At 27.7% G+C, this 72,089-nt stretch overlaps 1 protein-coding gene across 2 annotated transcripts; it reads right to left on the bottom strand.

The window, feature by feature from the left end:
• Nucleotides 1-54,446: 54,446 nt before the first annotated feature.
• LOC107457483 (coiled-coil domain-containing protein 25) lies at nt 54,447-71,377 on the bottom strand. 2 transcript variants are annotated; one of them, XM_016075650.3, is made up of 7 exons: nt 71,137-71,377; nt 67,926-67,973; nt 66,387-66,478; nt 63,893-64,072; nt 60,718-60,920; nt 57,367-57,409; nt 54,447-54,651 (listed from the first exon to the last, which is right to left on the bottom strand). In XM_016075650.3, exons 1-7 carry the CDS (start codon nt 71,159-71,161, stop codon nt 54,619-54,621), a joined length of 624 nt encoding a protein of 207 aa, XP_015931136.1. In that variant the 5' UTR covers nt 71,162-71,377; the 3' UTR covers nt 54,447-54,618. The 2 variants fall into 2 exon arrangements, with proteins under 2 accessions (XP_015931136.1, XP_042898032.1); XM_043042098.2 differs by lacking the exon at nt 71,137-71,377 and adding an exon at nt 70,264-70,535.
• Nucleotides 71,378-72,089: the final 712 nt, after the last annotated feature.

Raw genomic sequence — 72,089 nt, 5'->3', positions numbered from 1 at the left:
CAAATCATCTTTATCCAAAGAATACCATGTAACCTAAATATTTAGCAGAATGAAGCGATTTTTCAAACAATGAATCATACAATATGCAATATTCAATGTTTTTAAAATGCCACTTAACATTCAGTAATTCCTTCAGTTATAGAAAAAAGAAATACCGTAAATTATATAAAACCTTGTGAATGTGCATTAGAATTACTATACAATCTACATTTTTTCAGGTACTTTTTTTTTTGTTTCTTTAAACTTTCTTGGCAAGAAAAATTGACCAAAGCTATAAAAATTGTATACAGTTAAAACAAGTTACGTAAATTTGATTTTAGTGTGAAAACCTCACATAAATGAGGTAAAAACAACGTAAGAAACCCAAATAATGTCATATAAAAAAATTCATGAATATAAATTCTAAAAGTTTAGAAAATCATAAATAATATATAAATCAATCCAAAATTTCTTTTCATAAGAAAAACATTTTTGCTTTTTGGTCAGAAATCAGCTGAAAAATTGCCTATTGCCTAGAAACTTCGAGATATTTTCGATTAATAAATAAACCTCTCCGAGCAATCACAGAACATTATTTCAATTTTTTTATTGTCTGAACTTGGTTGCTTAGCAACAGAGTGAAATTAGGTATTCCTCTCTTGATTTAGTCTATGGGTTATCTTAAAATATTCATTTGCGGCTGCGACTTTGCTTGGCTGTTTTCTGGGACAATCGCCAAACATATATAACTTATTAGCCTCCGAAATTTTGTCTACCCCCTCCCTATTTTTAGGGTCAGGAATTCAAATATGTAAAAAAAATATATATGTTTATTCAGAGAAAGAGCGTTTTTGTGTCCGATTTCGTAACTTAATTAATAGTTAGTATTAATTAATTAGCATTTATGAAGTCATCCCTAAAACCCACTAAGATTGACACTTATTACGTGAAAATCCGATCATTAGAAACAAAAGTTATTCAGGGTGATTTTTTTTTCTTTTTCTTTTGAGCACTGTACTCCAAAATAGCATTATTTTTTCTCTTCTATCCATTTCTCAGAATTTAATATCAATTATTTCAATGGTGATGAGCAAACGAAAAAAAAAATTATTTTCTTTCAACGGCATATTTATTTAATCGTTTTTTCCTCACTATCTTATCTGTACTGAATGACATGATTAATTAATAAAAAATTAAAGAGAAAAAGAACAGATTTACGAGTGATTAAAGGAATTTTCTCAATAAGCTAGAACAATAGACTAATTTACATTCACATTTCTTCTATAATTAAACTATGAAAATGAATTTCAATTGAGAAATAAATTTCAGTTGTTAGAGCAATCAAATGATTCATAAACAGTATATTTTTAGATAGTTTGGAATTTTGAAAAATTATGACACACATCAATTTTATTTTTTTGTAGGAGGATAATTAATTTCATAACAATATTTTGTACAATTTGAAAAATTATAAACTTATTTTAACACGATCCTTGTATGAATGTGAATCTAAAAGTTCTTTTATGACTAATATCAATGTGACTTTGGGATAAAAATAATTTTTGTATGTTTAATTATAACAATTAGATATAACTTTTTTTTTGTCCTAAATCTAAGCTGTCTCAATCAGTTTCTGACTGGCACTATGAAAGATTTAGAAATATATATTTTTAGGCTTTTCTTAACTAATATGAAAATGATAAAAGACATATTAAGTTATTGTATTATGTATATGAATGCAGAGATAAATAATACTTTTTTTTTATTTCTGATATGTACGCTTCAGCTTTATCATTTATTGAAATTTGCCGTACATTTCATTAAAACATGCTATCAAAAAAAAAAAAATAATAATAATAAATTCATTTGAATCTGTCATAAAGTTGCTTCCTCTTTAAAAAGAAAATAAACATCACATAAACACAATTTTGTTAAGCTGTTACAAAATGCGAATTTTTGGCACAGGTGTCTCAGAAAGTTATGAGACGATTTCTTTTATTCTCTATAACTGTCTATAACATCGTATTATGAGGTGCATTGATTTCGAAGGAACAAGTTAAATATTTCGTTTGTTTATTTATTTACTTTTTTAACTTAAAATAATGTTTCACAGCTACCGAGTTTCGAAAAATTGTTTTGGAATGTCAAAACTGTAGATTAAACAATTTCAGTCATGTTTATCAAAAAGAAAAAAAAAATTGCATCAAATTTTTTTTATAACTTTTTGTTATATTTGTGCCAGAAATTGACGTTTGCGGGTAGATTGATTATTGCGCATAAAAAAGCATCTCCTAATTTTAAGCACAATATATAATTGATATGAAGTAAATGAAATAATTGAAATTAAGTAAAATATATTCATCATGCTATATAACTTTATATTTTGTAATAAATTTAAAATAATTACAATGTTAAAAAATTATGAAACTACTTCAAATTTGAGACGTTTTATGCATTTTATGAAAGTTTTATGCATTTATGCATTTGGACGTTTTTAGATGTTTTATGCATTTTATGAAAGTTTTATTTCATTTATAAATTGACTCTTATTAATTGTTTAATATGAATGCCTTTATATTTAATTTTTTTCTAATTCGAACAGTTAATTATTTTTAACACTGTAAAATATTCCATATTTTACAGTGATTCCATATTTTATAGTACTTAATATTATTCCATATTTGTAATTATACTAAAAAGAATTTTTGTTAAACATAATGTGGGGCATCGCGTGCATTACAGCATTCACATCTGTTAAAAGGCAGATAAGTTTCGTGCAGATAAAATAAAATTCCTAGTTCTGCTATATAAGATAAGGAGTTCGAAGTAAACTTATGATAAATGATAAGAAGCATTTAAAGATTAGTATAGCAACAAGCAAACAGTTAGGGTGAATTACTAAACTGTTTATTTGAGATCATAGTACATCATCTTCTAGAATTCCCGCGGTGAAAAACTTGACTTTTGGCAGTTTTAAAAGAGCTGTAATTCTGAAGAGAATAAGAAGAGGTTTTCCATGAGTACAAAGTTAAAGGAGTTAATTTTTTACTTATTAGCAATAAGGCGGAATTTTTAAAAAAACAATTAATAAAATTATTTGGCGTTTCAAAAATCATTTGTACAGTACTAAAAACAATTAACATGATAAATGAATTTTTTTTCTTGCAAACAGTAAAACTTCAATCAATTTCAAGTACACGGAACACATGGTTTTACCTGCATTATTTAAAAATTTATAATAGATTTTAGGCCATAAGGCATCGGTCTATTCCTGAAAATTAACTTAAAAGTTCTTTTTCTCATTGATAATTTTTGTGTGCTTACATATTTTTTAAATTCCTAACGGCCCCGGTAGCAAAATTTACGGAATGAACCTGCAGCTCAATCTCTGTCTGATAGCGACCTCAAACGCATTCACACAAAGATTATTATTGTAAAAATTCAGATTAATCTAATATGCATGTACAAAATTTGTTAATATTTTGTTGCACTTTATTTAATTCTTTAAAAATAATCTCCTTAAAAATTATCTTTCATAAAAACTTAATATTGCTTAAATTTAAGTTGATACAATGATATGATGAATGATTTAATACAATGATAATAATAATAAAAATAAAATGGAATAAATCTAACAGTTAAGCCTGTAATCAAGCAACAAAAAAAGCTTTACTTTTTGTTCTTTGCTGTGTTCTCTCACTTCAGCTTTTTAATTTTTATTAGAAATAAGTTTCGAAACTTTTTAAAAAGAATGCCCCCTCTCCAATTTGTTGGTGTGAAAAATTATCTGTAGCTCCTGCTGCCATGCTGGAGGGTCTCTGCTACCGGGCTAAGATAATTTTATTCTATTGAAAATAGAGTTTTAAATTTTTTTGAAGAAGAAGATCAAATGGTATTATAAACTAAGACTGGTAAGAAAAAAACAGAGAAAAAGGAAAATTCACTGAAGTCTGTCAGAGTCATGTTGGCATAAAAAAGACAAAAATCTATTAGAGGTCACTACGAGAATACCTAGAGTTACATTTACCACCACGACCTTTTAAATATTGTATTGTTGAAATAATGCTAAAATTATATTGAAATAAAACTTAAAACCTTTTATCAGTCCAAAAATGTTAGGACGCTTAATAATCGGGAAAATATGGGATTTGATTAAAAAGTAAAATTTAAGTTTTTTTTTTAAATATATATTAAAGCCAAAGCACAAAATTTAAATAGTTGCAACAGCATCAAATAAAAAATACACTACATAAAAGAAATTAGTTAAGAACGCATTTCTTAATAAAAAACTAAAAATAACATACATTCTAAACAAACAAGCTTTCAAAATAAATGTTAGAACTCTTTTTTTTAAAAAAAATTTCAATTATGTTCTTTTTTAATTTAAATCTTTTGATATTAATTTTCGATAAAACTAAAAATGTGTTTTGAACTTATTTAGACTGTAAGTTAAGATCTATTTAGTTTTGAAAGTCCCCTTGAAACCTAACAGAAAGTTTCAGCTGTATTTGAAATACTGGAAAAAACTTTTTCTTCTAATATTTAAAAAGGTTTTTTTGATCACTATATTTATTTCACATTATTTCATACTCAAAATCATCTATCATACAGCTTTACAATTCATTTCAAAGGATAAAACGTCTGTAGAAAAATAAAGAGCAGAACTTCAATGGACATAATTCTTAATTTTTATAAGAAATGAAAAAAAAAATACTATTAAGGTAACCGTAAAAACATCTAGTATTGTATTTATTATCAGTAATCGTTATGAACTGAAGCCTTGAAGCGAGGGTATCAACGTTCAATTCAAATCACAATTTTTATTGCTTGGATTTTAAGTTGAGAACGCAAAAATTAATAATCTAAAGTAATAAAACTCTGTAAACATCATTACAGATTCTTATTATTAACAGGGTTGCCACTCAAGTCTGGAGAAAAAAAAAATCCCCAGTGTTTTCGCTGCACATATTATACACAATATATTAAGAGGAAACACAACAATTACTGTGCTCTTGTGAGAGCTAGCTATATTGGGCTATATTTATTAGCTTTAATTGCTGGAAAAACAAGGAACAGATCAATATACACTTAAATAATACAATAGTAAATGAAATAGTTTAGTATACCTGAAATACCATCCCATTATATCCCATAGATCACGCTTTGAGTGGTCACCATTTTTTAAATGACAAAAATAAGAAACAAAATTCTCGGTATTTTCCCTGTTCGTAAAGAAAAAAAAAATCAAAATTCTAAGTATCAAATTACCTGTTATTTTAGGTAATTTTTAAATTCCCTGTATTTTTCAGGTTTTCCCTGTGGTTAAGGTTAATAGGTTTTCCCTATTTTTTAACCTCTTCAAAATATTCCCGCACTCTCCGAGTTAATAAATACTTTTTAATGTTTTATAAATACTAAAGAGTACGTTTACGTACTAATATGAGATGTATTACGAGTGTGGGGAGAGTAGAGAGCTGTGTGTATTAAGATCACCGTACTTTTGCTGATCGTGAGAGCTGTATTCAGTTCACGGACGTGGTTGCTCCTGTGTTGCCATTAGCTGTCGAGTGCATGCAGGCCGACGTTGTGGATGATCAAGTATGAGTTGTGTATGATCGAGACTGTGCGAGGACAATGTCGCTGTCACAAGTAGCAAGGCAACGGTTTAATGTGGACCCTCCATCAAAGTAGGCGTGTTCACATAGTAGTCGGCGTTTCTGCCAAGGTAGGAGCGTTCACATGACGTCTAAAAGTCACCAATGTGGGGATAGTAGATATGTAGATATCGACAATGTCAACCTTCATCTATGAAAAGGTACCCCACCATAGAATCGAGTTAACATGTCTTATATACTAGGGAATTGGAATTGTATTTTTGTAGTGGTAGATACACTACAACGAGAATGCCGAATTGACCATCGGTTTTATCTTGACCATCGCACACCATCACCATCGGTTTTATCTTGAACCGCTAGTTACAGAAAAGCTCGTTTCATATGTGATACTGCAGGCCGTGAAGGGATTATCACACGATCACGAATATGAATCACGGTCTTAAAGGGAATGAGAAAATTTTTAAAAAAAGGGAAGTTTTTAATTAAAGCAAAATAAAAATAAACAGGTAGTAGATACTATCAGGGGCCTGTCCAGACATTTTGTGAAAGGTCCGTTTTTGTAAAATTGTGAAAAAATTACTCGTAATTTGTGAATATAAAATAAACGTTAAATCACATTCTTTCAAACCAGGGTCCGCTTTTGTGAATTTGTGCAAATAGGGTCCGTTATTGCAAAAAAAAACTTTTTTCAAGGAGTTTTTAAATTGTAAAGACATACAAGATAATGCTCAACACTGTAAAATCATAATTAAAAAAATTAAATTTTAAAAAATAAACAGCAAATGCAGCTACTAAATAAGCGATGCAACATACAAATATTTGGTATTTAGCCTATATAGCTGGACACAGAATATTCATTTTGGATAATGAAGGACGAAGCATCTGCCGAAGACAAAATTTAGTTCGTGTACATCTGTCTTTCTTCCCTTCCTGGTAAGGGTTTATTCGATTAACAAAACAATAATGAAGATAAACAAATTTGTGAAGGGTCCGATTAAAAGATAAATTATTTTGTGAGGGGCCGTTTTTAAGTTAAAATATTTTGTGAAGGGTCCGTTTTCATGAAAAGATATTTTGTGATGGGTCCGTTAACGGACCCAAATTTCTTCTAAACAGACACCTGACTATGTACCTTTTTCTGTGAATTTGAATTTATTGTCAGAATGCATTGTATAACATATATTTTTTTTTCTTTCCCTTGAGAGTATATAGTACAGGGGAGATTAGTTTGGTAATGGGGCTAAGTGTAAGGTGAAAATAATTATAAATCATGATTTGAGGTCAAATCAGAGAAGCGTCCCTGAAAATTGTTACAATTTAAGGACACCTATATATTTATGGAAAATATTAATTTATATGTGCAACGAATATATTTTTAAAAAAAATAATAACTAATATCAGGTGTAGAGCCATCTTCATCAAACTTGATTTCATTACTGAGCAGTTTTGAAAGATCATATAATATTCTGATTTTGAACACATGTAAAATGAATGAGTACATGATTATTAAAATTTGTTCATTTTTTACTGAAATTATTTGAAAACGATTACGGCGTTTGCATGTGTTAGTTTCAGAATGGTACTTTTTTGTTTTATGTTTGTATTCTCTGTAAGACAAAACTCTCTTGTATAAAAAAAACATGCGCATTTTTGATTTTTTGATATTTCACTGCATATAAAAAAAAGATTATATGCTTTAGGAGAAATTTGGGAACATTTAAGGACACTTATTAAAATTTAAGGACATTTTCTGTCCTCAAAGAGTTTGAAAGTTTTTCAGACAATCAATGGTATTCGAGCACTGTCCTTAAAATTTGAAGACGTCTCGTCATATTAGTCTAGTATAAACACATAAAATACGTCTGTTATTTATCACTCGAAATTTCCTAATAAGTGTTGAATGAGTGGCAAACTTTCATGCGTAGTTGTATAACAAAACAATTAAATAGTAATTAACAAATTAGAAAACAAGGTTTTTATGGTGGAAAAGTAAATTTTTTCTCCTAAGAGAATTTGTCATAGATTTGTCTAAAAAAAAATTTACGATTTATTGATATTGTAGTCGATTTTTATTCATTGTTTTTAATAATAGAATTTATTATGCTCCGACTGAATATGCTTATTATATATTTTAAATGTCACATTTGATTTGTGCCCCTTTTTTTTAATAACCAATTAAGAGATTTATTGAAGAAATGATACCATGAGGCTAGTGTGGACTCAAAGGTGCGTGGCTATTGTGAACGAAACAACAATAACGACACTTGTATGAAGAGTATAGTTAGGGATCACGCCAGAATGGCGACAACTGTCGCTAAATGTTCTACAAATGGCGATAAAATCATACGTATGAACGACAAATTGGTCGTCTTGAAATATGTTTGGAATTTACAAAATAGTAACGAAAAATAGTTTTTTGGATCGAATTCCATACGTTTAAAAAAATTAATTGTTCAGCTATTTTTACTGTTCTATCCGTGGTATGGAATTCAACTTGGTGGTATTCAAAGGAAATAATTCAAAGAGTCTGGAACAAAAAATTTAAAAAATAAATGTTGAAATTTCAAATTTACAAGTTGTGCTTTGCTTTGAATTCATGTACTGACAGGATAATTTTCATCAATGAAATAATATTTTTCTTTCTTTTAGAATTTACTTTATTTAAAGTTTTATAATTTTTAGATAATTAATTTTAAATATAATATTTTATTTGTTCTTACTTTCTGTTTTCCTCATTTATTTATTTATTTGGTCTCAGCATTTTAGTCTCTTTGTTAAATCTATTTATTGATATTATTTTAACTTTTTTTCACTTAATTTTAATAAATACTCTTATAATACTTCATAATTAAATACTATATACTATTTAATTATGAAGTTCGATTTTTTTTTCTCTTCAAGTTTGTGGACCACTAAATGAATACCTAGGTGGTCCTATTGGATCACTAAATTTTAATTGCTGGTGTTATAGTTGTAGTAAATTTACTTAAATGCTAGAAGAAATTTCTTTTTTTAAGATACCATCACTTGATCACATATTGATTAAATTATCGTAATCTCTATTTCGTTACCACTATTAAAATTTCTTAGAAATATACATATAGTTGTTTAAATGTCTTAGTGGCCAAATCATCGTGAATCAAAGTTATTATATCATAAATAAAGTAATAAAGCATAATATTTTCAAGCACTTTAAATATACTAGAAAAATTTCTTGTTAAATTTGAAGAAGTTGTCATTTACGTATTTATTAAACTTCAAAATTAATTCTTAAAAAGATCATTAAGATTATTTACTTAAAACTGTATTTTTAAACTTGCTTCATTTTGATTTAACTTGTTTTTATTTACAAGTGACAACAGATGAAATAATAAGTTTTAAAACGCGTCCCTATTAGTCTTATGACATGGAAATAGTGGACAAAAACAACTTTAAAGAACAAAAAAATATTAAAAAATAAGCATCCAAATTTGTTTATGTAGTATCTAAAATATAGATACATGTTCAAATTTTAAAGAAAAAACATTAAATATACTAAAAATAATGATTATTAAGCTTTTTTGGCAAATTTTTAAACATTGTTCGCACTAGCCCCTCTCTCCTAAATCACATTTTCGAACACAAATGTTATTAACACTATGCATTAATAAAAATATTTGTTAATTATATATTATTAATGAATATCTTATAATTCTTTATGAGTAATTTATATAATTTTCAACTGAAATGATGCCGCAACGGCAAAAAAGTGAACAGATTTTATCTACTTTACTTCAAATTAATCAATTATCATATAAAATTATATAAATTCTCACTTAATATACATAAAATGTTTCTTAGAATAATCTAATTAGAGATTGTATAATATTATAACATTCAATTCTTGATAATTATTTAGTAATTCGAATTATAAAAAAAAAATCGATTTAAATTGCAAACTGATGTAAATTTTAAAAAAAATATTTATGCATATACATGTTTTTTTATTTAAAACTTTGATTTTTTTTTTCAAACCCGGCTTGAAGCCAAAAATAAATATTAACAATGCACATCTCAGAAATCAAATATTAAACTATTAAAACTTAAGTTTCATAAAGGAATAATTAGAAATATCGATAAAATGCCAGCTAAAATCTTAGTTCATTATCTAAACTATACCTCTGTATGAAAATAAGGAAAAGGGGTTTTAAGTTGTTACTATGCTGTTTAAGTAGAATTGATTCCGCCTAACTTTGCTTTGTAGTCGATAAACTAAAAAGAGAAAGAACTAAAAAGAGAAACCATAAGAGAAATTTGCCTTGGGCACGAAAAAAAAAAATTCAATTTATAAGAGTTCTTTTTCCCTTCAAAGAAAAAGAAGTATCCTAACATGCTTTAAACTAACTATACTTAATACTGTCTCCAAATATCATTAGAAAAGAAATATGTAAAAAGTAAAAATCGCCTTAACTCTACATCTAATTTTCTAATTTAAATACTCCCAATTTGTGTAGATCTGGGTGAATTTTATGAACCAGACTGTGATGATTATGAAAATATTTTCAACAGCTAAATAGAAGAAATATTGCAAATAGGAAAGAAAAAAAAACACGTTAATATGTCTCGACTGTCTTCTTCGCTATAAAATATTAAGGAAAAATTTTTTTTTAAAAAAAAGAGATTTTTTTTTTATAAAAAAAAATTGCAATTTTTGAGGTTTTACATAAGTAGCATATAAAAGAATAATGAAAACTAATGCGACGAAAATGAAGCAAGAACTAAATTAAAAGCGAAATTAAAAGAAAAAAAAATGTTGTAGATAGAATAGATAGTCAGATCAATCAACGAGTCAATTTTAAAACTTATTTTGCGTTGAATATTAATATAATTACTAAGTTTAAGCTGCATGAAATAAAATTTATCTGCGTTAAATTATCTAATTACGCAAAAATGAATTTAATTTAAAATTAAATTTGTGACAGAAAAAATTCTTTCGTAACTATTGATTTCATGAGTACAAACTTCTTTTTGAAAAGCTAACATAATTTATAAACATAAATTAGCAATGAAGTTAACTTATTTGTAGAATCATCTCAATTTTTACTAATGTGAATGTTTAAAACAGAAATATTACCTTTAACTTCAGTTCAGTCAATAGGGGAAAAGGAGAGTTTTTAATTAAAATATGAACTTTCATCTTCATTTTGAATGATGTATAAGGTAATTAAAATGTACACTTAATTTTTAATATTCCTTTTTATTTATAAATTCTTTTAAAGTGGTTTTTGTCCACACAAGACCCATGATAATAGGCAAGTACAAACTGATTTTTAATATAGCTTCACTTAAAAGAAAAAGCAAGCAAAATCAAAATAGGACTAGTTTCAACTCAAAAATTACATTCCTAAATATATCCGGAGTAATGGTTATTTTAATAACTATTTGTTCACATAAAGATTAATTTATAATTAAGAATTAAATTTTGTTTCAAAAAGACAAACCTCAGCATTAGAAACCTATTTTTAAACAAAATTTGTCTTTTATTTTAGCACGAGAAAAATCAACGTCCATTTGAGAAAACAAACAAAAGAATTTTAAAAAGGCACTTTTTACAACTGCTATTAAAAACAATAATATTCCATAGACTAAATATTAATTCAAAAATATTATTTTCCATATGAGTTATTGATTAATATTTGATTGAATTGCATAAATAAAATCTTAAAACATCGAAAAAATGTGTAATAAATTAAGTAATTTGAAAAATCGATCCAATTTAGTAAATAAATAGTAAGTAATGTGCGAGTTATAAACACACATTTAAAAAGAAATCTCTATATTAATATGTCCAATTGTAATCCTAGAATCAAGTATCCACACTAGAACCATGGAGTCCGTTGCTCACCTTTCAAAATCACCTTTCAAAATACTTAAAAAACACAAAACAGGTTTTAAATTCATATACACGAGACATAAATAAAATAGAAATTGATGCACCTTTATCTTGTAAAGTAGTATCTACTATTTATTTTATACGTCTTTACCATAAAAGAAATCTGCATGGAAAGCAAGAATAGAGCAAAACATTATCCAGTTGCACACTATCATACTACAAACATTTTCAACTAAAAAAAGCTAAATTTTTGTATAAAATTATAGCTGCATTTTCTATAAAAGTAATTTTAAACATACATTACGTCATGCGTTCTTAAATTTAATTGCTTTCGATAAATGCCGTTAATTTTTTCATTTGAAATGCAAACAAAAAGGGAAAGGGATTTTACTGCTTTCTCTGAAAATTAAGTGGCTTTGAAAATCAATTCAGGGTCATTTCCCCCATAAAATGCGTTACATTGTGAAATATTTTAAGAAATGGGGAAAGTGAATCTAAAAAAAAAAAGTTCGATTAATAGAAAATTGACTTCGCTATTTGGAAGTTATTTTACGAAGAAATTTCCAAAATGTCCTTAGTTCCTCGAAGAAAAATAGCAAAATAGAGAAATTCGCAAAATGGAAGTTCGTTAAATAGAAGTCCGACTGTATATAATATTCCTATAGATTATATTCATATAGATTATATATGAGGAATAACTTATTTATTTTGTTTGATTGTTTTCTTACGGTAAAGCATTTAAAAGTTTTGATATAGTTCCAAAATTAGCATATTTTTCACTAAAAAACATATGTAAATACTGTTTTAGAAATAAAAATGCTCTTAAATAAATGTATCATGATTATAATTAAAAAAAAATCTTTTTTTTGTATTTTTTTGTATTATTAAATTAAAGAGTTAATGTTAATGACTATCAAAATTATGTTTCACATCGGATGCAGTATATTTTGTTGAACTCTATTCAACTTCATCAAAAAGCAAGAAAAGTGCAATAGTTTTTAGTTTATTTGAAATATAAATGAGAGTGCAAAAATTAATATTTAGAGTAGTAATTTAAAATGTTTTTACAATTCATAGCAGATATGTATTTTTATTGAACTTCAATTTAAGAAAATTTTGTTTTTAAGAAAAAACTGCCATGAGGAAGAAACTTGAATATACCTCATCTGTATCTTTAAATACGCCCATTAAGTGGTACCAATAAGCTATTTTGCGAATTTTTTTTAATTGTATATGTCTGTCATATTGTTATTATCCTATAATTACTTTCTTTCAAAAATAAAATTTAAAAGGAATTTTGTTTTAAAATGTAATTTAAAATAATATATAGGGCAATAATCAAACAAGTAAATTATTTTTTAAGCTATTTCATTATAAAATGTAGAGCATTAGATAATTATTAAAGCTAACACAGAAGTAACAACAACAAAAAAAAATCCCTATCATAGAACATTTAGTTAAGCTTAACCATATACCCACTTTACCACACCTCATAAAAAATTCATAATAAATAGAATTTTGAAATTTTTTCCTAAATTTCTATGTAGATCTGTTCTTTAGATGTCTTTCTACCAATTTGAACTAAAATTAACAGTTTTTGACAATTTTTAATGATATTAGAAGGAAGTTCTTCAACAGCTTAAACTAATATACTTTATAAGTTGATCATAAGCAGATAGTTTGCAAACCTTAAAATTTTTTTACCAGTTTATAAAACATAAATAAAAATGTTTGCCGCAATCTCAATAAATATCTCTAAAAATGAAAAATAAAAATATCTCAAATTAATCCACTTTACCCCATATACCCACTTTACCCTATGTACCCACTTTACCCACCTGACCCTATATTCATCAATAACATAATATCTCCTATTATTTAAAACAATGATTGAAAATAGTCTAAAGTAGGAGTTAGAAAGGTAATTGAAATTTTCCTTTTAATAAGATATTTAATAATACCAAAATAAATGTATGACATACAACTGTATATGAAAGTATTTTTGTGAATTTTCCAAAAATTTTATAGAGGAATTTTAACTGAATAAATAAGAGAAAAATTCTCGGTGTCAACACAAGCTCCCCTTCCTCTGCATAAGAGAGTCACAAAATTGTTTTAGATTCTTAAGAGCAGAAAGTTGGAAATCTCTAGCTTGTATTTTCTCGAATTCTATTTGCTGAAATAAAAGTTAAAGGTCACGAGAACTTTCAATCAAAATAAACAAAAAGTTTTAAAAATCTCGTAAACATGTTTGATTTTAATACGAATCTTGATCTTTGTAATCTGGTTTTAGTAGATTTTTGATACAACTAATCTAGGTTTATTGAATTTATTGTCCTAGATAATCGGATTTGAGTGGAACAGGTTTGCGAGATATCTTGAACACATTTATCAACAACGAAGTTGATGACCCTAAAGCTTTCCAAATAATACCAAAAACTACTAAATGCATTTCAATTTCGACAATATCCTTCATTACTGGATTGTTTTGTAAGTAAATAGTAACAAGTGCGAAAATGTTGCGTTAGATTTATAATCATAATTAATTTTAAAAAGCTTTATAATAGACTGGCTACTGTAAGTATCGTTAATTAACACGTAACGGGTGTAACAATCAAAAATATCTAAGGAAAATTAAAAAACATACATTTTCCCCCTCATATTTTCAGAAAAGTGAGTACAACGTTGAACCATAATATCGGTATCTTGAACTTTATTAGGGAATAAATTTGCATCAACTTTAATTAAGTGTTAAATTGAACCATATGTTTCTGCACAAATTGAACCATCGTATCTTTCTACTAATTTTAAACTAATTCATAACTATTTTTAATAAGTTTTAGGGTATGTCCACTGTATATATCGTTAACTAATACACGACGACTGTAATGATCAAAAATCGCAGAAAAATTTTAAAAAAAAAAATTCTCATTTTTTTCTATACTCTCAGAAAAGTGCCTTTGCAAAATGGTGCCCTCAGATACTTAGTAGTCTCTCCTAATAACGATACTCAGGTTGAACGTTCGTTATCCTAGTGAAATTCGCCTTCCACTGAGGTGAGCCGGGTTCGAGTCCTAGCGATGGCTGGTCGATACGAATTCCGCATCCGACTTGCACCAACCACAGTGCTAACATAAAATATCCTCAGTTGTAGATGGATCATGGGTTAGAGTCTCCTTGCCGTCAGGCTAACCGTGGGAGGTTTTCGTGGTTTTCCTCTCCGTGTAGCGAAAATCTGTGTTAGTTCCAGCAAAGGGTTCTCTACGAAGACTAGTCTGTCCCGTTACTTAATAATTTCCTTTGTATTCTTTGTTGGGTTCAAAATTACAAAGCTGCGGAATTGAACATTGATCATCGTAAACCCAAAAATGGGTCGGCTGTTAAACGCCGGTCATAAAATATAAAATAAAATAACGATATTCAATACAGGACCCAGGTTTTACTATCCCCAGGGCGAAAGCTATTGCGAATCCTTCCTTCAAAACACAGTAATTCTTATTTTCATTAGCTGTAACATATTTAAAAACCTTTCTTCAAAATTGTAGCTCACAGCTAAATTCTCAGAATATCTATATTCACAAACATACTAAAAAATTAACTTCCCAATATTTTATGTCAGCTCATTTGTTTTAAAAACCAAAAGTATTTTTAGATTTTTGTATTATTTTATGTATGAAAAAGGAGTTCTTTGCAATTTTTTTTATAGTTTTAAAAAAATTTTTCTTTTTGGCATTTACTTCAATCGGAACCAATTCAATTAGTTGAGAATAAATTTTCTTCCTCCCCCCTTTCAGTACGACCTTTATGATACTTGTGAAAAGTACAAACTAAACGTCCTTCAATGATTAGCTTTTCAGTAAAAGAGGAAAGTGAGAGAAATTAATAAAACAAAGATATTCTTAGATCCGTATAACTATTATTCAATCGAATAATTATAGCTGTAAAAATCAGTTACTTCTACACTTCTTTTTCCCCTCAGCTTTCTTCAACAGCTTATGAGTTCAGCTTCAAACTGAATTGTACCGCTGTGTAAACAAATGACACTCGCACACTTCAAACTTCGCAACACTAAAATAAGATCAGTCTTTAATATCCTATTACATAAATTTGGACTTAAATAGTGAAGTTTTTGAAGAAAAAGTAAAGAAATTAACTTTGTTTTAGATATATAGCACAGTGAACTACTTTAAATTTAAAAGATTTCAACCTTTAAAATAAGATTGATTTTGAGTATTCTATTAGATAAATTTGGAATTTAAATAGTGAAGTTTTTGAAGAAAAAGTAAAGAAATTAAATTTGCTTTATATATAGAGCACAGTGACCTACTTTAAATTTAAAAGATTTCAACCTTTAAAATAAGATTGATTTTGAGTATTCTATTAGATAAATTTGGAATTTAAATAGTGAAGGTTTTGAAGAAAGAGTATAGAAATTAACTTTGTTTTAGATATAGAGCACAGATATTAGTACAGATATAGAGCACTTTTAATTTAAAAGATTTCAACCTTTAAAATAAGATTAATTTTGAGTATTCTATTAGATAAATTTGGACTTAGTGGAGTTTTTGAAGAAAAAATAAAAAAATTAATTTTGTCTTAGATACAGAGCATAGTGAACTAACTTAATTTTAAAAGATTTCTATCTTTAAAATAAGACTCATTTTGAATATGACTTACATAGGGGAGTTTCTGAAGGAATTATATGAAGGAAATACTTGGATCTAGATATTGAGCATAGAAACTAAAAGATTTCTACACTTAAAAATTAAAATAAACTATCTAAGATTTTTCATATTAAATTAGATTAATTTTTTATTGCTGATTATTTATATTTTAATTGTATTGCCATACGATTTGGTAAGCAGTTTTAAGACGCGATTCCTTAATTACAATTTAGAATAAAGTTTAATTACTCCCCAAATCAGAATCGTGTCTTTGTTTTTAAAATATAGGAGATGAAATGGGGACAATCATTACTTTTCAAATTATAATATTATTTTTTATACAAAAATCAGGAATGTGCAACATCCTTTATCTCGGATGATGGAGTATCGCGCCAACGACGTGCTATTCTTCCTTCACGGCTCGACAGAGGATCAAAATTATGATGGCAGGTCTTCAGATCATCCTCAGGGATGTTTCCCAGATCGCCGCCAATAGCCCATTGTGCAACTCTAGTGCGACGCAAATGAACTACAACAACAAAATGAATTAAATGAGCGCTTCTGACATTAGAGGCCCAAGATCACATGGACGTGATTTCAAGTCGATACTTTCGTATTATACTCATAGAGTTGAAATACTGGATCTCTACAACTCTATGATTATACTCCGATTCAGTACTCTACAGTATACATTAACTGCGAGCATGCGAGTCTGGGGAAGCTCTTTTTTTCTTCGTTTGCCGGTCCTGTGAGTGAAAATTCCAGTCGAAATTTTTGATTGACGATAAATTGTAGTTAAGGGTAAATACTACTTGCAGCTGTGAAGAAACTATTATTTTGTCACCCAGAACTGAGCTCCAATTGAAATTAGAAAAGTGGTCAGAAATTGGATTGATGATAAATCAAGATAAATTCCGCTGGTAGCAATTTAGAAACGATTGTCGGCTAGCTAGTCGGAAAGTGATTAAAATATGAGATTTTGATTTTATGATTCCATCTTATAGAAGCAAGTGCAAATTCATAAAGACGTTGTAATAATAAAAAAGATTAATTATAATTTTAAAAAATAATAAAGAATGGGAAATTTTGGATTCAAAATTTAAAGAATTTTCTCATTGGTGGAGGACCAAAGATTTTCTACTATCATATAGAATTTAAGAGTAAAAAGCTTCGAAATAGCAGCAAAAAAGTGTAATCTCTAGAATTTATTTTACAATTAATTACAACAATCAAAAGAAGAAAAAAAAACGTAACGAAATATTACTTTTTAACTAATCCTTTTATAATATTATTGATTTTCCAAAAAATAAAATAAATAAATAAAAAAATATTAAATTAAAAATAGTTCTTTTTATTATGAGATTTGCCACTTAAGTGAAAAAATTTCTGACTCTTAAAAGTCTATTTCAGAAGAAATACTACAATATATTTTTACGGATTTTTTTTTTATTCCGTACCTGTAAGATAGTTCAACCTGCAAGGTAAAAATAGTATTGAGATATATCTAAATGAAACATGAATTAAAGTCGCCTCCATAATTATTTAGATCTATTAACTTTTTATACCTAAGGTTCTAAATATTACATAAACAACTCTTTTCATAGCATTATATGCATAAAACAATTCCTTCCTAATCTTTTCCTTCTTTTCTTGATTACATAAAATTGTATCGATAATTTGAAAATTGAATTTAAATTCAATTTATAATTTTAATTTGAGTAGACAAAAGGCCCACAGAAAGCGAATGAATTCTTATTTTGCTTCCTCCCGCCCCATCAATTCGTACAGTGGTGTTCCAGTCGGGTGGGGGGGCAGTTTCCCCCTCTGAAATTTAAGTTAGGGGCAAATAATGTGTTTTGCTTCTCCTGAAAGTTCAAGAGAGAGTTAAACATTCAGGAAAATAAAGTCAAGTAAATTTCGATAAAAAAAAAATTAAAAAAACAATAAAAAAGTAAAATTTTTGAATTTTTTTTCTTTTTCAACTTTGAAGCTATTTTTCAATTAGAAAACTTAATATTTTTCTGAAATTCAGAAGGGACGAATAATATGCTTTACCCATTCTAAGATTTACTTATTCGTGAAAATAATTAGTTAATCAAGCTAAATTGATAATTTTAGAAAAATAACTACTTTTTTTTCTTCAACTTAGAAGCTATTTTTCAAGTTTAAAACTTTGTTTTCCTCTAGAACTGAAGTAAGGGGCAGGAAGATTGCTTCGCTCCTTCTGAAATTTAGACATTCATGGACATAAAGTCAAGTAAAAATTGTAATTTTTCGAAAAAAAATTATTTTTTCAATTTCGAAGCTATTTTTCAAAAGGAAGAAAACACTTTATTTTCTTCTGAAATTTAATTGAGGGGGCAAATAACATGTTTCGCCCCTTCTGAAATTTAGACATTCGGGAAAATAAAGTCAAGTTAAGCTGTTAATTTCAGAAAATAAAAACAACTTTCTTTTTTTTTCTTCAATTTAAGCTATTTTTCAAAAATAAAATTTTATTTTCTTCTGAAACTTAATTAAAGGGCGAATAATGCGTTTCGCCCCTTCTAAAATTTAGACATTCATTAAAATAAAATCATCAAGTTTAATTAGTATATTTAGAAAAAGAGCAATAGCAAAAAAAAAAAAAAAAAAAAAAAAAAAAAAAAAAAAAAAAAACTAAGACGCGACTTTCCAAGTAGGAAACTTTATGTTCCTCTGAAATTAAAGTAAGGAAGCGAATAATGTGCTTTCGCCTCTTCTGAAATTTAGACATTCATGAAAATAAAGTCAAGTTAAATTGGTAATTAAAGAAAAAAAAAACTTTTTTTTTTCCAATTTGAAGTTATTACTGAAATTCAAAACTTTATTTTCCTCTGAAATTTATATTGAAGTGAACTGAAATTTATATTGAAATTTATATTTTATTGAATGAATTGTGTGCTTCGCCCCTTCAGAAATTTAGACATTCATGAAAATAAAGAAGTTCATGAAGTTAAATGAATATTTTTAGGGGAAAAAAATCTTTTTTTTTTTTCTAACCTTCAAATTTAATTTTTGCATGACAAATATTCTTTTTTTTTTTTACACATGACGTCTTTTTATATAATTAAAGGAAAGAAACGTTTTTAAAAACAGAGTACACCCCCAAATAAAACACACGGTATTAAAAAAAAAATCAAGTGTTTAGAATACTAAAATAATTTCTTCTATTTTACCCTTCCATGGAGAAAGTAAAGAAAATGTATCCGTCACTGATAAAAATTGGTTCCAAAGCCTCCCTTGACTTTCAGATAGTATACCACCCACCAAGCATATTATAGTTATTTGACTCCTCAAAAACAGCTGACTTATTTTACATTATGGGAAAAAGTCTTTTTCATTTTTTAAATGGCCTTTGACATTTTTATGTCTCTGGTCTCCTTTGTCCTCTTTATCGTCCTATCGACAAAACCATATCTTACTTGGATTTCTTCATAAATTGTCTCAAACAACAATTATCTGGATTTTTCAGGAAAACTCTTGAGGACATTTTCTCTGGTCATTTAGTGAGGAGACTTTCTCTTAGACAAACATTCAGAAACGCTCTCTGTTAAATTTCCTTTTTAGCTCATTTAATTGCATTATTTAAATTATCTATTTTAAATTAAAGCATAAATTTTTGTAATTTTGTTTGTTTTAATGTAGAATTATTTGATTGCTCGTTTTATTGCTGTTGTTTTTTTCATCAGTTTGATAAACTATTTGCAACATAAACATAATTTAAACTTTTTAACATAAATCGTAATATCAATAATTCTCATTTTTAGTAAAGTTTCCCTTTGGAAAACAAAAACAAAAAAAAAAAACGTAAAAGACATTTCGAAGGGGGTAAGCATATGTTTTAATTAAATCAGTTACTTCTTTTATACATATATATGTATTTGTGTACTATTAGAATTGTTTTTTATAATTGTTCGTATAATAATTGTTTTCATTATGTTCGTATATCAAATTCATTCATACAGTAAATTAGTTCATGATTTTACCGTTTATTGTTTGTGTATAAATTTATACTTTTACCATTATCAGTTTATATATATAACTATACCATTATTAGTTTATATACATAAATTTAATACTTTTTTTTAAAATTGTAAAGTGAGATTTTGAATTCTTTGTGCTTTTAAACAACTTTGTTTTCATTCAAAAATTAAATGCAACCTTTATTATTTTTTTTAAAAAAAAAAGCCCATTTAGTTCAATAAAAAAAATTTAATTTAATAACAAAAACTATAAACATTGATTCGTTGAGAATGGATTAAATTATGTCAGCACTCATCATTTAAAGCATTCCACTTTAAATAAATCATTTAAATAAATCACGGTTTCCCAGTCAAAAAAATAATAATAATAATTACAAATAAAGTTCTTTGAAATAAAAAATTTGCTATTGTAATGATCATTCTTTCTGCTTTTAATAGGGGCATTCCAATATGGGTTCTTAAGAATCAGCATTATCTTTATTTTATTGAAATTAATTTCAAGTCTTTTGCTTTCATAGCACAAAAATAATAAATAAATAAAAATGACCAAAGAACTTTTAATTCTAAAAGTAGGAAAAATAACACGATTGAGATTGCATTAATGCACTCCAAAAGGTGCTTTTTTTCTATTTTACTTTTCATCTTTTTAAATTTATCATTTTATTCTTTTCTTATATGATAACCACATTATGTAGAACAGAGCTGAAACACCAAATCCGTTACACATTTACTTTCTCTCATGCAAAATAAACCATATCAAAAACCCCCTTTATATACCAATAATGATTTATATAAATCGTGATAATTTTTATTTTAATACAAAAATTTAATACAACTTACATTTTAATTAATTAAAAGAATGAATTAATTAAAAGAATGATATTAAAAGAATGACTGATGAATTAATTAAATAATTAAAAGAATGATATTTTAAATGTAAGTTTCATAAAAGTCATCCGTATGATTTTATTAAGCTCAATAATAAAAACTGTAATAAAAAAAACATTTTTAAGAATTGGATAATTTGTTAAACTTAATTTATTGTATGAGTGTGTTAAGTGTGCTTTATATAATTTTATTTATTTTGTTTTTATCAAAATATTATATGATTTTTAAAGTAATTATTTTGTGCTAATTAACACTTTCAGAATTTGGTATTTTTCACATATATTTTTTTCTGAATTAAAAATATTATTTTTTTAAAATTTTAATATTGAAACTATAAGTGCAGCTGAACGAGGTAGAAAATGAGAGTCTTTTTTATTTCTTTGTGTAAATTTATGTAAAGTTTTTATGGTTACCAAAATGGACCATGTGATCCAAAAAAGTCGAAATATCTCATCTTCTCTGTTTCTTTTTTTATAAATAATAAAAAGTTAAATAAAATATGTATAAGAATTATTATACCACCATTATTATAATTTCTTCAAAATATGAATAGTACTAGTTTTAAAATCATACAAGTTAAATTGGAACAAGATGAGAAAAACGTTAAGCTTAAAACTGCTTTAATATTCTTAAATTTTTTATTTTTATTTATTTATTTTTTGTTTAGCAAAATGTTTTATCACTTTATCTTACATTTCATTAAAAGTTCGACTGCACTTTAAAATGTTAAACTATCCCAAAAAATTTATCTGATTCGTGATTGTTTTATCACATAGGATTACATGATATTATTATACAATTATAAATTTCCTAACATTCTGATCAAATGTTTTAACAGACAAAATATTTAAAAAAATTCTTTTCAAAATAAAACTATATTTTTAAGACACTGTACATATTGGATTTAAGCAACTTTACTTTTACATCGATGTATCTAAAGAAATAATTTCGCCTATTTTTCAGTTGGGCCTTTCGAAAAAGAGGGCATACGTGATACATAAATGTGATACATGCTACTTCATATATTTTTAATACTTTATATGCTTTAATTTTTATACATTTTTAATTATTTTGATTATATAATACATAATATTGTTATAAATAATAAATCAATAAACTGCTTCTCAGAGGCTAAAACTTTTAATAAGTTAAAAATATCAACATAATTTAAAGAATTTTAATTTGACAGAATTTTTAAAACAATAGCTAGGCAAAAAGCATTGTTTGTACCTCGGAATGTTATAAGAGTGTTTTATAGAAATTAAGGTCAATTTCAGAACTACTTAATCCTTATATATATATATATATATATATACATATTCTAACTTATATACATATATAACATAACATAATAAACTTATATTCGTTCTTCATAAAATTGCACACCATCCCGACGAAAAAATAAATAAGCTGAACCAAAAATACATTTTCGAGAAATAAAGATCAATAGCTTTACGAACATAAGGTACTGACATCTGTAGCTTACTATTTAAAATCCTCTTAATCGAATTCGGTGAAATCAAGCACTCGTATAAATTCGACAAAAAAAATCAGGTGTTATTTTTCTATTTTAAGAAAATGCGTAGCGGAGAGTTAAAGAGTCTTAATCATTTTGCTAAATACTAGGTAGTGTTTAAATTAATCTTTATGTATTAATATTTTTAAAAAATATATACTACATCATTTCATTCGAATTCACATCTTCAATTCAATTTAATAAAGCAACACCTTTGGCATAAGGACACAATACCGATTGAGAAATCCATCATGGCAATTTTTTCCCCCCTGCTCCTCTATAAGTACAATAATTTAAAATTTAAATTATTGAAATAATGAGTTCCGAATAAACCTAGAGTTTTTTTAATTATTTTCCTAAACCTGGATTTTTTTTTCTTTCAAATTATCAAAATGCAAACAAATTATTAAAGGATTATTTAGAATTATGCAGTAAGGAAGCTATTCTGCAAGAATATGTTTGCATTTTGATATTTTGAAAACCTTTCTTTTAGCATTTGAAACTTCATCGTTTATTTTAGGCTTACCATAACTTACTTATCTTCAAACTTTAAAATACCAATGTAGAGGGAACAGAATTTTCGCGGAATAATGAAAATGGTTGTTGCACAGATTTCGCACCAGCAAAAGCATCATAAAATAGCAATAGCAGCGGCACATTATAAAATTCATTGACTATTTAAAAGCTTTAAAAAAAAAAATGGAAAACTGCAAGAGAAATAGACAAAATGAAAAACGTTGCAATGTTTGAGAAATCGACAACATTTTTGGCTCATTGTATTTTAAAACTATACATTTTTAAAATGGTTAATATATTATTTTTCACTTATTCTCGACCTAAATTCATATAAAATAATGAAAAATATGTTTAATAAAGGGTTAATGATCAAAACATGGTAAGCAATAATTTGAATAAATATAGATTGTAAATATGTTTTGAGTTTTGAAGGCAGGGAACCTTAACCGCTACTAAATAAATATAATAAATGTTATAAAATATAATAATGTTATCCGCGTTATAAAAAAAAAGATTGTGAAACTTAAATTCAATAACATCCACGCCTGTGCTTTGAGTTTCATATAAAATTCGGACTGCCACCACGTCTTTAAACTTGAATAAGGTTCCATTACAAAAAAAATAATAATAATAATAATTCAGTGAAAAAAATGCTTCTGTATTATTCTTATTCCTTGTATTATTTTTATTCTATGTATTTTTCTTATTTCTTGTATTATTTTTATTCTATGTATTTTTCTTATTTCTTGTACTTATTAATTAATTTATTAACAATATTTTTATTTACCTTAAGTCAGGCAAACGAGGAAATTAAGGAAACTATATTATTATATTATAAGTTCTACTATGCATTTTTTTATCCATTGTGAGAAGAAAATTTTCCAACAAAAAAAATTATGTATCTTATTTTATAGGTTTAAAGAGACAAAAAAGGACAAAAATGTTTTCAAAATATCCAAAAATAATTTTCTTAATGTATTTATCTCACAATATAATCCTTCTATTTTTTTTGAATAAACATTATAAATAGTTAACAAAAAATCAACATGTGGATCGTGAATTATTAAAAGAAAGTGAATAGCCGCAGACGGTCGAATGACAACACATCCGCTGAAGCCTCTAAGAAGGAAATAATATTTTTTTTAGACTTTTCAATGCCAACCAAACATAAACAAGCGTGTCCGTTGTATCCTGCGCAACAAGGCATAACAAATATAAATATCAGTGAATTCGTTAGTAATCTATAAACCTGTAACAGTAATTTATATTGTGTTTTTTTATATCATTTTGCATTTGAGATAAGTGTTTAGATTGTTAGCAGATAAGAAAAGAGGGAAGGCAAAACAACGATGGTTTTATTCAGTGGAATCAGATTTTAGAGTAATTGAGGTAATAGAATGGCCGTACAGGTAAAAAAAGAAGAAAAAGAGCTTGTCCTGGAAGAATTTTCAACCAAATATGATGATATGAGCATTTAAGAGCGCTTTTCACCGTGGATTTTAAATGATAGTTTTTGATTTTCGTTTTATTCATGCTTTTTGTTACAATGCTTTGAGAATCTAGCACAAAAAAAAGAAAAACTTTTGAGGTTAAATTATTATCGAAGAGACCTATTGAAGAGTACTATGATCTCTTAGTAACCTAATTATACGTCAGTAGTCAGCGTATCTGATAAAGAGACAAATTTTTAGAGGTTTATCGAGTGGACTAATTTTAAATTAAGACGTTTTTATGCAACAAAAAATAAATAAATAAATAAATACAAATAATCAAAATTTTTAGGATCTTTTAGTATTTAAATTTCGAAAACAATTTTATTTACATTTCTCACGAAAAAAACTATTTGGTTTTTAATTTAATAAATATGCTCATTTTTATTCGCTATCGCGTCAATACGATATACCTATAAACACAATTTTGTTCCAATGTGTTTTTTGTTAAAACTGGAAACTTTTTTTAGTATTAAAAATATGTTTTCGATATACAAATAATAAAAAAGTTATCGATTTCTTGAATTTAATTTTATTTGATTCATTTCATTAAAATAAAATCATCTGTGCAAACATTTTTAAGTCTGATCATTAGTTAATTTTTAAATTCCTACATAAAAAAGAAGAAAAAATTACAATTTGATAATTCCGATCATTCGTTCCAAAAGCAACACGTTTTAATATTCATTCAAAAATTCTTAAATTAAAATAATTCAAAATAAAAGTTTTATAGTAGGTAATAATAACAAGAATCCAAGTATAGTTTTGATTATTTATTTAATCACCATAAAAAAGTGTCACAATATACCTTGGTTTAAATTCTTAAAATTTTATTATACACTATTTCATGCACATTACCATTTGAATTGTATAAATTAGTAGGTCTAGATATACGTTTAACAATGACAGACTGTCACGTCTGCTTTATTCAAAACTGTTCAGGTCGACACACTAAAGAGGAGAAAGAACTGAAGATTACAAAATCGACGAATTGCACGTATCACTCAGTGTAGATCAAGGTCAAACAAACACACATCTTCCGAGTCAAACCTAACGTACTCTTTTTTTTTCTTCTGAGCTCGCGTTACTTTCTCGTTTAAAAAACAATATTATAGCAATTTAAACTGTTTGAATCACACCGACTACAAATTAGAGTTCGGAGAATTAAAAAAATAAAGAAAAAACAGGTTATTTATTTTGGATTTGAACTGTTTCGGAGAAGCTACGTGACCACTGACAGGTGCATGTTCCTCAACGGTTTGTAATTGAATTTAAATTTTGCACACTCGAGTTTTATATTCAAAAACGTGGATACTTTTTAATAGGTAAATTAGCACAATCAAAATTTGTGGAAATAATTAAAAACATTGCTTCGTTATTTTTATTTAGTTTTGTTAAAAGCAGTAGGGCAATACAAGTATAGTTTAGATTATTTATTTTATCACTATAAAAAATTATTACTACAGACCTTGCTATGATTTCCTAGAATTTCATTATTCAAAATTTCATGCCTATTACCATTTGAATTGAGGTTTGAGGGCGTATGATTCAAAAATAATACATTACATGTAGGGGTGCACAACCTGCAACCCACCAGTTCTTGATGCATAATAATAATTTTAAAAATTATTATTATGCATTAATTTTTTAATTGTGTGTTACGTGATGTGATAAAAAGCCATCATTATTTTCCCATCTTTATAATTTTTTCGATTAAACTATTTTTTGATGAAAAGGAAATTTGTTTATTTTGAAAAGTGTTAGTATTGAATGAATTTTAATATTTAAAATAATGTAATTTTATGCAAATACATTACTATGTTGACTGATAAAAAGAATTGTGTCTGAAACACTGATGTTAACATTAAAATTATCATAATATATCTTTCCAAAACTATTTTTTTTAATTCACTTTACAAATAAAAATAACTCTTAACTAAAATTTGAATATAATTATTCTAAGATAGTAAGTAATTTTCTCATATTTTTAAGATTAATTTCATTTCAATGTGGTAAGTGGGTATGTATATACTAAGTTCCAGTTCAGTATTTTTTCTAAATCCCGCCTTTCCATCGCAATTATTAATTCCTTATTAATTAATATTAAAATAATATAAATTAAAATAAAATGAATGCTTATAAATACCCGAATGTGTCTTCATTGTGTTCGTGTTTCATATTATATTTTTTAAAAAAAATTATGTTAAATCTAAGATAGGGCGCATTTTTGAATCTTGCACGGAGGAGCACCCAAGTGTGTGTACGCCGCTGCCTCCAAGGATTTGCAACTGCTTTTAAATTTTGCATACGTTAGTTTTATTTTCAAAAACGTCTATTATTTTTAAGATAGTACCACTGTTAAAAATAGTAGAAATGTGGAAATAATTAAAAGCATAGGCTCGTTATTTTTATCTAATTTTATTAAAAGTATTACCTCGTTGATTTTTGAAATAATCTTATTGAACGTAATGACATACTGTTGTTACAACAAAGCTAAAGCATTGCAAACATTGCAACAGGCAAAAATGGTTTAACAATTTATGAAAATTTAAGAAGATGGAAAAAATTTTTTACTAATTTATCTAATCAAGTTCGTACAAAGTTAAAGAAAAAAAAATAAGAGCTATTGTTGTAATCATTTACGAATATAGTTAAGCAACATGGATAAAATAAATTAAAATGTTTCTTCACATAATTGTTTGTGTTTTTCAACATTATATTCGAGAAAATATTACATAACAGTTTTTACAGAGCAATAACCATTTTAACGCAGTAGTTTTATTAAGAAGGTTTTTTTGTAAGTTTTCATTTAAACGAAAACCATAATTCGGCTTATTTTATTCATTTGCAGCTTATAACATAAAACCTAATTGAAGGTTATTAATGATAAAACTATGAAAACATTTCATTCCTCTTATTAAATATTTTTAAAATAAAGCAGTCTTTTATTGGTTTATACCTCACAATTTTTTATTATATTTTGATTTTTTATTATATATCGCCGAGAAAAGATTGATAATATAGGGTTCCGTAGTCGAAAAAAATAGAAAACCACTGATCTGGACTAAACGATGAAGTTTGAAATTTAAAATTTTTTTTTTCATAATATCAAAATGCAAACAAATTATTGCGAAATAGCTACACTACAGCGTAATCCTAAGTAATCCTGTCATAATTTAGTTGCATTTTGATATTATGAATTTATTTTTCAGCATTTGAAACTTTATGGCCTACTCTAGGTTTATCTGACTGATTTTTACTGTACTTTAAATTTTAAACTACTTATGCAGGTGTAAAATAATTTGCCATGAAGGGTTTCTCCCGCTGTATACCTGTATCGTCCTCCTAAGATTTTTTTAAATCAAAAATAATGTAAACGAAATATTTATATTTTGAAGGAGTAGAATTTCATATTTAATTATTTTTTTCGATTTTTCTTAATTCTACAAAAATTATAAAAAAATAAAAAAAAATAAACATAACATTTTGAGCATCTTTTTTTCACAGAAAATTATTATTTGAATGAATGCTCAGAAATAATCTCAATTCAGAAGTATTCAGTTTCGATGTGAACTCCTGAAGTACAAATATAATTTTTGCCATTAAGGAGATCGTTAATTTAATAAAATAAAATTTAGACGTTAAAGATATTTTTTAAAAAAAATACCTGCACAGAAGTTTAAAAGTTGGTTCGGAATCATCACGATTTCACGAACTGAGTTTTTTTTTTTTTTTCTTCTTTTCTATTGATACTTTATTTAATATTTTCTTCGAGTCTGTAATACTTAGGGTAGTGGTAATAACGGTAATAATGTTCATGGTTATAACTAAAGGCTAAATAGCCTAATGGTAATAATTTTCTTAATAGTAATGTAATACTTTGCTTAATGCTTTTAATTAAATACATGCAATAGAATAATGAACAGTTGCGTTGATAACATGAACGCAACACCCACGTCACGTAAGAGGCGCAAGAGGTTTGAGGGCGCATGATCGAGAAATTATACACTTACAGGAGTTCACAATCTGCGGCCCGCCAGCTCTTGATGTGCGGCCCATGATTGCACCTGAACATAATAAAAAAAAATATTATAATTTTTTGGGAAAAAATCGGACATTTTGAATTACGCATTATTTTATTAATCACTTAGGAAGCTCTTTGAGTCCATTTCATAGTTAATCCCATAGGTTAATCCAAATGACTTTTCGATCGTATTGACGGAGGGTGTCAGATTTCCACGGTTTCTTAAAATCCCGATGTTTTTAATACGATATTATAACGACTCGTGACTTTCGAATCGTGCCAATAGTAATCACTTAAGACGTGCTTAATTTGTGTCAATTTAGTCGTAAATCCATGCTATTTTTATGTAACTTTTTCGGTACTGCGCTGTATTTAAATGCGAGCCTTATTTTGTAAAGATTTCTTAGCAAATCCAAGGTTTTGTTAAAAAAAAAAAATTTTTTATCGTTCTTTCAACAGTTATTGCTACGCTTTTCCAGGGGGTTTCAAAACTCCGATCTAACGTCTTGCGATTTTCGAATCAAGCATTTCAATTATCACTTTTGACGTGCTTTTTCGTGCCGATTTCATCGTTAATCCATATTATTTTCAATATTTTTTTTTTTTTGGATGTTACTACTATTTTTTTTTAAATTTTTATATTTTCAATGTAATATTATTACAAAACGCGAGATTCCAATGCGGGTTTTTAAATTGTTTATTGTTGTTTTTGAACTTTGCTTCCATTTTTGAACTTTGTTTCCTTTTTTGGCTTAATAAAGTTCTTTAAAACCGTTTTAAGATTTATAATTCACTGAATATATAAATGCCTTAAAGTTAAAAATGTACTGAACTAAATCCCAACTGAATGTTGTATCTTATTTTACGCTAAAATGCGTTTTATTTCAAATTATTTTAGACCCCATGCAATTTCATTAAGATATTTAATTTGTACTTATATTGCTCAATAAAATACTTATTTATTTTTTACTTTTATCCAAGAACATTACAGTTAATTTATTTTATAATACACATTTGTGTTACGTGATATGATAAAAAAATCATCAGTTTCTCGTCTTCTTTATATTTTTTTGGAAAATTCTATTTATTTTGATAAAAAGAAAATTATAGTTTTATTTTGAAAACTTTGGCTTTCTTCAGTTATGAATGAATTTTAATTTTTAAAAGAATTTAATGTTATGCAAATACTGATGAAAAGAATAGCCGTTCACTTGTGAAAATACTTGGGCACGCAGCCCTTGATTCCAAAAGGTTGTGTACCCACCCTAAAATATCACCACTAAAATACATAAATTATTATAAATTAAAATAAAATTAATATAATTCTTGCCTCATATTATAATTTAAAAAGAAAATTAAGTCTAAGATAGGGTGCATTTATAAATCTAGCACTTAAGTTTATGTATACCACTGATAATGAAAATGAAATTTTTATTCCAGATAACTTTAACAACTATAATACTTTTATAATTATGTTATAATTATGTTTTATGTTATAATATTTTTTTAATTATGATGTATTTATGTAACTACTTTTTTAATTTCAGTTAAAGCTTTCAAATGTTCTATTTATTTTTAAAACTGGTAAATGCACAAATTGCGAAACATACGAACAAAACTTCTATTAATAATAAGTGAAAAAAAATTATACATACAACAATATTATTAATTTTTTGAAATGAAAATTTTGAAATTATATTACCCTATACAAAAACCGGAGACGCAAGATCGTGGACAAAAAGGAATGAAAACGTATATTTACAAATAAATAACTGAAACTGAACAAGAGGGAAAGTAATAGAATATTCAAAAATATAAGTTAAATCGAAGAATAATAGAAATAAAATATTATATTTTTATGAAACATTTTGAAAAATATAGTAAACAATTAAATATGTAACTTCGATAATAATATACTTGGTTTAGTGCATCGGTTTTTCAAATTAACACTACAATCTAACCCAATATTCATTTTAAGCCGTCTATATACAAGTTCTGAAAAATGCTGATGTTAATTGCGAGATTTTGTGACTTGAACACAAGAAACACATAATAACACACATTTATAAATACAAGTGTAATGTTTGCATCCCACAATTTTCGTTAGTTAATTTTGAACTTAAGTATTTTAAATCAAAATAATAAATAAAAACCAAAGTCAACCTTTGCTTTTCCCTTATTGGCCACTTATTTTCCACATGATTTGAGAAAGTTTCAGACACGCAAATATTTTGTGTCAACTTTTAATTCAATGCTTATAAGAAAAAATCGAAACTAATAAAATAATTTTTGAAGGCGTTAAATGTTTAATTACACAGAAACAATTTTCAAATCAAAGAATAAACAAAAAATAATACAGTATTTTAAAAAAAATATTTGAAATTTTCATTAGAGCTTGAAATAAGTAAAATGCATTAATCGATGATTTGATTTAAATATAGCTAGTTATTAAAACAATGTTCATAATATTTAAAAATAGCGAAATATTGATGTTAAAACTAAAGTTGAAAAAGATATTAAGAAGCGAAAAAAATTTATTTGCAAACAAATATACATAAAATCTAATACAAAAATCCGAAAAATTTATTTAATTTTCGTAATTTTTCGAAAAATTTATAAAAACATAAGAAATACAATAATAGCCAGGAATTAAAATGTCTTATTTACTAAAATATCTAATATAAGAAATTTTTAATAATGTTCGAGTAATAAAATAAAATAAAATTTAAAACTGTTAAAGCCCAGTTACAAGAAAGAACCTCTACGACACTGGTAGATCTAACAGCTGATAATTTAACAAGGTCGAGGTTGACGAATTTTACAACAGCATGTGCTTATCATTGGATAAAGAGAAAACACACATTGCATAATTTTAGACGATACAAAAACTAGCTAAAAAACAATGAAGAAGGGAAATCTTAAATTAAAAAATATCGAATCTTTCTTTAACTCTAATACTTTTCAAGTAAATATAATTAACTTATAGAAATGAATGATTAATTTTTATTTAATTATTTCCCGTGTAAATCGTTCGTAAAATAATTTCATTTTTTAACACATACACTTTGAAAAAACATGTTTCTTAAGAGATTTACTGATTACGATAAATGATAAGTGTTCAATATTATCAGAAACTAACATTTGATATTGTGATTGAAAATCACTTTAACACGTATATCACTTTAACATCAAGGAAATGTTCTAAGTTTATCATTCTTAAAATTGCAATTGTTGTTTACTGTTTTTTGTCTTTTTTGCTTTATTTTCTCTCATTTCCGCATATCTTTTCTTAAATATAAATTTTGCAATATGAATTGCACTTACATGTCTCAAAAACTATTAAAACACATATTTTTGTAAACAAATTTTTGACATCAATATAAAAATTATGCTTAAATTAACCCTTTGACGCAGATGGGAAACTGGTGTCCCTTTTATATATTTTTTTTCTGGCGTTTAAGTTACAAGCAAAAATATATTTTGGTATTTTTTTAATTATAAATTAAGTTAATTATTAGTTTTTTATTATTAATTTATTATTGAAGTTAATTATTAATTATAACAGTCTAATAATTACTAAAAAAATTTGTTAGATTATCGGAATTATATTTGAACAAAAATATAAAATCCAAACAAAACTAGTTTGAAATTTTTTTTCATTTATATTCAAAAATTTATAAATAACTGATTCTGTATATTTAAGAAATTTCAAAGATGAATAACTGTTTCTTTTAAATCTAAATAACTGCAAATTTGAAAAATTATTGTTTGGAAGTGAGTAATGTTTGGAAGATTTAACCTTTAACGCAAAAAAGAGACAAATGCGTTTCAAGCTGTATTTCCTAACCATCAATTTATTAAAATGCTAAATATAATATTTTTCACTTATTTGACAAAATAATAAAAAAAGTATGAAAAATATGTTTAATAAAAATTTTGAGTCAAAGGATTAATGAAATGTAAAAATTTCAGTATATTTTATCAGCTTTACAGTTTATTTCTGACATTATGTACTTTTGTTGAATGTATTTATATAAAGATGTACCCCTTACATTTGAAATCGCATATTTTATGGCGAAAAGTATTTGTTTTGGTTCTATAAACTTTCAAAGTTAGATTAAAAGGACTCCCTCTGTATCACTTTCTTCACAGTATGAATATATACATTTTTAATATTAGTATATATTAGTCTTTTTTCCACACACATTGCACAGAACAATACAAAATGAAGCTAACACGGGTTTCAGTTTTAGTTGCATTTTCTGAACAAAATGTACTCTTTTTCTTTTAAAATAAATATAAACACTGATTAGGTTTTCTTAACCTTTCTTTATGCCTGCCGGTGCTAACAGGAACAATTTTAAAAACGAAATGCCGAGACGTTGTTGTTTCAAATGACATTTTGGCAAGCCAAGCTCGCCAGCCTACGAATTAAGTCAGCAAGGAGCGCCTTTCGTTTGACAAGAGAGTACCGCTGGGGTGAAAATGCGACTTAGCTCAGAATCCCCGGTTAACTGGCAGAACCATTCACCGGTGAGGCTTCTGTCAGAATTTATACAAAGATCTGAAGAGGAAGGTAACTTTCACCAAATCCATTGCACCCCTGGTACTATTCAGCCGTGACGTAATTGCTTATATGGATACAATAAAAATAAATAAATAAATAACTTAAAAATAAAATAAATGATTAAAATAAAAAGTGGTAACAAAATGATTAGATTTCAATTAGATATTGTGTATGAGGGGCAAGATATTCGATGTGATACATTATATGATGTATAACTAATGAACTGAATGAATATGAATTAACTGATATGATAATATTAAACATATTGTATAAGTTAGTTAATAAATTTTAATAATTCTTTCTTTGCTTATTTTACCAGCTTTTTAAATAGACGTAATATGGCCCGTGGAATAATTTTTCGCCTATATATGCCACCCTTAGATCGTAAATATTAGAATATTTTCGTTATATCAAACATATCAGAAATTTTAATATCTGTATCAGACTTCGATATTGCCACGCTAATATATGCATTACATATTTCCTAACATTTAAAAATATTTTTATTGAAATATTAAAAAAAAAAAAAGTTTTCTGCTTTTTTAAGTACCGAATCAATTGCACAGCTTGGAGGGAACTACTCAAACCTAGAAAATATTACAGCTGTCATACAAGAAACAGTAAATAATCGATAAATTATATGACATGTTTCGTCTTTCAACTGATGTTCTAACTTTATAGTTTTCCACTTTACTATGGGTTCGGCATCTTCAAATATAGGAGCAGGTGCAGTTTTTAACAGAAATATTAAGATAAAATAGACATATTTTGGATTTAATCCTTTTTAAACTATTTATCTATCATTAAACTTTTTTAAAAATAATAATTTATTTAATTGTATTGCTTAAAAATTACTTAATGCACACTTGTACAAAAGTATAAAAAAATAACACAGTAAAAAATTCTGAATCAAATCACGGTAAAAAGCACCGGCACTCAGAGTACCGGTACTTTAAATCCACCTTTACTGGAACATGTTACGGAGCAAAATATCTGATATACCGTTATTTTTACAGTAATTATTACCGTAAAATCACTTAATCATTCTAGTTAAATAAATATCACATAAAAATAAATGTAAATAATTTTACGGTAAAAATGGATTTTACGGTGAAGTGAATTTTATGGATGATGCGCACCCAAAGTGACGGTACTCTATACCACGATTTGATTCGGAATTTTTTACAGTCTATGTCATGATATACATCGATTAATATATATCAACGAACTCGGGCGCCATTAGGAAGTCAAAAAGTTTCTATCATAATTTCAGCAATATTTCCCACCAACACTGTGTTTTGAAGAAGCTCTTAAATAATATCAAGTATAAATAATTGTTGTTTTTAAAGAGTAAAGAAAAATAAATGGCCGAAATAAGTCGCACTTAAAAAGTAGATCAAGTGCAGTGTTCAAATAGTACTCAATCTTTATTATTTTTATGAATCACCAAAAGTATCTCCATAAGATGAACGAGCGTTTATCAAGATTGAATTTATGTTTACTTTTCATTGAATTGTTAAACCAACAGTGTAAACAAATTTTTATTTAAAACTGATAACAACCATCTATGGATATTGTTCATGAATACTAAATTTCAAAACGTGCATATTTAAACGAACTGAAGCTTGATGAATTTAATGTAAATATGCTTAAATGAACTTGAAGGAAAGGAAAGGATTTTCGTTTATTTCATTGGTTTGATATTTTAAAAATCATTTTTAATAAATATTATTAATTCTTTGATACAAATTGTAAATTTAATCTCTCTAAAGATACAATTCTCACAATACATGTATAAGTATCAACTAATTGTAATGAGTACTAATAGATACTATAGGATTTTACAATATACGTTTAAACCCATTTTGGTTTATTAAGTAATAGACTCAATGAAGAGGCCACAAAATTTAGGGAATTAGATTCTACTATCCTTTACTCATATGCTAACTAACGGAGAATCATATGGATACCAATTCCCTATTAATTAAGTTACTAATTAATACAATTTGAAAGATAATAGGTATTTACCAAAGATATTAGCAGTGAAAATTTTTTTAAATTCTCAAAGCTTTAAAAATTAAAATTTGACAGTTAACTTAATTCCATAAAACATATTTTAATGATCAGAATGAAACAAAAATTATTAAAAAATTTAATTAGTGATTTAATAAATAGGGCATGGATGGGTATCCATTTAATTCTCCATAAATTAGCATGAGAAACGGGTGGGAATTGTATCTATCTCGACAACACTAACGAGCTATAGGAGAACATTACTTTTAAAAATGCACAGCATTTTCGCAAATAGAACAAATTTAAAGCAGCATTCAGTTATAGAAGCTGAGAATAAGATTGCAAACAATTATCCATGTCTTTAACAATCAAATCAATATAATTTTGCTTCACACGAGCAAATAGAATAGTGATGAAATTATTTAATATGATATTTTCACCATAAATTATATTGTGATTTTGAATTTCTTCGATTTAAAATAATACACTACTTAAAATGATCCTAAGCCACATCTAAAACCTCTTTTTTACATATGAGATATAACGCTAATAAATTCCTACAAAAAATATTCCACAAATTCTTTCAATTTAAAGAATGCTTATTTATCGCAGGGCAACAATGCATATACGTCAAAAATTTTTTACATACGTAATTCACACCTCTTCCTTAACTTTTGATTTAAAACTATGGTACTTTTTCGAACATAGTAAAATAAAAATAGAGTCATTCGGAATTCACAAAAAATTGATTGCGACTTATACCGTTGCCCATTGTAGTTGTAAATATAGCAACACGTATAACTGATCAGCGACTATTTTCTAAAAAAAAAAGAAAAAAACTTTTCCCCATCCTCTATAAAACTACTGTTTAAAATTTTACACAGTATGAAAATACTGTTGCGGAAACTTCAAGTGCATTGATATCTTTTATTTTGCTTTTAATCAGAAAACGATTCAGAAAAGTTCTTAATCAGAAAACGATTCAGAAAATACGCCATCAATAGAATCGTTTGCACAAAACAATGTGTTTTCTCACTTTTTAACAAAATGGTGTATGCTTAAGAGTTTGCAAAAAATTATTCCACATAAATAATTTGCAAGGCACACCAAATTTTTGGAATTTATCGAAAATAAATTAATGCAATCGAATTTGTGTGTTTACTTATCAATTTACTTTGGAAAACGAACCTGTTAAATGCGTATTAAAACTATTTCGAAAATGCGCTTTTAATAAAATGTTTGCTCAAAAAAAATAATTTATTTTTCATGCATATTTTTTTAAATAAAATAATTCTTTTGGTAACAAATTATCATGAGTCAACACTTAGTAAATAGTGCAAAATTTGAAATCTAATTTTAACTTTTCCTTCCTTGGGGAAAAATATAGTTAATGCAGAGTTTTCCTATTTTAACAAAATAAGATGTTAACTCTTCATTGAAGATTCATTGCTTTTTACGTGTACTATTTAATATGCACTGATAAAAATTGTACTTAAATGAATAATTTATATTCCGTCAACGTTAAAGAATAAAATAGGAAAACTCAGCATTCATACTTTCAAAAAGAAAAAAGCTATCTTTTATTTAAGGATTTGTGTTTACTAACTAGATACAAGAGTCCTTGATAAAAATGAAAACAACACCAGCATGTTTATCTCAAGACCTTGATGATTATAAATTACAGCATCTTAGTAAAAAAGTCACGCACCATAAGTGATTTTAAAATTGATTGAAACAAATGTAAAAGTACAAAATTTTCAATTAATTTACAAAAATGTTAACAAAAATCGGAAGTACAGTAAAATTCGCTCACGCTCTTCACTGACTTAGGAAAACGAGCATGTTTACAGCGTTACATCGCTAAAAGTAGCAATGTTTTTGATATTGCGGATAAGAAAATTTGGAATAAAAAATGAAAACCAACTGTTGAGTTCACTTACCGAATCCGGAAAAAAGGGTGCGAGCAAACGATCTTAAAGCCATGACTTTCTCTGCACAGAAATGCGATATCCGAAAGAATAATAACAGGGAACGAAAATGATGGATAAACAGATCAAGTCAAGCGACGCCTGTCGTCTGGAAGGAAGCACGTGCATGCAGGGATTTGCTATGTAGTCACGTGACTTATTATAAGCGATATCATTGGTTGCGGATAATTTCCTTCTGAAAAGTTTTGTTTATCCTTTTTTTCGACGGAAAAAAATAAAAAAAGAAAGAAAGAAAGAAAAGAATTTTTATGACCAGGTGCCTCCATTTCTTCTCGCATCTATCCAATTAGTTTTTAAAATTGGATGTTTTAAAGTAAAGGCTGCTTTAAAAGTAAAGCATGCAAATCATTTCAATATTAGAATTTTTTTTATAAATAATAACTTTAATCAGTGCTATAGTGCTATCAAAATTTTTTATTAGAATGCACGCCACCGGACCACGGGGAGGGCGGAAGGAACTTAAAATTAATTGTAATTTTCAATTAACTATTATCAAATCATCTGAAGTTAACATAATTGTATTCACTTAAGTTTACTTATTTTTATCTGCTTGTAGCTTTAATAATTTTTCTCCCCATTTACCAAAAAACAATTTGAAATATTATTATTTGCATATTTATTTTCACTTTTTCGTTCTTGAGAATCATTTATAGTGTATACAGATTTATGATTTATTCATTACTAAAACTCATACGATGAGCTACGTAAAACAATTGAGATTTTTAAACTGAATTACTGCTTTCCTATTCATCAATCAATATTTCTAGAAACAGTTATAAGGGGAAAAAATTTCATATCTGCACTTTGAAAATAGAAATGTAGGGTTAATTGATAACTAAAATGATAATAATTAAATTAAAGACTAATATGATTATGACTAATTGATGATGAGCCTCCAATTTGTTTGGAATTATGAGCAGATTATACTAAAACTGTTTTTTTAATTTAAAAAAAAAATGCATCGGGAGCATTAGTAATATATTCAATATAGTTCTTGGAACCACATCCACCTCACTAAAACGTTCCGGTGTGTCCGGCCCCACTATTTTTGTGATTTTAATGAAGAAAGAATGAATGAAATATTACTCAGAGGAGCAATATTAATGAAATAGGGAATCGTGGTATATGATTAGGGCATTGCTGTTATAGAAAGGTAGAGTTTGAAAATTTTACATATCGTTCAAAACAGATAAATCATTCAATTAGTATGAAAGTGTTTTGCAAACAAAGAATGATATTGTCTTCCAGGTTCAGACTGGGATTTAAGGGCCCAGAGAGGCAATTGAATTCGGGGCCCTTTGAAAGAATGAATTAATTTTTGGAAATGCTAATCAAGCGTTATTAATTTCGCTCAGCAACTTGATTCGCAAAATTTATAAAAAATTTTAAACATTCTTTAATGAGCTAAATATTTTATATTTAATTTTAAAGCACCTACTTTTTAGTCGATACAGTTTACTCTAGAAATTAATGTAAAAAATTTAAAAAAGTAGTTTTGTTAGACCTTAATTTAATAATTATCAAGTAAATATATGACAGGAAACTAGTTTGTTCTGTTTCCATAACTGTTTTTTTATTTTTTCTCAACCTTAGCCTGTCGAAACAGTTTCAAACTTTGTTTGAACTAGTGTACCACAAAAAATTTCTTTACGCTTTTTGTTTTTACTCATTTTAATTATTTTTTATAATTTTTTGGTTCAAAAGAGAAATTTGGTATTAATATCAAGTGAAAGGATAGGGGTCAAAATTTTTAAAAACATGTACAAGTGCTAAAAAATATTTATAAAATATTTTAAAATGTTTCATTTTGTTTCTGCATTTCTATATAGTGTCGCTAAGGTGCACAGGTGTCTCTAAAATCGACGATGATGCAATTATGATATAGGGCGGGTAAAAAAAATTCTGTTCTGAAGAACAATGCCTGTAACCGAAGTAGAAAAAAGTATTTTCTACTTCGGTTACAGGCATTGCTCTTCTTTGTTTTCTAATTATTATTAATTGCTAGTTTTATGGGGCAGCTAAAAATATTTATAAACCTTTTCCAAAATTTTTTATTTTGTCCTTGTCACTCTTTATAGTTAGCGCAGGAGTCACTAAAATTGATGATGGTGCAAATATGATATGAATTATGTGTAGCAGGTAAAAAAATTCTATGTAGCCTACAGTTAATGTATAGTATTTTCTACTACAGTTATAGACATTTTATTCTTTTGTTTTCTAAGTAATAGCTGCGTTTTCGGGAGTCATTTGAAGGAAGCTTTAATTATTTCTAATAATTTTTTGGTTCGAAGGGAACTTTGATATTAATATCAAGTCAAGGGATAGGTGTCAAAATTTCTTAAAACGTATACATATGCAAAAAAAAATTATAAAAAGTTTTTAAGAAGTTTTTATTTTGTCTTTGTCACTGTATATAGTAAGAGTGAGATGCAATGGGTTGGTCATGTTTCAAGATTCATGGGGATTTATGATCCTCCAAGATCCTTTGGGTTGGTGATATTTTGAAAGTCGAGTCCTGTTCTTCTGTAACAATCTTCTCAATACGTTCCCAATACAACATTCACAATTTGTGAGAGCTCCAAAAAATATTCAGGAGTTGAATCCAGTAAGACTCGACGCTTACATTAAACCAACAATGTAAAAATAAATAAATTAAATTTAACAAAAATTAAAAATTATTTTTGTGTTGTATAATGATCAACTTGCTTTGGGTTTTGTCGAGCTCTACAAGAAATTTTCCCAAACCAAAATTTTTTACATTCTTTTTAGTGCATTCTCTATAATGACATTCACAAGTTTAGTGAGCTCCAAAAAATATTCAGGAGTTGAAGCCAGTAAGACTCGATGCTTGCATAAAACCTACAATGCAAGAAAATAAAATAAAATTTTTTGTAGTGTTGTATAATGTTCAACTTTTCTTGGGTTGTATCGAACTCTACTAGAAATTTTCCAAACCAAAATTTCTTACATTCTTCTTAGTACTATTATTTGACGATTGCAATTGGTCAGCATCTCATTTTTAAAAAAAAAAAAAATAAATAAATAAATAAATAAATTATGCATAGCTTAAAAATGCTTTACTTTATGTATGAAGTTTTTTTAGTTAGATTTTAAACAGTATGACATGTTATAGGGGCCCAAAACATTTCTTCGTCTTGTGCATAAGATGTGCCATGTGCATAGATACAATATGATAATACGATGCGAATTTAAGGAAGAGAGCTTTTGAATCTTGCTTCGGAATCTTGTATTCAAGAGCCTCTCGGAGGAAAAGGCCACTAATGGTCCAGCTAATTTGCTCTTTCTCCGCAAATCAAAGTTTCTAGTCTTCAAAGTCGCGGCTTTCGTGTGCAGTTGGTTTCGGGTCGTTACTTTTATTGCATCCATCAATATAAAATACTTAGTTCTATTGGTAATATAATAAAAACTACCACAAAATGAAATTTTATTGAAATTTAGAGTTCTAACTGTTAATGGCATTTTTCTTATTTTTTTATTTTACATGAGAATACTGCGGTGAAAATGAAAAAACAAAATATCTCTGCAGATTTCGAGAAAATTGACTTGACAACTATTTTCTATAGCTATGAACGCTAAAATAGAATTTTATAAACTGATAACACAAAATTTTATTCTGAAGAGAATCTTTTGCAATAAGTAACTTATCATACAAAAAAAAAAGCTAAATATTTAAATCTAAATTTTGAACTTTTTATCGCTTACGTTGATTTTTCTTTTGCACGGCAGATAAGTCATATACGCACTACAGTAATTTGGTCCGCCATGCATACGCGTCAAACACTTTAATTTTTACAAAAGCTTTATGGTTTTTACACATTGTCTTACAAATGTGGAATCAGATATCAGTCTTAACTGAAAGTAATCGTCTACAAGAGCCTATAGCTTTGTTTGAAACTTCTCATAAACAAGGTAATCAATATCTTAAAATACCTTATTTCAACATACAGTTGCAACAGGGGCCCCCATCAGGGGGGAAGGTGGGCGCACGATGTGCCCACTTAAAGCTTGGGGGGGAATTAAATAAAACGAATAGTTTGGGGGGGAATTTAGACGAGAGAATTATTATTTTTTTTTTAAGTACATAAATAAAAGAAGCAACGTAGCACTATTTCGAACAAGCTAACATGGAAGGGGGAAGTTAGCATTTTTTTTGGGGGGGGGGAATATGAATGCGCCGAAGAGCTTGGGGGGCACAGTTGCAACATACACAACTTTTTAAATTCATATTAAATTTTCGTTAGATTATTTCGTTCTAAGGCGTAATGCTAGTCCCAATTGTCTCATATTTGTCATTATTTTAATAACATGTTTTAAAAGTTCTAAATAACTTACTAAAAAGTAAATATCGTAATTATCTGTTTAATAATTGTAAAACTGATATATAAATATATTTATAAATATTTATAATAAATTATAGTTAATATAAAATTACTTTATAATAAAGGAACATAACTTCAGCGAAGTGTTAAAGCGCACAGCATTTCAAAACGCTACAAAGAAAGGATTATACATATATTGAATCAAAACCAGCTATTAATAATAATTAGAAAACAATGGAGAGGAATGCCTATAGTCGAAATAGACAATAGTAAACATTAAATGTAAGCTATACATAATTTTTGAACCTGCATCATATCGTATTTTGCAACATCATCGATTTTAGCGACTTCTGTGCTAACTAATATTATAGAGAGTGACAAGGACAAAATAAAATATTTTATGCATATTTCTTAACATAGTTATAAGTCTTTCGAAATTTTTACAAATATTCTTAGCTTTTGTATTAATATCAAAGTTGTAGTTTGAACCAAAAAATTATAAAAGACTATTAAAGTGTCCACCAAATGATTCCCTCAAAACTAGCTATTTATAATAATTACAAAGCAATGGAGAATGCCTATAGTCGAAGTAGGCAATAGTATACATTAAATGTAGGCGATGCATAATTTTTTAACCTGACTTATATCGTATTTTGCATCATCATCAGTTGAGCGTTGTCATTTGTGTTCTGCTAAAGTATATCGAAAGAGGGTTAAGGCACAGGTACACAACTTGTGATGCCCTATTGAGAATTTCTCTTTGTTTTCAAAAATTTCATGGAAAATTATTTTATAATTTTATTTATTGACGGATAAAAAGTGTTAATGTAATTCCTTTTGCAGAGTTTCTTTAATATTTTAATAAATAGAATTAAATAAAAATCATTTAGTTGGCAACTTTTTAATTGCTGGGGTAAACATACCTTCTTCCAAAAAATGATATTAAAATTAATTTTATCTAATTTGCTAAATTAATTTCTTCTCCTAAATTAATTTTAATAACAAAAATATTTTAACATATCATTATATTGCGAAAATTCCAGATCAAATTACGGTTTAAAGTAATCCGTAAAATCCGTTCTTTCTAGAAAATATTATACCGTAATTTTCACAGTAATATTTATTTAATTCGAGTGATTCAGTGATTTTACGGTAATTATTACTGTAAAAATTACGGTATGTCATATGTTTTGTTCCGTAACATGCTCCGGTGACAATGGTTTCTACAGTAAAAATTACCAGCACTCCGGTTCTGTTACTTTTTACCGGAATTTGATACGGTATTTTTTACAGTGTATTAGAAATAAATGGCCCGTTAAAAGGTTAAAGTATTTTTCAAATGTTGATTATTATTTTTAATGTATAATTTTTAATGTATAAAAATTATCGAACGTTTAACACAAATTACACCATAGTACTGCATGCAATTATAAAATATTATTACTTGGAATATAATTGACACCAATCTTAAAACACAGATTAGAAAGCAAAGAGATTTAAAAAAAAAATTATCTTTTAAATAAGCTTAAAAAGCCGTTTCTCCAAAACTAAATTTAAAGTTAAAATCGCCTAATTAAAGATTAAAGGATTAAGTAAAGCATATCCGCAAAAACCCCTAGTGAACCAGGGGGTTATGGAGGTTAAAGGTTTCGCAATTTCGAGACAGACAGTCTAGTTGTTACTATGTGACTGTAGTCAGCATGGAGTACTGGATTGAAAGGTAGAGAAATAAAAAAATCCTCTGTTACATTGGCTAGAAAGAACGTTCCTCACAGCTGAACTTGCTTGTACAGCCCAGGAACAATCATCCTGTTCAGTGAGTTAGTTTTTGTTACATGCATTATTTTCTGTCTTAAAAAATCTATAAAAGAAAAAAGTTCGTATTATAAAAAACTTAGATGAATGATGATTCTTTTTAAAAACCTCTGACAAAACCACCCAAATTGTTTAATAAACTAACAAGGCATATTTTATTCACATTTTATATTTTATTCTGTATAGCAATTATCATTGATAATGAAAACAAGTTTAGAAATGAAAATTATTGTAAAAATTGATAATATATGATAAGAAAAAAAGTATTCATAGATTCAAGTTATTAAGGAGTTTAAAGGGTTTTTCTTAACTAAATGTTCGAGTTTTTTTGAAAAAACAAAAAACATACGCTATAACCTGCTTTATTCTGAGGAATTTGACACTAGTATAAAATAATACTCAAAAAACGTCTCAAGTTACAGAAAAAATACAGAAATCTTCTTACTGAAAACAGAAAAAAAGACACCCTTTCTCTTTCTTAAATTGGTAAATCAAGTATATTTTGAATGAAAAATTATTCATTCAAAGTTTTGTCTTTAAATCATGTTTTTCTCGATTCAAATTATTTGACATTGCACGCAAGATGTCTCGACTTTTCATTAACCTATTAAGTAAAAACATTGTAATTGGTTTGGTTATAGCATGTTGCTTAAATTCATACTAACACTTGAATAGTGGTAAACTTGTTATATATATTTTTATTGGTCAAAATTTTTTTTTTATATAAGTCCAAAAAATTAAGTTTTCTTTATTATGATTTAGAAAACGTTTATAATTTATAATTTTTTTCGGAGGTAGTATGGTTTAAAAAAATAGCATATTTGACTGTTTGTTAATGATTATTTCAAGCCATTGATACGAATTTATGGCACTTATCATGTGCGCAAGACGTCATGGTATCTCTTTTTTTCTTTAAATTTTTGATCAAAAGAAAATTAAATTATGAAAGTTCTATGCTATATTTCACAAAAGTGTTTGCATTTAAATAATACCTGTGTTCATGTAAAATTCCAGTAAAGAATTCAGAATCCCAAGTTAAATTTTGGCTAAGTTATAGAAAAAAAAAAAAAAAAGTTGCGCTTTGATGCTTTCTTAAGAAAAAAAAAAAATCTATGAACGATTTTGAAGTTTGAAAGTTTACAAACAAGTTTGAAAATTTTCTTTTCAAATTTATGTTTCAAAACAAATAAGAAAATCAAATAGGAAGCTAAGCAGCGGTGATTTTTCCTGCGTGAGAGAAACTTACTACTTAAGTGAAAAGTGAGGCATGCGTCTGAGAATGCAATATTTGAAAATTTTTAAAGTTATCGAATGAAAGACATAATTAAGTTTATAAATCTGAAATATTTTAATAAGAAGTTAGGTTTTTAGACCAATATGTTTTCTCTACGAAAGAAACATTGGAGAAGGTGGTAAGATGTCTCCTCAGGGCTGGTATTCCAAACAAACGACGAGTCGAAGTAGACCTTCCCCGAGTGACGCCTTCCCCTGACGTCACACCGTCCACTGTTTTGAATTTCGGTATTCGGTACTGACAATGGTCCCAAGTTCAAATCTAGGGTCGTTCGGGAAGTTTTTTAAAATTATTTGTGAGCACTCCGTGAAATATGCTTTTGCTATTTAGAAAACAACCCCATACAGAAGAAAATTCGGTTTTTAAATATTTCAAATTTTGTTATTAAAAATAACTAAAAATAAAGACATTTTTTTTCACTTTAAAAAAATGAATCATTCTCTTGAAAGTGTGACTTTTGTGCCTCTTGCTTTTATTCAATTCATTTTTCGTGTAAAGACTATTTCTTTACAAAACTATTATTCTAATTTTTATTATTATTCTAATTATTATTATTATTTATATTTTTAAACTTTCAAAACCTTCTCATTAATTACTTTTAAGGCGAAAATGGCAAAACCATGAATTTTTTTAAATAAAAAATTTTGGATTTCTTATTTTATTTAAATCGGATTTTACATTTATCATATTCCATCATTCAAAGCTCTGATAAAATATATAAATAATGCTTAATATAACTAAAAAGCACTACAGCAACTAAAATACCTAATATTTTTATTAGAAATGGTTAAAATTTTGTAAGTATTATTAACTAATCACTAAATAAAGACATTATTTTTGATGCTTAAATGCCCCATAAATTTGTTGACTAATTTAAATTTGCTGACACATTGACAAAGATAGATAGAGAAATAAAGATAGATTTATATATATAAATTTGCATAGACAAACCCAATTTTTATAGGTTAGACATCAAAAGAAGAATAAATTTATTTAAGCCAGGAAACGTAAAAAAATAAATAAATAAATAGAAAAAAAATCTATACTACTTTTGACAAAACAAGTTCTTCAGTTCATTCTATTTAAACATGAACTACATATTTAATAAGTTTAAAGAGTACTTGTTTTTAACTTGTTTAATAAAACTAAATAATAATTAAATAAGTTAATTAAACAGCTAATGCTAATGGAAAAATTATAAAATAGAAGTTTCAAAACACTTTTGTTTACAGTTAGTATTTCTTTTCTTTTTCGTCTACTTTAAATAACATATAACAATTTACATATATTTTTTTCTCATTTCTTTCGATAAAACCTTCAACATCAATGACATCAGACTATTTAGAGTATATTTATAAATTATATTAAAAAATAATTTTAACAAAAGTAAATGATTTCTTTAAAAAAACCAGGTCATTTAAATTAGGGATTTTTGTAAAAAATTAAGTGATTTAAATTAAGTGATTTACACCATGCCACCCTTAATTTGAATGTATAAAATGTCACTTCTGTCCCTTGTTCCCAACCTTAATTTTACACCAAATTTTCAATCTAAGTACAACGCATGTTAAACACATGCGATGCATATTTTTGTTGCTTTATATGAAGGTTACAGGTTTATTACATGTTTCAATAGCCTTTTTATATTTTCACAATTCATCAGAAAAATTTTGTCCCTTACTTTACTAGTCATTAATGCTACTTTACTATAAATATAATTAAAATAACCACTAAAAGGTCATACATTTGAACTAACAAGGGAAACTAGGGAAGTGTGACTCGCCAATTTTGAAATAAACTAGTGGGATGTATGCCTTATGAGGAATAATTTTAGGGGGCAACATTCGTTTCGGCCCATAGAAGGTCGTGTGAGAGATAAAAAATAATTCAATATATAGGAAAATCGGTATTTTATTACTTCAATGCAGAGTTATTGTAATTATCTCATACTCCAATTAATTTTGTGGTACTTTCACGTACTATATAATGCATATTTATTGTCAAAATTGATTTCGAAAATTTTATACATCTGCAGTTTTTCAGTAAAACCTGTTAGGTTAATTTAAAAAAAAAAATTTACATCAAATTTTTTTTTCAAAAATTTTTTCAAATTAATTGGAGTATGCAATTGCAAATCAATTTATTAATTAATAATTAATTACTTAATTGGCTAATTAATTTATTAATTAGCAAATTAATTAATTAACCAATTAATTACAATTTAATTGGAGTATGAGACAATTACAATAACTAATAGTCTGCATTGAAGTAATAAAATACCGATTTTTCTATATATTGAATTATTTTTTATCTCTCACAGGACCTTCTATGGGCCGAAACGAATGTTGCCCCCTAAAATTATTCCTCATAAGGCATACATCCCACTAGTTTATTTCAAAATTGTCGAGTCACACTTCCCTAGTTTCCATTGTAAATAGGAATGAATTATTAGTATCCTTACTATTCATTTACATGTGAAATGTAGTTAATTTTCAGAGTATAGGTTAATTAACTTCGCATCCAAATTAACGGAAAAGTAAGAATATTTTTATTAAACATCAATATTGTCCCATCCTTCCATATTTTATTTCACATTTATAATTTAATTTTATCATTTAAAACCCTTAAGAACTAAATTTAAAAAACACAAAATGAGATAACTAATCTAACTAGGTTAAGATAAAATATTTTTTAAAAACATTTTATCACTTTCTTTTATCTACTTTCGTCTTAAAAGCATTTTCTGGTGGGGGCAGAAATGACTATTACAGAAAGATTAACATTCACTGACAATTTACTACATTTTTTACATAAAGTAATTTTAAATAAAAATAAATTTAGAAACAAATAAAATTGTAACTATAGTGTAATATATTTGTTTGTATTTTTAACCCCCACACATGGTTTGTTCCACCAGAAAAATATATTATTTATGTATGCATATGGTGTTAAGGTATCTGAGTTAATTTATATGCGTTGCAACAAAAGTGTGCATCATTTCAGTTTGCCCCACAAATAACCCATGAATAACACTGGGGAGCAATTTTTTTGTTGCATTTTCAGATTTGATCTTGCCTAATTCGGGTGTGGGATTTAAAATCTTAAATTTGTTTTTGCTCCTAAAGCGACAGATTTTTTTTAGATGATGTGCCCCAACTTCTAAAGGAGTTGGGGCACATCATCAGGATTAAAATTGCATAGACCCGCAAATATCGTCGTACGTGGCTAGGGGCTCTCAGCCTATTATGACCTGTTCAGAAGCATATGAAGAAACAGTTAATCATAGGGAAGCGTCCTTAGCGGCATATGACGACGTTAATGAACATGGGTTCCTATGCAATTTTATACCTGATGATGTGCTCTAATTCTTTTAGAAGTTTGTTGCAACATTTAAGCGACACCCTGGTATATGTAACGTTTTCAAACTTGTACATTTCGACAAGGTCATTTAAAAAATAACTGTAGCTTGGAGGGAGAAACGGATTGCAGATTTGAAATCAGTTACGTGAAAATATTCAAGATCAGTTAAAAAAATTTCATGCTACAGAAAAAAAAATTGTTCTCCAGTGTAATTATAGTACTCATAAGATGAAGGTTAAAATATGAGTTGCCGTGATGCATAATCATCTCTTGTATCAGTGACTTTTTAAAAATTAAAGACATTTCATTAGTAGGTTGTGCATGAGAATTTATTGACCTTTAGAGTCAAACAAGAAGTGCCAAGAAATGAAGTTTTAAGCAAAATTGTTGTATCACTATTTTTTATGCTTTTAATGAGTTTGAATCGAAATTTATTACTTGAATAAAAATATATTCAACTTCTAGCCTGCATTTATCACAATAATGAAATATATACCTATACCACGATCACTAATGAAACTTTTTTTTTCTGCGCGAGTGACTAAGACGTGATAACGTCTTAAAAAACCAGCTAATTTGCTTTCAAAAAGAAAAAAAAATGTAAATTTGTATTTGATTATTTATTTTATTGGTTACAGGCCAATCAGGGGCCGTTTCTCAAACAAAATATTAAAAAGTAATTATGTCCAAGAACAGTCTTAAAAAATAGTTAAATCTACGCGTAAAAATAATAAATTAAATATTAAATAAAATTATAAAAAAAAATCCAGAAATAAAAGTTAAATGACTATTTGAATTTTTCTTTTTTCCCCCTCATGTTTTCACAGTTATATCTTGTTTGCGCACAAAAATCAATTTTTCGTTTACTTCTATTTCATCTAGTTTATTTCATCGCTGATCAATGATAGTATCACATTAAGAATATTTATATAACAATTAAAAATATTTTACTAATTAATTAATCACTAATAAACAATGCCGGGCACCAGGCTTTTTCTCGTTTGATTCAAGAACGTGGTAATTAACTTAACTTTTTTGGTTGCTAAACTATTCCGTATGTTCCAGCCGATTACGCGGGATACCATGCCGTTTTTGGGTACCAAATTTTAATGAAAAAAGAAATTCCTAGAAGAGAAAAAGCAGAATTTAAGATATTTAGAGCCTGAAAATAATTTTGAAAAAATTAATTTTGAACAATACAGTAACGAGCTGAAGTGCACGGAATTTCCAACGGTGCAGTTGAATTTGTTTTTTTCTGAATAAAATTAGAAAAAAAAAACGTCATTAATGGTCGCCAGACTCGAACCTGGGCCCCATTCCATGCGGGGAGAATTTTACTACCTCATCCACTCCACTCCTAATGAGGAGTCTCAGAATTTAATTTTATATTTGGGAATTTTACACGCAACCACTGCATTTTTCAGACAAAATTAATATTTTTTTTTAAAAAATGTTTATAAAAATTTCAATGTGTATACACAAAAATGTTGGCAAACAAAACCAGTAATCATATATAAAACCAGTCATAAATTTATCCCACGGCTAAAACACTAGAAAAAATTAATAAAATGTCCATCATACATTTTTCACCAACACCTAAACCTGTTCAGAATAAAAAAAAAAAATTATTTTTACGAAATTTTTTATGAATATTTTTATGCATACATGAGTATTTTTGGAAAATATGACATCCATTTATATATTGTTGGCAAATACTTTTATCAAGCCAGTTTCAGAAAAATCTATCGATGCAAAATGCAAAAAAATTGAAACAGTCCGTGATACATTTTTCACCTAACACTCGATTTTTAGAAGATCAGTATTACCCTACTAGTGGGGTAAAATGGGGGGCACACGTTAATTCTCTGGGAAATTTAGAAATACTAGAATTTTTGTGAAAAAGTAGCTGATATTTCTATTTTTTATAAGACAATTTAATAAATTTATGTCTGCAATGTACATGCGATGGAGTCAAGGCCGTACTCAAGGAGGAGAGAGAGAGGTAGGGGCTGGGAATGATGCTGAGAGCGCCGCCAAAATTCCTTAAAAATAATATAGTGCTTATTAATTGGGTTTTTTTCTCTAAGAAAACTACAGAAATTTCCTTATATCTATGATCTAAAAACTATGATTTTGTATTAAAGGTTTTCAAAAATTTTACAAAATATGAAAATAAGATTTTTTGTGCTTTGAAGAAGGGGTTGTAAAGCCTTCGTGCAGCCTTGGATATATCTTTGGTGGGCTCAACATCAAGGGGTCCTCCGGTGGTGCCAGAGAACAGAGGTTTTCGAAACCAAAAAGAACAGTACTTCTATTGGATGAAATCCTCATTGTTTGTTAGGGCATGAACCTAAGTAAACATATGATTAACAGGTATAAAGATAATTTTCATAGCTCTAATGAAGAATAAATAAGGATAGCTTAAAAACATGAGAGAATTAGAGAGTTGACAAGATAAAACAAACCTATGGTCCTATGGAACTAATCCATGCAATCAAGGTACCTGGACTTACTCTATTCTCTCTTATAAATTTAACTCTGCATATGTAACATGTTATAAAAATAGTTATTAATGCAGCAGTTTATTGAGTAAAAGATCATTAACGTGTTTTATACTGAGAAAAACACTTAACTTGCCGCTTCGCTTAAAAAAAAAAAAAAAAAAAAAAACCCAGGAAGTTTGTGGCCATTTCTGCCATTTATTTTTTCGCTTCTCAAAATTCATTTTTTTTTAAAAAGTTTTAATATGTCATTTTCAGAAGTTTTACAATTTATTCATCACGAACATAATGTTACAATAGTTTTTTTTAAAAATATTTTTTATAGTAATTTGTTTAAAAATGTTTTACGTTCTTCCGTAGAAGTTTGAAGTTAATGTTTCTTTGCTTTGATGAAGTGTAGTACCCAAATTAAATTACAATGGTTAGTTTTGTTCATAATTAAATCGATTTCTAGATTAGAAATTTTTTTGTTGTTGTGTCAAACAGCTTATGCAAGTTTTTTTTCTATCTGTGATGTCTCTTAAAACATAACCATCTATTAAAATTTTAAAGCTGTGACCTTTAGTCTATATCACGGACAGTGTCTATATATGCCAGTATAGCCTATATCACAGTTTTCAGTGTATTTCGCTGCAAACATAGCGTCGGTGAGTTTTTATTCTGGATATATAGGTCAAAATGCATGTTTAAGAAAATGGATTCAGCTAAAAAAAGTGTGTTAAAGAAAATAAGAAGATTTATATGATAATTTAATTTAAATTGCAAGGTGATCATTGAATCCATTTTCAAGCAGCACTTACAACTTTTTCGTATGAGCTACTTTCATAAAAATTGAAAAAAAAAAAAAAAAAAAAAACATAACTGTAGGAGGTTTTTGTAGTTTATCTCCTTACGAAATGGAATTGCGTGTTAGTTCCATCAAAAAGTCCTCCACGAAGGCTCGTTTGTCAAAATGCTTGATCAAGGAGTCTTCTTGTATTTTGAGTTCGGTTAAAAATTACAAGGGTACAGAGTTGAACACTGGCAATTGCAAACTCAGAACTGGTTTGGCTGTTTAACGCCGGTTATAAAATAAATAAATAAAATATATATACCAATAAAATGAGGGACCCAGTTTTGAGCCTGGGATTGTTTTACAAATATACAGGGGCTGGACAAAATAATGGAAACACTTCTAAAACTCATTTTCTTCATATTGCTCAAGAAATACTTATTTTTTTTTTACCAAATTATTTGTTCATATTTATTTAGTCATTAAAAAAATGTTATAGGAAAAGCTATAAAATGAAGAAAAAAATTACATTTACCGGTATATCAACAAAACCCATCTTTAAACACACATTAAAATACTAATGACAAAATTAAAGAACTTGCATCTTCTCTCAGTAGAACTAACAATAAAAAATTTCAAAGTTCCTCTTTTCATTTCATGGTCACAAAAAAAAAAAAAAAAACTTTAGGTTCACTTATGAGTTGCTTTGTCTAGGAAAAATTTCAGGTAAGACAAAAACAAGAGTACCCTTTGCACCACAGTGCAATGAAAAAAGAAGGGTCTGGTCTAATTGCAGGAAGTGTAGCAAAGTAACAAAAGGAAGTTCTAGCAATGAAGAGGAACGGGCAGCATCAAAAATGCAGAACGAAATTTAAACTGTAAATAAAAATGGTAAATGTGTATTTGATGAATGGTTCTTTTCCCTTTTCAATCAATTAATTTACAAGAAACATATTTTCCATTCTCGTGTTAAACTGTAGGGAAAAGATGAGTTTAAAAAGTGCATGTGTGCTTTGTTTTTACTTAAACATGTTTTCATTTGAAAAATATTGAAGAATATTAGAAAAAAAGATACTGTAAAATTTTTAAGGCAAATTTTGTAGCCCTGGGTTCCTTTTCCCGGCTCTGGATAATGATACTCTAAAGGTCGCCAGGTAGTATTTTGTCTTCTTCAAAGACCCTCATAGCTAAATTGACTAAGTCCAACATGCAGAATAATATTTTCTCCACTCTCAAAGATCAGCTTAAAGAAAAAATCTTCCGAGAACAACATTAAAGAATTAAACATATATTTATTTACTATTATTTTTTCTAAATTATACAAATTTTACCACCTAACCTATTTTATGATAAAAAATTTTATTATACTTTTAACCCTATCAAAGTTGGAAATATGTCCACTGAGAAATTTTTTTTCTGTACAGTGAGAATGAGATAGTAGACACGACCAGAAACCACTTAACTCTGGTAAGGCAAAAACACATTAAGTCACATTAAAATTGATCGTACAGGTTAAAATTTTGGATGAAGCTCAGATAAGCTTAAGAACCAAGGCGGTTTGCAGACAGCATATAAAAGAGGGTGGGAACTTCTGAAGTTTGATATATATGCTTAGTGCCCAGCCGTAAGCTTCTGAACCTTGTCAAAATATGTGTCGTATGCACATTTCAGAAATCTGCAAATTATAATTATTCAACTATTTTTACTTAATAAACAATAAAATAAGTTTCACCATTTTATTTCTTAAATACTTTACAAAGATAATATTATACTAGAAATACATTTTAAGCTATTTAATTTAGTAAAAATTAATTTCGGTCCCCCTGTTACATAACTTTAAAAAATGTGTTTGTGAGAAATATTCATTTAAACTTTCACTAGGTTTTCAGAAAGCATAATTGGTAGATAAAAATAGAAATGAAAAAAGATTTGGAAATATATTTATCTATCACTAATTATATAATAAATAAAATTAAACGATTTGACAAAATACAGTCTATGCTCATTACGGTGCCCCTATCATTTAACCACCAATGTAAAAGTCCAACTTGCTATTCCAATGACCAATGTTAATAGTCCATAATGTAATTTTAATGTTTTTTAAAACCTTCACACTGAACTGTTCATTCCAATACCAGAATTTAAGTATTTGATTTAGAGAGTTTTTAGAGAAATTTTTAAGAAATAATTTTAACCATTATTTTCTTCGATGTTACCACACAGTATATGTATAACACTTTGAATTAAGGAAGAGTGGCCTGACTCCCTAAATTCTTTTACTACGCCATAGGTGGACATTCATAATTTGTGTAACTTTCCTTTCAACCCCTTGACATATTATTTCGCGATATAAAAATGATCTTTGATTGCACTGTAAACAACTTGCAATAGAATGTTGATAGAGATGCTAACTGCTCCGGACAAGCTAAAATAATTAAAAGACGGTGAATAACTACAAACTAAATTTTGCAAATATTTGACTATTTTTGCTTGCTTTTAAAAAGGTATAGCATGACATAACTACTATAAAGTGGTGAATTATATAAGCCTACGAATTATTTAGAAACAGTGGTGGATAAAAATCTACTAAATTAAATTTATTAAACCAAGAATCACAATTGATAAATTACCACTTTAAAATATTTATTTGCTGTCCGGAGCAGACGTCTTCATATGCCAAGGGGTTAAAGGATACATTGAATTTATAAATCATACTTTTCTTGTTTGAAAATTGCACTCACTCTTTTTGTGAAATGTCAGTTCAATCGCCTTGTGTGGTTTATTCTAGAGTGAAAATATGTGGTCTTTGCTAGCGCAATTATCTTGATGCAGGTTATTTAAATGGCAGACTTTTATCTTTGATACATTTTTCACATAAGAGGTATTATTTCAAATTGTACTTTTATGTATATATTATTCTAGAAAAAAAGTTATTATCAATTCTTTCGTAAGCTGCAAAATTCTTAAAGTAAAGCAATGGTATGTTAAAATTGTTCCAGTATTTTTTAGCTATGAGTTAATATTTTTGTGCACTTATGATATAACAATCTCACATTATAGCATTTGTTTTAGTCTGAACCACGATGATAGTTACATTGAGTGTCATCAATAAAGTTCTGATTGAAGGATTTGCATAAAAATTTCAAAACAGACAGAAATTGTTCAAAGAATTTCATTTAATTTATTTGCCAATGAATCATTCCAAAAGCTGCATAAAACAGTCAAATGTTAGATTAAAACTGATGATTTTATTTTTACAGTCAGAAAATGTTTACATAAAAATGATTAAGCCAATGTATTTCTTCCAATGATTTAAATGTTTACATAATAATAATGATTAATAATTAATAATGTTGAATAAATGATTATATAATAAATGATTATATGATAAATGAATAAATTACATAAAGTCATCAGAGTCTTCACCATCATCCTGAAAAAAAAAAACAGTCACAAATGTAGTAAGTGAAAAAAAAAAGAAATTATATTTCATAAGAAAGTTAAGTAAATTAAAGATGGTATAGTTATATGTCGGCTGTTCCAAAACTTAAGCTGGATACCTGGCTACCACCAAACCCCTCGAATTCTTGAAAAAAGTTGAAAATATCAGAATGTAATTTTTTTCCAAGTGATAACGTTAAGAGGATTAAAACATTTTCAAGAAATTTACTAATGTAGATAAAAAGTTACTTATTTGGCAAATAATACAGGATGAGTTGACAATAACTATGTAATTCTATGAACTTAAGAAAAAGTAAAAAAAAAAACTCTAACATTAGAGTGAATTGGTCCTTGTATTTTAAAGACTTGGTTCCGCATTAATCATTTTGAAACTAATTTAAGTTCATTATTTTTAAAATGGTGATGCTTTAAAAAAAGCAATATAATAAAATGTTTATTCTGCTTATTCTTTTAATTTGATAAATATCGAAATAAAAAATTGTAAGTATTTTTAATAAATTAGTTAAGAAATAAAACAGTATTATTAAAAAAAAATTATTAACTTTTGCCATTCCCTATTGACAGACATATATGTTAATTCATAAATGATATGTCTCCCACCTAAGCAAGACTCTTGGATAAGATACAAATTTTTTATTTGACAAATTTTAGCAGTGCATGTCAGTAATTTTTATCAAACTTGTCCGTTACAAGCTTTGTTTATGAATTCATAAACTACTTTCTAGATAGTATTTATAAAAATCTTTTGAGCATACAAAATTAAAATATTATTTTCCCTGTTCTTTTGACATATTTTTAATAATTATCAATATTTGAAATTTCTAAGCCAACAGCTTACAAAATTGAGAACACAGTTTACAATTAAAGAAAAAAGTTTAAGTAAAAGTAAAATTAATATTATACAAAACAATTATCTTTCTACAATACTATACAGTACAATAATATCTTTCTACTCCCAAAAGAAAGTCAAATGTTAATTTCTGTTCTTAAACTTTCTGAAAATACTTTTTTGTTCATAGCTATATTAAGTATTGCGAGTTAAGTAATTTCTCAGAATATACAGGGAAAGTCTCATATCTGGAATTGATGGGACTTCGGCTATTCCGAAAAATAAGATTTTTCCAGATAATAGGTCTTTAAGGTAAAAAAACTACTAAACATCCTCATTTAATAAAAAATAACAAATAGACGACAGTTAATTTCATTCAACAAAAATATATAAATTGACGTTTTGGCAGCTACTGTTGTAGATTTCCACTTGGTTTTTAAAATTCTCGATATTTTAAAAAGCCTTTATAACATGCCATGAATTCCGAATCAAGCATTTTGTTCAATTATTTCTCAATCCACTTGATTAGTGACAATTCCAATGCGAATCCATGTGGTTTTCTCAATCATTTTTATAGATCTTCACATGTTCAATATTCAATCTCAATATTTTAATAAGATATTATTAATACCCAAACTTTGAATTGCGCATTTGAAGGATCACTATTTTACACACTCAATTATTGATGATTCACCCATAACCATGCGAGGATATACCATTGTATTTTTGTCAGTTATATCACGAACTACCACAGTTTTTAAATGTTTTTTCAATGTGACATTATCACACACAGGAAATTTCGAATCGCTGATTTGAAGATTAACTTTCTTATGCCTCAATTATTGAAGATTCACTCATAAAACTATGTGGTTTAATCGACTGCATTTTCACTATTGCCACAAATTTTACTAGGTTTTTAAAATCTTGATTTTTAATACTGCATTGTTTTGTACAGAAATTTTTGATTCACGCATTTCAAGAATTTTTTTTTTTATGGCTCTGGATTTGATACGATTTTCTTGTCTACCTAGTAACATTTGCAATGCACACAATTTGCAATGATTTTATTGTCCACATGGTTTTGTCAATGAAACTTTCATCAGTTATTACTTGGGATTTTCACATTGTTTTTAAAAACTCCATTTCTTTTTTGATAGATTCAATCCATGAATTTCAAATCCTGCTTTTGATTAATCACTGTATGACATGCTCTAGTCATGACAATTTTATATCAAAACAGATTTTTTTTTTAAAATGCTAGAGCGTTGTAAGTTCTATGTTTTTTTTTGCAGTAATCTTTCGAAGCGAAAATTAAACGAGATTTTTTTGTACAATTATAAAATTTAGTATCTCAAAATTTTGTTTTTCCGTAATAATCCAAAATTTTTAAACATAAAAAAAGCGGAAATCAGATGAAAATCATACAAAAATCGGGTAAAAATCAAGCAAAAATGGAAAAGCAGGGGATTCTCATACCTGATAGAGTTTAACAATATAGTATATTTTGCCCAGACGGATGGAATTGGCTTTTGCCTATTTTGCATGACTTTTTCTTATTAGTAGATAATTCTATAAATTTTCATTTGATTCATTTAGAAGTTGAGTAGCATGTATTTAACTAGTGTAGTTTCTGTTATGCATTGACACTTCTAATTATATTTTTAGCTTATGCTTAATTACATGTTGAAAAAAAGGCTTTCACATGAAGTTTTGTTCAATACATTACCCTATTCTTCATTCGCCTCTAAAAACGCTACAAAAAACGAGATACAAGCAGTAAGACAATAAAAAAAATAATATTAAATAAATTATGTTCTGTTACATAAATTGTTTTCAGAGTAAAAAAAAAAATTATACCTGATTTGAATGCATCTGGCCTTGCATTAGAGATGAATAGCTTCTACAAAAGAAAACTACATTATCATTTTACAATTATTATATAAAGTTACTGAAATATTGGTAATGAATAGTTACCAATATCTATCAATTTATGAAAAATATTGACAAATAAGAATTTAGTATTAAACTTAAGTATTATTATAGTATTTAGTATTAAACTACAAAATGCTGCAAAATTGGAAAAAAAATTATTCTTTCAATTAATACTTTTAACTTTTGATTAACAGGGGATTCATTGTCAATCTTAAAAAAAATTGAGTGAAATATCAAGTACTAATACCTTACTTATTTGTCAAAGCTAACAGCAATTATTTCAAAATGATTTATGGAAATGTTTTTTCAGAGTTAGGCTACCTAATATTGAATCCTGGAGGTAAATGCTACCTACACAAAGAAATCATTGAGCTGATGCAAAATATAGACCAGTAGAAACAGATTAGAACTCGTTTTCCTGTCGGATTAACCAAAATAGGCTTCTAAGAAGTAATTATCTTGATGTTTAAGGTAGAAGATTAATATTATGCCATAACAGAGCAATGAGTGGGGAAATTAGAAGAGGATTAATCAACCACAGTAACTGAATTGAAGATTGCTAACAAAAGTGTAGATGTTTGTAGTCCAGTGGAAAGAGAGAAGAAGTAATCCTCAACACATGTGGTCAACATTTTCTCCCTGCTGCATGTAAGTCAAGGTCACGTTGAATGGTACGTATGCCCACTGGCAAGAAAGGGAAATTTTTAAGGTAGGTGGGCTGATTGAACATGAAAGATTGAGTAAAACGAGGAGGGCGTCACTCTTAGAAGTGTCCTAACAGGGAAAGAAAAATGTGAATAGAAAGGATGTGGAATTGAATGGAAGATAAGTGGATTAAAAGTGAGAGTTCATTTCTTAGAATCGTACTTAAAATTGTTTGTTAGAATTGCCTAAAAATACCAGACAACATTAAGGTTATCTGCTCTGTCCATGGACGGATAACGGCTAACCATATGGAAAGTTGGATAACGAGGATTTGGGGTCCTAATGTGGATAACGTTCGGAGGTTAATTATTGTGGCTCAGGCTTTAATCCATAGAACCTGAAGTCTTTTTGAAAAATGAGAAAGTCTGGACACAGATATAGCTTTAATTCTGGCAAGGTGCATAAGCCTTTGGCAGCCAGCAGATGTTTCGTGAATGGCGCCCTTTAAAAGGGCTTTAAGAAGAAAATGGGTGCTTTTCATTGGAAATAAACAGAAGATCCTTGCCGGGAATTTAAAACAGCCAACTCGGCAAGATGCGAACGGTTTTATGTCGGCCGTCTCCGAAGAGACTATCTCAAACTCATTTAAGCATTATGGTATTTCCAAAGCATTAGATGGAAGCGAAGATGGGATTTTTCATTCTCGATAAGTCGAAGTTATTGTCGGATCTATAGACAATGAAATTACTGTTGAAAGGAATGAAGAGTGCAGTGATCTTATTCTGGGACGCCCGGTGGCTGAGTGGTAGCGCCTCGCGCTCTTGTGCCACAGGTCCTGGGTTCAATCCTTGGTCCGGGCAAGGTTGACTCAGCCTTTCATCCCTTCAGTGGGTCGATAAATGAGTACCAAGCATACTTGGGAACTAAACACTGGAGGTTCTGCGTTTGGCTGATCACCTAACCGGAACATCTGCTCCTGCACCCCAGAGCCCAAGGTCAAGAAAACTGAGATGGGCACAGTAGGCCTTTGTTCTCTATGGGTTGTCACGTCACTGAGATTAGTTTTTTTTTAGAATTTAATTTAAACTGCAATGTTGAAATTATTTCAATGTAAACATTTAAAGTATTAATTATTTTTCATTAAAGTACACGGAGAAAAAAACTCAGATAAAATTAATGAACTGTATGGTTGATACAAATAAATTATCTTTCTTTTTATGAAATATTTTGTCTTCCATATTTTTTTCACTAAATTTTTATTTTTTCACCAATTTGCATTTGCTGAAATTATACCCAGATTTAAAAATAAAGGATTGCAGTAGAAGGAAAGTTAGATTTATTAATTAAAAATTATATTTACTTCCTTTTGCTATAATTACTTTTACTTTTTGCGATTCATATTTAATTATGCCCAATCAAATATAGTTTATTTTTTTAAAGCAATGCTTTGCATTTTCTTTGGTACCATTTATCTGCCTCCCCTCGACATCGCATCAATTTTCATCAAAATTAGGGGGTTGCGCTTCATCGGTTATTATGGTAAAATCTTAATGCGAAAAAATCCAATTGTTAGATTGAACAATATTTGATTATTGATATTTTTGTTTGAAACTTTTACTAGTCACACACCCTAAAAAGCCCCAGTTTTCGTGAGGAAATGTTTATATCTGCTGTTTCAGTACCTAAATTAATGGAGTGAACTGGCAGCACTATTTTCATAAATCAAATTTTTTCTGCAATTTCAACTCAGTCAGACAAAGACTATTATTGTAAAAATGCAGCTTAATCTAACATAGACATAGCAAAATTTGCAAATAAAAGGTCCTTAAAAATTATACATAAGAACTTAATGTTGTTTAAATTGTTAGTTGATTATTATATAATGATACTATAAAAAAGATGCAGGGGTTTCTTCCCATAAGTTTGCTTTAGAGCTTAAAAAATACATATTTTTACAATCTAGAATATTTTTAGCAACAAGAGCTATGACAAATAAAAATATTTCGTTAAGACAAGATAAATGCTAATTAAAAAAAATATTTCATAATCAATGTAAATCTTTTCACAAAATTATTATNTTTTTTTTTTTTTTTTTTTTTTTTTTTTTTTTTTTTTTTTTTTTTTTTTTTTTGCATTTAAGAATTTTTTTTGCATTTGCAATTTGCATTTTTTCTGCATTTTCAGCATAAATGCTAATTAAAAAAAATATTTCATAATCAATGTAAATCTTTTCACAAAATTATTATAGTGGTATACAACTATTTTTTTTTTTTTTTTTGCATTTAAGAAAAATTGAACATTAAGGAGCTTTTAGTGTTTTACGAAGCATTGCGCATACTCCTCCACCACTATTAAGTAACAGTCATCGAATCACAATCTTCTCCTTACTTAAGTGCTTTTGTAAAATTTGAATGGCCACACATTAAATAATTAGTCAGCTTTTTCAGACAATGCAAGATTTTCGTCATCATAATAGATGTATTTCATTGAAACAGCAAGAAATTGGCTCACAACGAATTCACATTTGAATATCCTATTTTCATTTTTTTAAATGCAAGTTTTAACACATTTTGACAGCAAGTTTTTCTACACCAGTAAAATTAAAAGGTAGTAGAAAAAATTGCGCAGTACCTTAGCTGGGCATCTTCTTCTTTTTTCAAAGCATCTTGCTTTTCCTTTTCTTTTTCAATCTTTTGCTTTACTTTTTGTTCCGCTCTTTCCAAACGATCTCTTTCTTCTCGTTCAGATTGAAAGCAGGGAAATGTTTCTCTTTTAGTTTTATTCAGTCTATTTACAATAGCATTATTCTTTTTCTCAACTTTTATTGTTCTGACCTAAATGAAACATTAATTATATGATGAAAGCAACTGAATACCAAAAATATTGGATACTTTGATATAAACCCAATAGTTTGGATAGAAAAATTTATAAAATATTTTCAAGTATAATTTAAACATTATAACATAAAAAGGTAAGTATCATTTGCTTTCAAGTTCTATCAAATATAAGTAATAGCAACTGAACTACTTTTTTGTACATAAAAATGCTAAATTAATTATTAATCTAAAGTGTCTTAACAATTTAATTTAACTAAAAAATCAAAATAACAAAAATTTTCTCTTCAGCAAAATATTTAATCGTAAAAGAAAACTTTTCTGCTCAATAGCACAGTTTGGCTAAGCTAATATATAACTAGAAAATATTTTTTTTAGTATAGCTGTCATTAGAGAGCAGTAAATAATTAATTAGATTATATATATTTTGTATATCAACTGATGTTCGAACTTATTAGTTTTTCAGTTTAACAGTTAATTCATCATTCAAAAATTTTTCAAACATAAACTTTTTGTAGGAGATACGGTTGGATGGTTGGAAATAGGTGAACTCGATACTAGAAATATTAAGATTGTTTTAGGATATTTTGAGCTACTCCTTTAAGAGGAACAACACAGTAGAAGACTATAAAAAAGATTTTAATGATTTCTGTAACAATTGATAAACTTAATACATTTTTTTTTCCTAGTAAACACATTTTAATCTTTATTTTTATCAATTTAAAAAATTATCATATTCAATCAATAAAAATAAAATAAATATATTTTATCAGTCATTTGATAAAATAACCATATTTTAACTAAATAAACTTATTTTATCAATTTACAGAATAGCTAAAAAAAATTTACTTGTTTGATTATAGCCCTAAATAGTAATTTTGATGCTGAAAACAAAATTTCTTTTAAATTTCACTTTTTAAAAAGAAGAATGATAGGGGGAATAACAATATAACTGACATATTATATAATTTAAAAAAATTACCAAAATAGTATAATGGTACAACTTAATAAGCATATTTAAAGATATAGTTGAGATTTCATTTCATGAAAGTTTCTGGCTTCATCTGGCAGGTTTTTCATGAAAAATAGAAACAATTTCCTTAAAGTAACTATATTCAATATCAATACATTTCCTTTATAAATAGCAAAAACACTTTAAATTACCACCATAAATATTAATTTTTATACTCTCATTTATATTCCAAAAAAGCCAAAAATGTTTAAACTTTTCTTGCTTTTTGATACTTATTTCGATACATTTTACCCCAAAATACTTTTTTAAACTGAAAAATTAGCTTTTGAAGATACTCTGAAAAAAAAATCATATTTATTTAAACATAAATATAATTTTAAAATACAGTGAAACCTCGGATAAGCGGACATTCTCGGGAGTGGAAAAATTCCGCTTACGGTAAGGGTATACTAATAACAAAGTTTAACGCCAGAAATTGTTTTTAGAATAACTGCAAAGTTATAGAAATAATTTAATAATCTACAAAAACTATTTAAATTTTAAAAAATATTTTTTTAATACAAAAAGAATATATGAAAAAGTTTTATATATACACATAATTTCAGATATAGCTAAAGAGAAATGAATGTTTTTAATATTTACACAGATATTCAAGTTTTTCATATAATACCGAATGTATGCTTTTAGTCCTACGTCACTTCCTCAGTTGGTTCGAGTTATTAGGTTTATCCCCCTAATACCTCTCCATCTCTTGATAGGAAATGTCGTAGATAGGAAATGTTGTAAGGAAGAGGAATTGAAAGCAAATTGATTTGAAGCAAAAAGAAATGTTCAGCGGGGAAGAAGAATTGAGAGCATCATTTCAGCTTATGAGATCGTTGTCCAGATGAAAAGACTAAAGTCTGGAATATTTCACATGGGCAGTATCATTTTCTATTATTTCATTGCAAAGACAAAGATAGGTGACAGGAGAATGATAGATTCATTAGTCTGGAAATGCCTTAACAATATTTTTAGTATGGATAAAGCAAAAAATTTAGATGTTTTAAAAATAGTAGAAAGTCGCATATTTTTTTCAATCAAATATGGTGAATAAGAGAGTAATAAAAGAAAAACTAAGACGAGTATTAACTTAAAGAACTTACAATCTCCATTTTCTTGGTCGCCTTGACACGTTTCCAATCACATGGCAAAATTCAAAAACTTAACATAATTTAGATAAAATAACTAGTTTCTGATAAATATTGCAGAAAAATTTTGAAAATCATGTATTTCTTGTAATTTAGAACGACAATCCACAAGGCAAAGAAAAAATCTCTTATTAAAAATAGAAAATTAAGCACTTTTTACAAACCCCAAATAAAAAAAGCATCTTTAATGGCTGTTTAAAAAACGTAAATCAAAAATAAGCACCTTTAAGCACTTTTTAAAAATGCTATGCACCCTGTTTTAGCATTGGCTGAATTTTTGTGAAAAATTTATCTTCTAATTTTGCAAAACATTTCTTATTTAACAATAGAAATGAAAATATATTGCCTGTTAGTTACATAGCCGTGGAATTGAAAAAGCAATATAAGTGCTTTGAGAAAAACTACTTGAGAACTATTTAAACATCTGTTTTTAAAAGGTTGAAAAATATTTTCAGTGCACAAAAAAAAAGGATCAGAACAAAATACACTTTAAATTTTTATCTTTCAATTTCTGAAATCTTTCAAGAAAATTTCAAAGTTTTTTGAAAACTTTACACTTTGCCAGCTTACAACTACATCATAAACTTGATACAATATTTTGAAAATGCACATTGTCTGAAAGGCATACTCATGAACATTTGAGTTATAGGGTATATAAACAAAAGAGTTGTTAATAAATTGCAGGGGGGAAAAATTCTAGTAACAATCAGTTTTTCCTTTGTTTTCTAAGCTTGTTTATTTTTCTATAGATAAAATGCATAGTAGCTGATGTCTAACAAAACAAATAAAGAAACTAAGAATATAAGTACGTTTTTACTGTTATGGAAAGCAACTTGTCCAACTTCCATATCACCTGTCTTTTTCAAATTAGACCATTCAGTGTATATGATATCTATATTGTTCTTTTTATTTCCAACAATACTGTTAGATTTCACCAACTGAGCACAGTCTTGCAATAAAGGTAATGGAATAGAATCTAATGTTTGACCCTGAAAAAAAAAAAAAACTAAAATGAGTACGTAATTATTTCATAGTAAAATGAGTATTAAATAATTGCTGATTTTTTAATAGAATAAAATTAACAAAAGTAAAATATTTAATATTTCGATGATATAAATATTTAATACAAAGTCCCAGAGCAAAATTATATCTAATGTTCTGAAATATGACATTCACTAATTACAAATATTCTGCCAGAGATTTTCAAAACTTTAAAATATACAATAATTAAAAAACATTCACTAGTAACTAGATTATAAACTATTTTTAACATTATCTTTTCATATTTGAAATTTTAACCCATTTTTCAACCACATGATTTTGAAAAGAAATTTAACTGATGCTTCAGGTATCAGTTAGCGAAGAGTAATTCTTTTTAATTTTAAAAAAGAACAATTTATGAAAAAGAACTAACTTGTAAAGGAAGAATAAAATGATCTATAAAAAGAAATAGACAGTAGCTTTTCATTTATATAAAGAAAGAAAAATAGAAAATAAAACTAAAATAAACGCTCACAAAATGTTTGGATTTAGTTTATGCAAAGCAGATTTAGTGAGTATTGTACTCAGTGGTTAAGGTAGCAACTAACTAGTAGAAACTTAAAGATGGGAATAAAATTATTATGATACATTTAGTAATATTTTTTTCAGATTTATAGTTGTCAGGCCCGTAGCCAGGGGGGGGGGACCGTTGGGACAAATCCCCCCCCCCGAAATTCTGGGATTCAAACTTTTTAGTCTTTCTCTGAGCCTCTCAGTAAAAAGAAAAACAAAAACTGTCGAATCAAATCTTTTATTAAGCATATTTTGGGATATTCTGGTTTGTCCTAAAAAAGTAATCTAAAAATTTTCTTCAAATCCCCGCCGCATGTCTTTGTAAACTTTGTTTACAAATTGATTATAATTATTATGTAATATTAATTGAAAAATAAGTATTATGTAATATTTTTAATTACTAGTTTAAGTTTTGCAAACAACAGAATAAACAATATTTGTTACAATGTTTTTCACATACTTTGCATGTCTGAAACTGTCATTGCTTCTTACTATACCCCCCTCCCCGAAAAAATATCCTGGCTACAGCCTTGATAGTTGTCATTTGTCATTCCAGCATAGCTTTAAAAGGAAGACACAGATCAAGATTTTGTTGTTGTTGTCAATAATGTGATTTTTCAAAGGAAGATTATAGTGATGCACAAGATATAATAAAGGCTAGTACAGTAGAGAACCAATTATCCGGGATGCTCGGGACCATCGCTATCCCGGATATCTGAATTTCCCGGTTTTCTGGATCGACCAAAAAGTGTTGTTAATCGATGTTTTATCGAACCCGAAGTACAAGGAAAAAGTGTAATGCATAAAGTAAGAGAAAAAAGAAANGGGGGGGGGGGGGGGAAACGATAAAATAAAACTTATTAATCTAAATAAAAACACTTGAAAATTATCGAAACGAAACGAAAGTTAAAAAAGGCACTAGCATAAATATTAAAACCCGGAACAAGGCAAGATCAACGGAATTCAAAAAAAAAAAAAAAAAAAACCTAATGATAAAATTTATGAATAAAAGGAATTAATTTATTGATCGCGAAATTTATCGCGAAAAGAAAAAAAAATCAAACATAGTGGAATCAGAAAAACAAAACTTCAATCTGCTTCATAAAATAATCCTATGTTTAAATTAATAAACAATTCTCCTTTTATTTTATTTTTTTTGTTGATAAAAACAAGATTCTTAATTACAGCAGATGTGATTCCACACCAAGAAAAACTTGCAATTGATACCGCACTTCCAAAGAATGAGAATTTATTCAAAAGAAAAAGATTTTATTTTTATTAGTCGATGTCAAATAAATATATTTTTCTCCTTTCTTTTTCTGTTCACTGATATGCATGAAATGCATTTTCCCCACCCCCCTCGTAAATCAAGCAGAAAACGAAATCAGCATGCCACACCCTTGAGTTTGATTGACGGCCAGAAGAAAAAAATAAAACATTCCTCCCTTCCCTGCCTTCAAGGTCACGGAGGAAATGACGTTTCTCTGGGTAAACGGGGAAAAAAATTTTCCCCTTCCTTACATTTTCCTCTACTCAAGGATGAGTCCAATTTCCGCTTTTTTCGTTCTAGTTTAAAAATGGCGGGAAAATCGAGCAAAATTTTTCCCGGTTATCTGGATACCGGATAAATGGTTCTCTACTGTATATTTCAACATAAAACATGCTTCACTATAAAACTAGATGAATCACTATAAAACTAGATGAATGAAGAGCTAGTTCTAAAAATTAGTAATAAAAGTACCATCTTACTTTTTGTAATCTTAAATAAACATGAGCTGATGAATAGTTATCAACATGAAACCACACATCTTCTGGAAAGCCCCACTTAATCAATGACTCATCTACAAATGAATAGAAAATACCTGTAGAGGTTACAAAAGCAGTTTTTATAAAATATCACATTCACAAGATTTTATAGCAGTAAAAGCTTGACTAACTGAAAGGTCAAGTAATCAAAATTTCGACCTTTTAAGTTCTTTTCCAGCTTTTAACAATATGTATAGGAGAGATAATTTAGTCCATAGATAATTATAGTCGATAGATAATTTAGTCTATGAAGACACAAGTGAAAATGAAGATCTTGTAGATGAGGATGATGTATTACATCCAGAACTTCTGATGGCTGAATGGTAATTTGCCAAACTTTATGGAAAATCTGATTTTGATACAAAAGTTTTTGGATTTTAGTGTGCTCTTTTCCTTTTGTATATGGATTGTCAATCACCTAAACATAGATAAGCTAGAATATGTTACTTCTTCAATTGTCACAGTAATTTTTGGTTGAAGGGCTGCACTCTTGTACTTGTTGCATTTGTGAGAAACATATTTAAAATGTTTAATTATCATTGCACAAGTCACACCTTTGTACTTCCAATTTTAGTCAATATAAAGGAGAAATCAGGCATTTTACGTAAACAATTTTTTTTGGCAGTGGCATATCACATATGAAAACGAACTTAAAAATCTTCTCATATAAAAAGTCAGAGCTAAATTCCCACTTGCAACTTTAGAAGCACTAACATTATGTTGTAAATAGAAAGTCGAAATTGCTAGTTGGCTGCAGTCAAAACGATAGGAATGGAAGCGAAACAATATGCGTTGATCATGTGACAGAGGTGACCTCATCAATAAGAATGGCAGGAATTTTCTTCCCCTCTTCCTCTTTACCCGACTGATGTGGTTTGCCGACCCATCCAATCCTAAAAATAAATCTCTCGGAAGAGGGACGAAGCGAAACACAAAGTGTCAATCATGCGGCACTGATGACCTTATCAATTTGTATGGCCAGAAATCACCCCCTCCCTCTTCAGATCTCTTGCAGATGTGAGTTAGAAATTTTGACATTTCCATTTGAGCATCATGGCTTCCTTGTCTCATGAATTTTTCTTTTGCTTCACATCATTGTTTTATCCAGGAACATAGTTTCTCTAAATCCCCATAATCAGACATTAAATTGAAAATTGGATTTTGTAGCAGATTCGTAGCTTATATTGTACAGTCCCTCGTGAATCAAAAACTTGTCTTACCCTGCCATATTTAAGTAGAAAAATATCAATTAAAAATGAGAAAAATTTAGTTTTCTGAGAAAATTGATATTAGTTTGCAATTTTAGAACATTTCTAACAGATATTTATTTTTGATTAAATCCATATTGATTGTGAAATCCTTACACTAAGACTATGGAAAAATGAAATCGCTGTTAGGCTACATATCACGACAGTGTAACTTTTAAACACAGGTAGAATTAAAAGCATGCCTGGAAAAAAATAGTTGCCAAAACAAACTTACTTTCAAACTTATCTAATCCCATATAAATCAAAGCAGGAGGTGAGACAACTATAACAAGAAAAAAAAAATTTAAAGTTATATATAGATACAGAAAAAAAGATGATAAGTAAGATTAATTTTAAAGCATTATTTTGTTATTGGTATATGTTTGCACTGACTACCTTTGCCATAGCACCAACGGATTTTTTAAAGCAAAAATTTAAAAAAAAGTGTGTCATAGTATTTCCGGAAATGACTATGACTAATATTTTTCTAGTTGGTACTGATTCATTAATTTTCTTTCCTAGACTCCGGTGGTAGCCAAAATTTCAGGAATTTTTCGGCCCAGATACTGATACAAATCCCCATTTTTAGGACAAAATTGCAAAAGAGAAACAGTTTCTAAGAGTGATAAAATCATAATAATAGCAGAAAGACAATTAGAGCATATAACTAAATAAAAAGTAATTAATCATCAGACTGACATATGAAAATACTTTTAGTTTTCAAACAATGGAAAAATAGAAATTTTAATTTTAAATTTCTTTCTTCCTAACATTAATATATGAAGATGATCATCTTATTTAAAAATTCAATAATTTCACTTTCTTCTTATTACTGTTGAAAAAAAGGAAAGATTTCTGTATCGTAAACTACAGCAGAATAATCATCAAATCTTTGCATTTCATTTCCGGGCAAAGGTCCACGAGAAGTCAAAAAAAAAAAAAAAAATTTAAAAAAAAAAAAAAACACAGAAGGGGACCAACTTGAAGGGTATAACGCATAGCCACCCTTGGAGAAACCTCTTCATGTTTTTGTTAAGAAATTTTGCATGTTTAAAACCCATTTGTGCCTTGACGATTGTAATTGATGCAACAGATCCCGATACAGAAATATCCCCAAAGGAAGCTATGTCAAAGAAAAATTTCTTTTATAGGGTGACCCGGGGTAATTCACGATCACTCTGTTTCTGGGGTAAATAATGATCACCAAAGTTTTATTTAAAAAAAATAATTTTTTTCTAAATTTGAGACATGGACAAGAATGCTTGTACTAAGGTATAACTACATTTACTTAATAATAGATTTTTGTTTAATCTAACAAAATAAGTATATTTTAAACTGCTTTCTGTATTTTCCATTTCAAAGATGGGTTTCAAAAAGTGCACATTTCTGCAAAGATCTCCCTACTTCTCTTAATAATAAATATTTTAAGTTACTTTCTTTTTCTTTGATATGAAAATAGTGTAAGCTCTTGTTTAATTGTTTCACATCTACTGTAAACATTATAATTGATTATAGGAAACTATATCAAATGTTGCCCCCTACAGATGGGATAATTATTGATCACTGGGGTAATTCCTGATCATTGTCATTTCTTTTCATAAATAGTATTAAAATAAGCTAATAAATAGCTAATTGTCTTTTCTTAACCTTCCTTTAGTCGCGCACTTGTTTCCGACATGGTTAATCGCGTTGCACCTGTTTCTGATTTTTTCAAAGCCAAATGAAATTTAGTCTAGTTTAAATAGTTAATTGTTACCAATTTAAGACTCTTTAGAGAGATAAATATCAAAAAACTTATTTAGCGAAGTACCGAAGATAAACTTTTCTTGCTCCCGCGTCGGATCTCTTCCTCCATCACAAGATGTTCAACCAATTGACGCAAGAAGGTTCTGCGATTTTTTTCTCCGTAACCATTTTCTGTGTATATAACTTGACCATTTATACCTGCTACGTTGAGAAGGACAGAAAATGAGATAAAATATATATATTTAATTCATAAAAATATTATATCCATAATACTTGCGTCAATGGTCGCGCTGCACCAGAGGGGTGATTTGAGCGGTTCCAACTCTCTATCGACATGTTCTAAGGTCGGTTTTACACGGACATTTGAGTAATCCAAAGTTAGGAACATAACATTAGGCTCGACCCCCGAAAAAATCTATTGACGGCAAAGGTGGTGGAAGTGCAGTAGGGATGCACCTGTGAGGTGCGCGCGACTAACGGAAGGTTAAGTAACAGTTCATATTTATCAAGTGGAACGACTATAAAATATATTTTAACTCAATTTAATCAGAAAATTTGTTTTTAACCATATGCTAGACAAATGTGTTCCGATTTGTCGTACCTTGCTTCTATCTTAATTTTATGTGTGTACATTGTTAGAATAATTTTTAAGTTTATAAATTAGCATAATATAAATATGGTGAGAAATTATAAGCCTAAAAAGGATACTAAGATTCTAGAAAGCAAAATTAGTTCTAGTAATTAAAATTTCGTAATTAATAAATTTCTTTTAATGATTGAAAATGAAAATTTCAATGTGAGAGCTGCTGCCAGAGCTGTTGACATACCTTACTTAACTTTACAATCTCCTTTAATGAAGTTACAAAATCCAGCAAAAGTAACCCATGTGGAAACTCTTTCTTATATTCCAGCAGAACATGAGAATGAGTTGGCTGCTTGCCTAAAATGTATGGCACAATACAAAGATTTTTGGAAAATTTAAAGTGTTAACCTTTATTTTTGCTTTTTAAATAAATTGTTTTATTAGCTGCTTAAACATATATTTTTGGTTCATTTGTTTGATCTTGATCTCTTATTTGTTAATTACCACTTTATAATTATTTTTAAACAGTCCCTTTATGATTAAAACTGGTGATCAGTAATTACCCCAGAAGTGATCAGGAATTACCCCAGAAAGGATCAAGAGAAGGGGTAATTCCTGATCACTAAAAATTTGAAATATTTTAAATTCTAATTAGATTTTCAAACAAAACAAGGTAGCCTAGGACTCATCTCATATAGCCTCAAAAGTCCAGTAAATATTATAATTCTATCTTGAATAGTTTGTTATCTTGAATATCCGATAATATTTTAATCTCAGAAATTACACAAAGTATTTTAAACAAACAAAGGGTATAAAGTAAAGAGTAACGCACGACAAGGCTTAATAACCTAAGATATATAAAATATTCATTTCAACTTAAAAGCATGTGCACAGAAAGAAACAAACATATCAAATCTATATAAACATATACAGATAAAAATACATATAAGCAAATCCCGGTTTCGAAAATAACATAAGACAGCTTTACGATAACATTTGCCTAGAGAATATTAAAGCTTAGAAATAAATAAAAAAAAAATTTTTTTTTTTGATGAGAGTGGGACAAATTAGCTTTTATATAACACAATAGTGCGAGTTAAGAAAAAATACAACTAACCATCACTAGTAAAATAAAAAACCATTATTAAAAGTTTATTAAGCTAATACATAGCCAAAAGAGATTTAAAAATACAAAGTATTCGCCAAATACACGAAAATTTGTATGTATAAATAAATCTAAAGTTTCATAAAATAAGAATTTCGAAAATAAGTGAAAGAATATTCTTTAAACAGAATAAGACACATTTTAAACTGAAACAGAAAACCCAACAGTTTCGTTATTTGCATTGCCAAACCTAAGTTTCAATTTGTAATATCACGGCTGAACTTAATCAAAAAGAGGCTTCTAATCATAACCGCGAAAACTGTTAAAATTCAAGGATTGTTCACACTTTATGTAATTTGCACACCTCAGATCATTTTTCCAGGAAAAAGAAGTGTCACTAAATTACGAGATTCCATTTTGTTTTTTAAGCAGGTTCTGATGTTTTTAGAGCAGTATTTCTTAATCTTTATTTTTCATATTTAGATGGTAACTTTGTTATTTTTATCAGTTTAATTCTTAATGAGATACCTCCACATTTCATTGACTTCATCCTTCAAAAGAATAAAAATATATACACTCATGTCCATAAATTAAGGATAATGAAGTTCAGGCACAGAAAGAGACAGAAGCCAAACAAATTTGACTTATTTGTAAAGTCTATGTATTAAACAAAAGGTAAAGAGGAAAAATGATTCTATATGTTTGACATAATTAATAAAAATTGCGATTTTTACTCCCTGGAGCAAATTTCAAAAAAGAACCTATTCCCGGACGATGCAATACAGGCCGTACAACGCCTAGGCATGCTGAGTATCAAATTATCAATCTGATCTTGGGGAATATTACACCTCTCATCAAGCAATGCCCTCCGAAAGTCCGGTAGACAGGTGGGAGCGGGTTGACGGGCTGCAATTCGTCGGCCAAGCATATCCCACACATGCTCTATTGGATTCAAGTCCGGGGAG

This window comes from Parasteatoda tepidariorum, chromosome X1, assembly GCF_043381705.1.
Source record: "Parasteatoda tepidariorum isolate YZ-2023 chromosome X1, CAS_Ptep_4.0, whole genome shotgun sequence".
Classification (NCBI taxonomy): domain Eukaryota; kingdom Metazoa; phylum Arthropoda; class Arachnida; order Araneae; family Theridiidae; genus Parasteatoda; species Parasteatoda tepidariorum.
This window is presented reverse-complemented; position numbering and strand designations above follow the sequence as displayed.

What these genes read in the sequence shown, in the direction of transcription:
- LOC107457483 (XM_016075650.3), bottom strand. Translation starts at nt 71,161, where the DNA reads ATGGTTTTTTATTTTACTAGTGATG. An exon ending in TTTTTATTTTACTAGTGATG is followed by an intron (nt 67,974 to 71,136) that starts GTTAGTTGTATT and finishes TTCTTGTTATAG; the next exon opens with TTGTCTCACCTCCTGCTTTG. An exon ending in GGGATTAGATAAGTTTGAAA is followed by an intron (nt 66,479 to 67,925) that starts GTAAGTTTGTTT and finishes ATTCATTTGTAG; the next exon opens with ATGAGTCATTGATTAAGTGG.